The 72,089-nt window shown below is 42.5% G+C and overlaps 2 protein-coding genes across 2 annotated transcripts in view; one reads left to right on the forward strand and one right to left on the reverse strand.

Moving 5' to 3' along the window:
• Positions 1–22,914: 22,914 nt before the first annotated feature.
• On the reverse strand, positions 22,915–49,087 carry fam135b (family with sequence similarity 135 member B). The gene is made up of 19 exons (XM_034545328.1): positions 49,011–49,087; positions 46,082–46,161; positions 40,190–40,329; positions 38,333–38,403; positions 37,245–37,418; positions 35,869–35,995; positions 33,220–33,379; positions 32,133–32,182; positions 31,452–31,607; positions 30,267–30,340; positions 30,036–30,190; positions 27,961–29,929; positions 26,446–26,612; positions 26,115–26,206; positions 25,864–25,961; positions 24,762–24,913; positions 24,412–24,522; positions 23,772–23,885; positions 22,915–23,120 (listed from the first exon to the last, which is right to left on the reverse strand). The coding sequence occupies exons 1-19, from the start codon at positions 49,085–49,087 to the stop codon at positions 22,915–22,917; spliced, it is 4,173 nt and encodes a 1,390-aa protein (XP_034401219.1).
• A 14,435-nt stretch (positions 49,088–63,522) lies between these two features.
• The window catches only part of LOC117739456 (collagen alpha-1(IX) chain-like), a 19,963-nt gene continuing 11,396 nt past the window's right edge, over positions 63,523–72,089 (forward strand). Inside the window, exons 1-8 of the mRNA XM_034545867.1 lie at positions 63,523–63,574; positions 64,924–64,995; positions 65,509–65,638; positions 67,428–67,824; positions 68,215–68,295; positions 69,865–69,882; positions 70,337–70,426; positions 70,545–70,580. Coding sequence (XP_034401758.1) covers positions 63,523–63,574; positions 64,924–64,995; positions 65,509–65,638; positions 67,428–67,824; positions 68,215–68,295; positions 69,865–69,882; positions 70,337–70,426; positions 70,545–70,580 — 876 coding nt within the window. The remainder of the gene's footprint in view (positions 63,575–64,923; positions 64,996–65,508; positions 65,639–67,427; positions 67,825–68,214; positions 68,296–69,864; positions 69,883–70,336; positions 70,427–70,544; positions 70,581–72,089) is intronic.

Raw genomic sequence — 72,089 nt, forward strand, 5'->3', positions numbered from 1 at the left:
CATGGAACCTCTTCTGGGAGAAGCGCCACTTGATGCAAAGAGCTTTTTGTCCTCTGATCTCTTTCTGTCTGGCACTCGCAGAGCTGCGACGCGAAAAAACAAAACACATCACGCAGCGTTGAATTAGAAACGTGTCCAGATAACATATCTCTCTCTCTCTCTCTCGTTGGAAATTAATAAAAAACGCCGCAAGCGTCGCCGAGCGCGTTTACGATCGACAGCCTATTATTATTATTGTTATTGTTAAGTCGGACTCGCTGCTTGACGAGCTGTAAAGGAATGGCACTAAGTCCCGCTGTGCCATTCATATCGCGTCTTATAATTGTAGATATCTCACAAATGTGATTTGTTTTCTCTCTCTTGTTTTTGTTACTTTCCAGTCATTTTTTTTACTTTTTTTTTTTTTAGTCCATTTGTGTCAGACGAGCCTTTTGCTTAACAGCCCACGATGAAAAGGTTGGACTTGACCCGACTGAACTGCTGCTTCGCAGACTGTCAGCTGACTTGACATCCAGTGCTGTGAAATAAAAAAATTAACCGCAGTTATGCAATTGCGTCTTTTTTTTGATTATCCCTCAATAACTTACTTTTGTTAGCACCTCCCCCCCCCCCCTGTAACATTTTCAAAATTGTGAAGGAAATGATCCAAGAATATTAAAGATACCGCCTCCCCTTCTGTATTCGCGGCGCACATTAATATGGCCGTGTGAGAAATGGCAGCAAAATTGGCTTTCGGAAGGATCCCCCGGGTGTCAATGTTGACACATATATTATGTTGTTAAGCGAAATTGGACTCAAGACTGTTTTGGTCCCTTTGTTATTCGTAGGACAGGAAGACGATTGCTTCTTGTTTTTTACACCATGAAAGAAGTGATATTCATGACATATCGCGAGTATACATGCAGTATTTCTGATCAGTTAATCACAGTAAATTTAAACGATCGCTATTCATGTACTCTTTTTTGACGAGCTAATAGCTGGCTTTTATCATATTGTATGCAACTTAACTTTTTATTTCTCAAATGTTGCATCTTATGGTAATTCTACTGATTCTATGGAGGAAAGTAGGTTGTATCGACAAAAAAAAGCTACAAACTATGACGCTCTGGGTTCTTCTCTAAAGTAAAGAGGTACTTCCGTCTCCTCAGTTAGTTGAGTTCAGCCAACAAAACCACTCTGTTAGGTTAACGTTTAATTTTTCCTGTTTTTTACCTCAGACAAGAACCGTCTCTTGGACAAAGGTCCTTTTGTTGGTTTGACCTCTCCAATCAGCCCCGTTTAAACATTCTCCGTTTTTATCTCCGGGCATCGGTATCAGACGCCGGGAGGCCCCCCGACCGACTGACGGTATACTTGTAAATATATTTTTCCGAACCCTGATGATGAGGTCTTGTGTCCTTCAGTCCTTGTTTATTTCATACTGACCTCTTATGTCTGAGCTGTGATCCGAAATAGAATCGTCGTTGTTGTTATCGGAGTCGTCTCACGTGACACGGCCGGACTGAAAGGGGAGAACCGAGTAAACAAGACCATCTTTGTCCACGTGCACCTGCACACGACACGCATGAGGACCGCTTTTGTTTCCGCGGTTCTCCGTGATGAGACTCCGCTGAGAGCCGCAGAGGGTTTATACCGATGCGATGCCTAGAAAAGATGCCCTACCCCCTTTTGCTTTGATTTATTAGCTACTTTTCGATGTAACTGTACCCACATTCGACAGAAACATATTGGTCACAGCCCCCTATCGATTTGTTTCCAACAGTTAAATGGATGACTTTGTTTAGTGGTGGAAAAAAGTGTGCAATTTCACCCGCACTATCACGCTGTTTAATAGGCCCAAATCTATATTTCTTTAAAATGATGACACATTGCACCTCTAGCCCTCTCCTAAGTCTTGTTCTATCGATCTCCAGCAGTTTGGGCCTCGTAGAGGATAATAAATCGTCCCCGGCACTCTTTTTTTAAAACACTCACCTCCAATTATGCAGGTAATGAAAGCACAGGAATCGCACGGTGACTGAGGGAATCTCCACGCCCATGAATCTTAATCCTTCAAGATGTGTTATGGAAACAATCATGAGGGCCGCCGCGCGGCAGACGGACAATGAATACCATCGAGGAATGTTCTCACCTGATGTACTGTATGTTCTCTCCCACAGGAGAGGAGAATCCATCTCACTTAGCCGCACCAAAAAAAAAAAAAAAAAAAATCAATATTTTTCTTTACTCGATTTCTCTCTACTCGTACACACACACACACACCGCTGCTTTCACGTGCCTTGAGCGATCGCAAGGAAAAGTCACCCCGGCTTCACACATACACGCTCACAATCAGGTTCACCGCTCATTGAAAAAGAGGAACCTCTCACTGTAACGCTGTGAAGTGTTTAGCTTTACGAGAGACATGACTTTTCCTTGCATCTCTTCCCCTTTCATTTTCATTTTCACGCAATTAAACCCGAGTCCGAGGGGGCGGGGGGGCTGAGACTACGATGAGGGAACGTTTCTGTAATGGGAACCTGTGGTGTTTACGGGGAATACTGGCCAATCTGTCTGCCTTCGGGAGGGTAAACAAGTTTGACATTTGGTGTTGACCTTATCACTTCTATTAAGCTGCTTATTTTTATGTTCCTTGACAAGAGATGGATATGGGTGCTTTTTCCTCATTTCATCATATAGAGTGATGCTGGTTAAGGCATCGTTGTTAGGTCAAAGCATATTCACATTTACATGTTTCACTGGGACTGTCATATTTGAGTACAGGTTAACTGAAACAATTTTTTTTTTCCCCATTTGTCAATGTGTCATGAATTTAAGTAATAGTATGTGACATTTTTATAGAAGTGAATGTATCTATACTCCCTGGTGGCTTCCGATTCATTATGGGCTGGCGTTTTTTTTTTTACATTGGGAAAAATAGTCAGGTGCACATGAAAGGAATATCAAATAAAAAAAAAAGCCGGTTAGCAGCGGAGGCTACCGTGGCTGCACGGGAAAAACAAAAAACAAAAAGAGTGCTGCTGCCTACACACAAAGTCAAACAGTGAATCAAAGAGACATCACAGTAAGCCAAACACACTGCTTGATTGACAAGTGACCTCTGGGAGGTGCAGTGCAGAAACGCCACAGCGAGATGCTAATCAGGATTAGCACCTGGGGTCTGTGGTGTGCAGTGGAAGATAAAAGGGAATGGACTTGGACATTTTGAGCAGGACTCACCCAGACTGGCTCCACCTATATGCAACAAAGTAGAATAAAAGCCTAATCTAGATTTTGGAAATGGTCATACGTGCCCAAATGTCACAACCAGTGTGTCATATCAGCATATTAAGGTGAATAATAAAAAATGCTATGTCTTTGCGTGGCGCAAGCATTCCCAAATGTCTTTATTGCAACCCAAAATTAAATAAATAGTTAGCGGTACAACCAATCACAGCTGGCAGATACATTTCCTCTCATCCGTAAATATCAGTTTACAGTAAATACATGGAGGGGTTAATCATTTTAATGTGACCCAGTCCTTTACGAATTGTCCCGGGGACTATTTCATGTGCTTCGTCCTTTAATTGCAACGACGTCACCACCATTTATCTTTGTTTGTGACTTTTAGTCGGTTAGGCTTACTGTTAAATTACCATGATTTCATCATCGCAACCGCAGCATGCAGGTTTTGGGTTCCTTTGTAACAGCAGGCGCGGCGGGACCGCGACCTCCCAAGCACCTTGAATTAATGGATGAAAGTGGCATGGCTGGCGCTTTTTTTTGGGGGCGCAGCAAAAGGAAAAAATTCCCCTGAAACTGTCCGTTCCTGCTGTGTGTTTAGTCCTGTTAGCGCTTAGCTCCGTTAGCACAAACACACCGTAGGACTCCCGTTAGCTGCCAACAGCTAATAGCTCTACTCCTACCGACATGAAAAGATGCCCTCCGTTGTCGTCGGCGATAGTTTATATGAAGACTTACATGCTAATTGTCTTTTCAAATTAAGAGACGGACCATTCGTAATGCTAAGCAGAAACAAGAGTCTAAACTAAACCACTGGCGTCCCCGACCTGCCGGTTAAGATTAGTAAGGAGTCACCTGTCAGTGACGGCGTGAAACAATCAATAAATTATCCGAAAAAAAGTGTGAGTCAATGCCGCCTCAAGAGGTCTTTGAACATACAGTTGTAGGTGAGCACAAAAACATACGAGGCTGACGACACACTCACTCAGGCGTGCACACACTGGAGCGAATACATCATCTCCTGGTGGAGATAACAAAGTCAAACACTGCACACACTGTGAAATATATCAAACAGCATATTCTCCATGTGTGTGTGTGTGTGTGTGTGCGTTAGCGCACACACTGCGGGATCAGGTCAACGGGTGTACCAGTAAATCTCCTGCCACTCCATATGGACCCGTGTGCTAGTATTTAGCATTAATAAAGTGTATTTTTTTTCTTAATTTTTGTTCACAAGAGTGCTTTCAACCAGATGTGAAACCAGATTGCTCGTTTTTTTTTTTTTTTTTTTAACGGAAAGTTGGACGAGGATTCGAAAGCCACGAATTTATTTCAGTATTACAAGGATGTCGTGTTTCTGTTGGTTAGACCGCCACTATAGGAGCAGCACTGCGGTCACCGGTGTGCTGTCACACTACAAAAAGAAAACGCCGGCTATGGGGGCATCAACACACCTCGCACAGGGACCTGCCTGGAATTCACAATGCAGCAGGAGTTTATTTTGGAGGACAACCCAATCGACATGGTATTTCTTAAAAAAAGATGAGCTACTTTTTTTCTTCCCTTTTTTGCAGAAATATGCCACTGCAATTGGCTCCTTCGCCGGTAAACTGGCTTGATAGCTGTGTGCCTGCAGATGGTCTCTAGAATCTAGCACGCATCATGTGGTAGGTACAGTAGTTAGTTAGTTCCTGCGTTCAGAATTTGAGAAATTATCCATAATATAGGACTAAGAATCAGCCTATTTAATCAAATTAATCACTGTGACATGGTGGACAATATATAGTTAAGAATAACTTATTTATACATATTGGACAAGTGCTCACGGCCATGAAGTTTAAGTTGTTATTTTGGTTTATTTAAAGCTGCATCTGGTGGTTGTTTTCAGTCACATGGGGGGGGGGGGGGGGCAACCAGTTGAGCCATAAACACAACATTGACTCCTCGTGAGTTGATATGGCAACATTCCCCCACTTACACACTCAGTGGACAGCATGCCACAAGTTTATCGTCACTTGGGGAAATATGATCTGAAAGATGGTAAAACGCTCTGTAAAGCAGAGTTTGGTGATAATTCTCTGGATTGTTACGATGTGCAAGCGAACTCCTTTGATTAAAATGAAAATATTCAGCGTCATTTCAATCTGATAATAGTCAACTATCCATGTTGATGTGCATTATATCATCCAGCTTCCTTTCCTGCCTCTCATCATGTACTAAGAAATCCAAAAATGAACGTACCAGAGCTTCAGAAAAGGCTAGTTTAATAATTTAAACAACAATTTCGACAAAACAATTGCCAAAGATAGAGAATGATCGCTGCCGTACCGGCCGAGGTCAACGTTCCTAATTCTGTTGTACTTTTCCAAGCTCGTCATCGGTCCGCAGACGCCCTCACGAGAACATATTACAAGGCACCTGAACCCTGGACTTTGATTACGGGGGAACGCGCAGGTGTGAATTAAACGAGTGCAACGGGATAGCTTCCTCCGAATAAATGCATTTTGATTATGTGCAAACATTGCCCTCCTTTGGCCCTCATTATGCAAATTGGGGGAATTGTATTTTTAGTGGAAGGGGATGGAGGGCGATTTGTTTGCGAGAGAGGATTTTTGTGCAGCGAGCGGTCGTCGCATATTGTTGATTAACGGACTAATGGACGGGAGGCGGAGTGGGGTGAAGTAATTTCATACCAATCACTATTCATTACTTAATGAGAGATGATGACTCAGGGGCACTCTCTCCGGCTCCGACGGCAGCAAAAGGCAAAGTTGATGAATCGTAATAAAAAAAAGAAAAGAAAGAAAGTCGTATCATTATTTACCTCTTTAGATCCACCAGGAGCGTAATTAGGACTCACGTGGGAAGAAGATGGAACAGTTTTTTTTTTTTTTTTTCTCATTTATCATGACTTAATAGGATTTTTAGCCATCACAACGCGGTCATTTTACCTGTTGAACCAAACATAATCAAATCAAGTACAACGATCTAGAATATGGTTAACTTTGTTGTGTTGGCTTTCCCCATTGACTTTGGAGATGAATGAACCGGAAAGAGTTCCTCTTCCTGAACCATTTTACGTGAATTGCATTTTATAGAATGACAATTTTTTAATGACATATTATTTCTGGAGTTTGTGCAGTGGATAATGAAGTGCTTGTAATCTCAAAAAGCAATGACACATGGGGAACATATTTATTTGAGCTATTGATAAATGGAGCGGAGATAAACTTCAGGCCGTACAATGGTTTATTAGTATAATGAAAATATTCTTTGTCTTGCAGAGGTCGTTGGCAAAGAATATACAATACAAAAAGTGAATTATAGGCTCTACTTCACACTCCTGAATGCCATCTTTGTCTTATTTGATTTTTGGTCAATGATGAGGTGATTTGTTTGAAAATACACACATAAATTATGATATAATAAATGCCCTTAAAATCGTTTCTACGTTATTTCCTAATCGTGATTCCTTTGCCTTGTTTTAGACCCACATTGTCAATTAGTCCATTTATTATTAAGTTAAAACTAGTGTAGCTCATTTTCAATATGTGTTTGTTTCTTGCTAGTTTCTCTAGCCTGTAGCTTAAATGGCTACAAGATCTAAGATGTCAGAAATAAATTAGATAAAAAAGTACACCTTATTTTAAAGGACACAATAGGTTGTTTGCCATATATACGTTTTCTGATCTGGCGTTACAGAAGCTGTCATTTTTGGTTTTACCTCCAAAATAATGTTTGGTGGGTCATTCCTATTGTCATTTAAACCCATGACCCGAGCTATGAAATTAAACCAAATGCAATAAACCATCAATTAAAACTACTTATTTGTTGTTTTAAATGTTTGAACACCAGTGCTTCATAAACATATAAAAGTGTCTGGCACCTTTGCTTGATACACGTCTTAAATTATTAGGTTATGATGATCAAAGTTGTGTTAAATTAAGTTTCAGAACTTCATATGAATAAATATGTTTAATTTGCTTCCCCTAAGGGGGCATGAAGGGCCCACAAGCAGGTTATTAATGCCGAGATATCAACATACATTTATTATATATAATATAACGTGATCTGTATTGAGATCAGTGAGTTATTTGTACATTAAAAGCATTGATCAATTAAAAGCAGAGGTGCTTTTCATATATCTACTAAACCCTAAAAGCTATTAATGTCCCACAACTCAGTTTCTGTCTTGGCAAAGTCTTCAAGCACGGCGTAGTTTACAAAAAAATGTCTGTTTTACACTCTGTTTATTTAACTTTTAGTAGAACAATGTGGCAGATTTAATGGTATTTTAAGAAACTTTCATATCTCCCGCAGGTTATTTTCATGAATTCCTTTGGAGAACTATGTGAAACTTCAGCAACTGCGGCGCCCGGACGAAGTGCATATGGTCCAATAATCTAATCCATATGGTCGAAGTTATCGCCCATGTAAACATCCACTTAAATATGCTCTCTTTCTCCTCAGTGTTGATCTACCGTTGCTGAACAGGTGCTGTTTGAATAGTGAACTGTGCACATTTTGGAGCTCGCCGAATCGCTCTTCTCCCCTGACAGTGTGTGTGTGTGTGTGTGTGTGTGTGTGTGAGAGAGAGAGAGTGCACTGTCAGAGCAAAAAAAAAAAAAAAGTCATATTTGTGCAATATTCCACAGTGGGAGAGAGACACTCCAGTCCGCCCACACCGGATTGATTTTGTTCTCCACAGTAGATCGTATTGCAGCCTCAGTGAATCTGAAATATGCGGCCACAGTATTACTCTCAGAGGACTTCCGACTGTGCGGCCGCCAGCTTCTTTTATGTCCAAATATAATGATGATCATCATGCTTTTCACAACTGTATTCTTAAAAATTAGCAAAAAAAATCTAGCAGTAATAAAATCTGAAATTATAGTATAATAGGTCATTATATATGAGGAACAGTATCTATTAAAATACTTACAAATATGAGACAAATATGTAAGTGTAAAGCATTAAATATGGCAGCTACTTATCACTTTCTAGCTTCTGGGTTATAACCTCAGTGTTCACGGCTCATGCTGGATAGCAATTACGTCGAGCACAAAACAAAATACTGGAAAGGTTTAATAAATATATAACACGTGATTTAAAAACCTTCATAATAAAAAGAGTAATAATTGGTCTTGTTGGAGTTGTTTTGGGCTACCCTGAATTTATTCATGGCAATACCACGAGTGGCCACTGGGATGGATTAGCAGTAATATCCAGCTCTCTTAGTTAGATTGGAACTGCATGAAATCTGATTTGATAATTAAATCAAATCAGCGTCATTATTATGCAGCGACAACACTATCCCCATACCCACAATGCAGCAGGCTAAACTTCAAGTAATGTGGCCCTTTTTGACGTTTACCATCTTCCTGTGTGTGCACAATGAAAGTGCGCCATCCACGATTGGTTAGCTAGTGGACAATCCCCCGCTACCTCTCCTAAAGGGTCAAGTGACAATAGCGTACACAGAGAGAGATCGAGAGCAGTTAAAACTACGACAGAGGAGGGTTGAATAAAAGTATTGCGCAACACAGTACACTACGATGGCGTCCTCCAGCTCCTCGTCCCCTTAGCGTCGTACGGCTTGCTATTTTGGTCAACTGTGTGGCGTCGCTGGTCAAACTTAACCAAATCACAGCGATGCCATTGGAATTGATTGATGTCCCCACAATTGATCATTTTCCTGGACACTGTAATTTCTAAAGTGTATTCTAAAGGGCCTTGATGGCATAAAAAGAAAACCAACCCACCATCCAGAAAACATCCCCTTTAAAAAAGTGTTACCATAACTTTACCGGCTCTATGTTGCGCGAGCAGCAACATGTACTCAACCACCCTCTCTGGTCCAGCTCTGTAGCAGCACACGTTATTTACATCCCCGTAAGATAATGAAAAAAAGCATCGCCATTGATCTCCTCCCCGTTGCAAATCGTGCACAAAGTCGACTCTCCCTAACAAAACCGTTCCTCATTTATTCCTGTTATTCACTCTTTGTCCCTACCTGGTCGCCATTAAAACGTAATGCCGACAGTTAAGATGCCTCGGCATCAAAGCCTGCCGGCGCCGCTTCTACTGGAATGAGACGAGGCCCTCCTTTCAATTAAAACCGACTCCTGACTGTTCTTTGTTGGGCGTCCTGTGTTTTCGCGAATTCCCCGTAACCCTTTTCATCACCGGCTCCTCATTAATTTGCCTCGCACGCTTCCCACTGTATTTCTCCTTTCCCTACATCACTGTAGGTTAGGAAGATGCTAACGCCTCAGAGTGGTCACGACGGACCGTTTTTCCACGTCCAATCCGAGAGCACGTAACGTTTCCAAGCAGGTCGCTTTTTGCTCTGCATGCGCCTCCTTTCAAATTCACAAAGCGGCCTATCTCTCCGTCTTCACATGGAATCCGTGCTGGATGTCTCCTCGCCGATGGAAGACCGAGGTTTCATGTTTAAAAAAAAAAAATAAAAAATCAGCATTTTCTCTTATCTGGGGTTCTTTTTATTGCGAGTATTTCTGCCGACGAGGCAAACGGTTCTGTGGTTCTGTGACCAACATCGCGTTTGGCCACCGAAAGAGGACATTTATAAAAAAAAAAAAAAAAAATCTCTTTTAGTGTCGACTATCTTCTCCGAGAATCCACATCTGCCAGTGATTAAACGGCTCAGTGGCTTTATAAATTAGCTCAGAATCACAGTGCTTTTCATTAACAGACTTCTCCGCCATCGTCCGCGGTGAGAAAACTTTATCTCTGTAAAAAAAAATGAAAAGGATGAATAGCCAACTTCTCAATTCAATCCTGAAATGTAATCAAATTGCCAATTAACTGCATTAGCAGGGGAGGCGACAACTGATGGATCCAAGATGCTTCTCTTGCTTCTTAATGAAACTGTAAGGCAATTGAAAAATCTTCTGAGGATGACCTTCGTCTACTAATCTGCCAATTAACTTTGAACGAGACTTTGATGCTTAATTATTTACCTGCAAGTGTACAGCTAAATATCCACGCGGCACGGGGAGGAGAGCTTGTGTGTGTGTTACGTGTCTTTTCATGGAAGTCATCCCGCAGAAACCAATACCCCAGCACATCTACAGAAACCCAGGCAGCTATGACGCCCATCCTCCCCCATCTGTCCCTCCATCCATCTCAATCCCCCCCCCCCCACCCCCTCTTCCCCAAATTAAGGGAAAATGAAGAAAGGGTAAATCAAGACTGCAGTGAAATGTTATTTCATGTATGGATACTCAAATGTAATCAGCTTAAATTACAAAGCAATGAGAAACTGCCCGCGATGGTCACACCAGCAGATGAAACATGTGATGGTATCACATTATCTTTTCTCTTATTTTTGGTTTATTTATAGTTATAATAGTCAATATTAATTTCTTCATTTATTTCCTTAATAATTGTGTTAATCTTAAAACCTCAGTCCTTGTCTCTGGCTTCTGTCTCTTTATTTCAAAAGAAAGTCTCCTTCTGGAACAGTAACGAATCAAAACCTCAGCAAAAAACAAACTATTATAGAGCAAGAACTGTATCCAGAGAAATAACTACTCATCAACATTAGATCTGTCTTATCCCTCAAAGTGTTCTTACACTTTATGTATAAAATAAAAACTAAATATACTAGCCAAAGTTTGGTTCGTGATGATCTTTGACGTTTTATCTTCTTAATCACTTCTCTTGGAGCTCCCCTAAAATGTCCAATATAAATGTCTTTCATATATTATTATTACGCAGTTAGCAATTTATCCATTTAAAAACTCATTTTCAGTCTTCCACCTGTGTGTTTTCACCAGCGTCTGCAGCTGGAGGCAGGCCTTCAGGGCACGGGCGCTACATCGACAACCTGTTCCCACTCCCAACTTGTCAAACACCAACTCTGTGGACCTCTGCTTCTGATACCGACTCACCGAGGCCGCCATCGGCATCTGTGTGAGATGCACCTTACGTACTCAAAACATGGACTTTCACCAGGAGACCTGCGTAAAACCAAGTCTGTGTTACTTACGTACTCAAAACATGGACTTTCACCCAGGAGACCTGCGTAAAACCAAGTCTGTGTTACTTACATACTCAAAACATGGACTTTCACCAGGAGACCTGCGTAAAACCAAGTCTGCGTTACTTACGTACTCAAAACATGGACTTTCACCCAGGAGACCTGCGTAAAACCAAGTCTGTGTTACTTACATACTCAAAACATGGACTTTCACCAGGAGACCTGCGTAAAACCAAGTCTGCGTTACTTACGTACTCAAAACATGGACTTTCACCCAGGAGACCTGCGTAAAACCAAGTCTGCGTTACTTACATACTCAAAACATGGACTTTCACCCAGGAGACCTGCGTAAAACCAAGTCTGTGTTACTTACATACTCAAAACATGGACTTTCACCAGGAGACCTGCGTAAAACCAAGTCTGCGTTACTTACGTACTCAAAACATGGACTTTCACCCAGGAGACCTGCGTAAAACCAAGTCTGCGTTACTTACGTACTCAAAACATGGACTTTCACCCAGGAGACCTGCGTAAAACCAAGTCTGCGTTACTTACGTACTCAAAACATGGACTTTCACCCAGGAGACCTGCGTAAAACCAAGTCTGCGTTACTTACATACTCAAAACATGGACTTTCACCAGGAGACCTGCGTAAAACCAAGTCTGCGTTACTTACGTACTCAAAACATGGACTTTCACCAGGAGACCTGCGTAAAACCAAGTCTGCGTTACTTACGTACTCAAAACATGGACTTTCACCAGGAGACCTGCGTAAAACCAAGTCTGCGTTACTTACATACTCAAAACATGGATTTTCACCAGGAGACCTGCGTAAAACCAAGTCTGCGTTACTTACATACTCAAAACATGGACTTTCACCAGGAGACCTGCGTAAAACCAAGTCTGCGTTACTTACGTACTCAAAACATGGACTTTCACCCAGGAGACCTGCGTAAAACCAAGTCTGTGTTACTTACATACTCAAAACATGGACTTTCACCAGGAGACCTGCGTAAAACCAAGTCTGCGTTACTTACATACTCAAAACATGGACTTTCACCCAGGAGACCTGCGTAAAACCAAGTCTGCGTTACTTACATACTCAAAACATGCATTAACTACGTAAGTAACTCAACATGGGTTCTTAAGTTATGTGACAGATGTATTTCATTCGTACAGCGTTCGTAGCTATACCTACTAAAATGAATGGGCTGTAATTGTAGATAGCCCATAAAATCAATTCTTATGCAATCCAGGTGATTATTAACCAAAAAACGGTGCTTCAGCCAGAAGACCTCTTGTTTACGAGCCGTCAACGTTGATCTATTTGCCAGGTAACCTCCACACTAACGTACCTTACGCCACTTCTGTCAACCCAACCTCCCCTCATACGTTAGTTATGGAACGAGCGCACTTATTTTACGTGACAACTGTACTTATTTGAACCCAAATCCAGATATTTCCCTAAACCCAACTAAGTTACCTTTTGTTGCCTACATCTAACCTAGTAAACATACCTTGGAATTTTATTTTGAAAAGACACCTTATGCATGTTAGGTTTTCGTAGACTGAATCAAGACAAGTTAAGGAGGTCACGCATGTTCTTCCACACGAGAAACCGGTTTTGAGACGACAGCGAGGAACACGAGTTAACGGGAATGCATCTGGAGGACAAATGTCGGGCGAGAAGAATAATCTGATTCCACCTCGGAGGAGTTGTGTGATGCTCAGAGGAGGATCACAGCGCCCCCCCTGACATCTAAAGACGTGTGGTTGATTCCCGAGAGTCCTACGAGCATTGCTCCAGATCGGGAGGCAGATCCTGAAGGGGGGGGAGGGGGGCTGGGATGTTGGATTTGGATGCATTTCAGAAAAGCACACCATATGCACTTGTCACAGAGTGGATAATCCCGAGATATGCAGGATCAAGGTTAATCTGTCGTTAAAAATGAAATGGATTCAGAACATATCAAGACACAATATCTCTCGCTCAGCATGTTGGGGATTTTGCCAATGCAGCACATTTTTTTTTGTTGAAGGACGAAAGTCATGATGACTTACTTGAGAGTCCACTCGTAAAGCCCCCTATATGGATATTTTTTATCCCCGCATAGTACATTCTCTTTCGCCTTTCTGTCATCTCCTTTCTTTTTTGCACGAGAGAGAGTGGACCTTTGCAAGGATCATCTATCATTACATGGGATTACCCATTTCTTTGCATGCTGGGATCTCTTGGGATTACAGGGAGATTAGTTCATATTTCTTTTTTTTTTATAACCCCCCCTCCCCCCTTGTGCCAGATCTGCCTTTATCTTTTCCATCCGGCAGTTTTGGGTAAGATGCTGAAACTCCAACATCCTGAATCCACACGCAAGAGCCAAAAAACTCCGATTTGTGTGCATCTTTTCTTTCGTTACAATGATTTCAGAGAACTCCCAGCTTCTTTTTACGGGACCAAATATACATCATATATCTTATTCTTTACTTGTTTTTTGTGGTTTTTTTTAAATGAATGAATCCAAACAAGCTTCTAAATTCCCCCAAGACGCTTTGAATAGAACACAGCGGCCGCGCTGTGTAAGAAACAACACCTCGTTAGCGATGCAGCGAGCTACGACGGGCAAATGCCAAGGTCACGTTCTGATGACCTTGACATCATGGCATCGATACATGAAATAAGGGATTGATGGCGACGCATGAAAAATCAAAAAAAAAAAAGCATGTGAAGCGAAACTAAAATGGAAACCAAAATTAGATATTATAATGTGCTTCTTTAAGCAATGTCAAACATTAATATGACTATTTGCATTCTCCCACAGAGAGATAATAAAGACTGTCTGCAGGGTGGAGGGGGGTGGGGGGGGGAAGGAAATGAAGCCAGGCTCTGTGTGAAATGAAAAACCACATATAACATCATTAAAGGATGAAGAACATATACCATAATTATGAGAATGAGACACCGGTAAGAAAATTAATTAAAAAACCTTGTTCGTGTGTTTTTTTCCTTGTGTTTGAATTATAAAATCCTAAATAGGAAACCGTACTCTTGACAACAATGCAATGCACCCAGCTGCTGTTTGTCAAGAAATGGTTATTTCTGTTTATATTCATATACACAATTTAATAAAGCCAGCCCCCCCCCCCCCCATGTTCCTTAGTGAGCTTTACAGGTGTTTCTTACTGTTCTTAACATTTATTTGCACTATCCGGTCACACTAGAATGTCATGTGCCCAAAATATTGGATGAAATGAACTTAAGCTTTAATTAATAAACCAACTTTATGCTTCAAAGTTTCCATTTTAAATAAGCGTCACGTGCAGAGCTCTTGGTAACATGTGTGTGCCCGATGGAGCCATAAAGAATGAACTCGCCTTATTCTATTGTCAATGTTTTTAATTGATTAGCCCTCGTGTCAACACTTATGAGTGTATGAGTTTTGAGTTATGTGTCCGTGGGATCGGACAGCAACGTCAATCTTTGGGTTCACGTTTTACATCCAGAGTTCCTTCTTCTGTGGTTTCCAGGGTAACGTTACGATGGCCACTTTGAGACTTCATCAGCAGTCAGTCAGGTTAAAGAAATGTGAAAATCTGCACGGAAATCTATAATAATTGCAGATTACAGACAAGGAGCAGAAATCCAAGTGTGTCTTCGTGAATCGATGATCGCAAAAAAGAAAGAAAAACACGCTCTGGTTGGCGTTAGCGTCGGGCGGGAGGTCTTAACCTCGGCAGTGACCAGACAAAAGGCGAGTCAACACTTTTGGGTTAAATACCAATACATGTGGCGGCCATGTTGTTTCCCCCTGACTCAGATCGGGGGCTCAATGCACGACAATCAATGTTCTCATCTTCTGGAAATAAGGAAAATAAGCACATTTCCCAAAAAAATGCCAAAGCGTTTCATTGAAACTGCATTGTTCACCACAGCATCAACCATATCACCCTACTCTCTCTCTCTCTCTCTCTGTCTGCCTCTTAGCGTCTCTCTGTCTTGACAGCCTGTCATCCCCCACACACACATATCTAGTTTCTGGATTCACTGACCTACAGTTACAACAGAGAAATGATATGGATGCGGCCGGTGAAGTGTGTTTACCAGCAATGCTTCCGAAAATTGGTGGGTATAGTCTGAATGCCTTTTTTAGGGATGTCGACTTGTTATTTATCCCGCACCCGAAACATCCCAAAAAAAAAGGGACGGTCACCTTGACGGAAAAAAGGTTGAAAGCAGAAGTTCAGTTCACGAACTCTCGCTGGCTCTCTTGACGCCGGGAGATGAATGGATTTGATGGGAGTTTCCTTTTCTTTTTCTTCTGTGGCTTAATTTTCTCATTTTGGAAGTTATTTTCTTTCTTGTTCTGTAACTATACTTTCTGTTAGAGATGAAGAGGCATCCTGACACTTTACTGCCAGTGAGGACGCTACAGTAAATGTGAAATGCTTCTGGATCAATGTATATATATCGTTACCTATAGCTCTGCTCATTAGACGCGTGTCTGACCTCTAGGCTGACCTCCAGCCCCCTTACAGCCCATAGAGATACCCGCCAGCTCGCTTTTTAAGCACATCTACACCCAACGTTCCTCTGAAGCTCCCCAAACGGCACAAACGCAACCTACCGAAGCACGTCGCAATTAGACGATCCATCACAATTAGGGGCGTTGTGTGAATGTTTGTCACATATTACTGACCAAACTTATATTACAGGTGGCTCAATCACAAAATGGCTTCATTGCCACATAGCAGGTGAAAACAGAGAGTAGTAGCCCCATCTGCTGGAGGGACTCCTCTTATCAGTAAAGAGCCACGGCTAATGAAGAAATAATGATACGATCTATGTCGTAATATTGCAGTCTGTGTGACCTGTCGAATGGAGGATGCTTATTTAAAGGGACACACTGCTACACATGATTGATGACTTGATGACTGATAGATGTCCGGTTGGAGATTACATACTCAGTTTGGAGTAGACGTGGACTTTTGTCTGAGAAGATCTCAATCCAATAGTAATAAGGGATTTTGTTTTGTATTTAAAGAAGATGGAAGTCCGCTCTAAAACAGGCTGGAGGAAAGCACTGTTTCAAACTGATCTGGTTGAAAACAGCTGGAGGGATTTGTTGTGTTTTAAAAAAAAAAAAAAGTTAAAAGTAGAAGAATTTTAATTCTAACTTGAGTACACAGCCTGTATACAAAACGATGGCTACGTCGGTGCAGGCGTTCATATTCACCCCCGCAGGAAGGAATAGTGATGAGTTTGTTGATGATTGTCCATCTTAATGCCATCATTAATTCAAATGAATCCATCAAATAAAAGCAATACAATTAAAACAATTTAAAATCATTATTATTGCGGAATAACGGTGATACTTGACGGGCACAAACTGGGGGCGGTTGATTGCTGGTTCATATTCTCCGTCTGCAGACAACAAGTTATACAAGTTTTAAAACATATAGTACGATATTCAAATGACGAGACAGACAATAGTAGTCGAGAAAGCCTTAAAGTAACAGTGAGGGAGGACCGCCCATTATGGTCCCCTTTGTGTTATGGAGCAGTATCTTATATTTAAAAAAAAAAAAAAAAGGTCTTCACTGTTTTCTAATAAGGAACTGCTCTTGCTCTTGAAAGCGTGACGTCTACTTTGTGCTCCGTAGGTATTCTTCTCAGTCAGAACAACGTTTCAAAGAGGAAGAAGAAGAAGAAGAAGAAGAAGAAGAAGAACAAAGTGCACAAATCTGTTGGCGGTTTGTTTATCTTTGTAGCATCTTCTGCTCTTCCGGATGAACAAAAAACAGCATCATCGAGACAGAAAGGCTTTCATTTCAAACTGGTAACGAAAGTCCAGTCCTTCATCGTTCCTGATGGATATATTTTTAGGTGTGAAATCCTGCGCATCATGCGTCATGGGAGCTAATGTGACCGCGTGAGATCTTATTACCGCCCAGTTTCATGCAGCAATAATTACTCCCACGTAGGCGGCTTGCTTATTGAAGACGGCTGCCCAAAGTATCACTCTGGGACTAACACCCCCCCCCCCCCCCCCCCCCCCCCCCCCCCCAACCACCACCACCTTCAAAAGGAAAAACAATGCAATGAACACCGCTTCAATCAACCCAGATTGATGGATTTAATGACAAAATCATTTTCCCCCTTTAACGGGCGACACGTGCAGAATGAGATCGGTTCTCGGGAGGCGGAGGGGGGGGGGGACGGACGGACGGACGGGGTTGTTGTTGTTGTTGTTGTAAACAAGAAGCGCCGCTTTTTATTCGCTGTGTGATTTCATTTGACGATGAGCGAATGTGACCGACCAATTGCCGTTAACTCGCAGCAAATGAAGCGCATTACTATGTGCGAGCGCGATTCCCCTCCGCCGACGGAGTGATGTGTCTTTAGGGTCAGGGTTGAGAAATGAGCTCTATTGATTTCAAGGGAGGAAAGAGAAAGGGTGGGGGGGGGGGGCAAGTGGATGGGGGCTCCAACTAGCCTCTGTTGGATCACGAGTTCAACATGCAGTGACAAATAGACATCGGAATGAGAAAGAACACCCCTGAAATCAAATTGAATATGGATTGTTGTGGCCTAGATTTATAGCTTTGGGGGTATCCCGAAACCTGGAAGTCATAAATTGATGCAGTTGAAATGGGGCGTCGGGTGGGGGTGGGGGGGGGGTGTCTGCGCTTGTCATCGACGGACGATACAAATGTCGTCCCACAACGGGGCTCGTTAATAGAAGACACACAGACGGGGAAGTTAAAGGCTCAGCGAGGCGGTGGGAAGGGTTCAAAGCACCACCCGGGGACCCCGGGGCGGGACCGCTCCATCGGTGCAATTTCTGATGAACTGTGTTCGGATCCATCATTTTGTTCTGGCAAAAAAAGTTTCTAAAATTCAACAAATCCCATAAAAAAAAAAAAACCTAATATTGCCTGTGTTTTCCAAAACCCTTCTCTGTGCCACCGTACACGAAATACTCACAAACAGCACTAAATGTGTATTAATCCGCAACTGAAAATAGTTCCCGATAACGCACTATTTCCTCCTGTTTGAGTAAGATTGACTAAAAACAACAGTTCTCGGCTGTATGAGGAACTTACTGAAACTTTTTTTTAAAGTATATAGTATATATTTGTTAATACAAAGTTGTCAGTCTGGGAAAGTTGGACAGTATTTAGAGACAGACTAGTACTTTGTTAATCATGGTTTTATTATACGTAAGAAAGAAGAAAAAAAACAAACATCTTAAGAAACAGTCGGCTGCAATATACCTTCGTATTTTAGAACTTCTTTTTCCAAACAAAAGGATCATTCTCTGTTTGTTTTTCACAACCTGAGATCTATTTTTGTAGTTTCTGGCAACAAACCCCATTGATTATGATAACATCTTATCTCCTCGCTGCCACACTGGTGGATGATGCTTGCCAACTCAATTCAGAGGGGCTCCACGATCAGATGATCAGACTGAAACCAAGTCCACAATGTATTGAAACCCAAGTTTGGAGATACATGGACGTGAGTAACATCCTTTGGCCTATATGACAATAACCAATAACCCCTGTAGCAATATTTAAACATACTGTATTTGGGAATTGGATGGATTTTAACATCACTAGACCAGTGAAGACGATATACCTGGCAGTTACAAGGGGCGACAAACAACCCAGTTGAACAAGCTCGTTTTAAGATTCATAGCCTTTTATATATAAAATAAAAAGTTATGGCTGGTCGTACAATTTACAAAAAGGAAAAGTCTGATGTCCAAATGTAATCGTATGGAGGAAGGGATTGCTCCCCGCCCCCTAGACTCCACAGGGAGAGAGGATTTAGGGTAAACCACCGATTGACCCCCGCGCCACTATAAGCCCCGGGCAGCAGTTCCACTTCCTATGAAGCCTCTCTCTGTCCCGGGCCACACACACAAGGAATGAGATATATACATATATATATATATATATATATATATATATATACATACATATTATGTGTGAGTTCAGGGTGGCAGACGTGCACTAGTATAAATACAGAATCTTTCGGCGTTTCTTTTTTGTTGAAGCGTTTAGTTCAGTGGTCTTGAGTCGGGTTTGATTACGTGACGGATGAATCAAACCAGACTGGAGACTTAACTTTACGAGTGTCTCCGTATTGAAGGTATCTATGAAACTCCTCGTTCTCCAGACAATGCAAGAGCAATCACGCTCAGGAAGCCGTCATTCAAAGATGGCAACCCGAGAGGTTCAAAATTCAAACACATTAATCTAGATATTTACTTTGCAAATAACAGTTCAATAATGTAAATTAAAGCATCCAATTTAATGACCTGCTTTGGCCCCAATTTGTAGGCGGATTGTCCGGTTTATGTACAGTAAAAAAAAAAAAAGGCACCTCTTGATTTCATCTATTTATTACTGATGTCACCTTTTGGTATTTTTGATATGCAATTTTGTACTCATGTATCACAATGATGTAATGTTTCTTTATTTCTAATATTTTTCATTTGGGGGCTTTCCCAAACAAATATTGATATTGGATTTTTGCGATAACATATATATATATATATATATATATAATGAATTATCCAGTCTCAATGGAGTTCCTTATTTTCTTGATGAAATGTCAAATTATTAAAAAGTGCAATAATACATATTTGATGTCTGTTACATTGTAAAAGGTTAAAACCTCACATTTAATGCTACAAGGGAAATGTCATAATTGATACCGATACTGAATCCTGACCAATATTAGAAAATGTTAATAAAAGCTGGCTTAACCAACACAAAATAAGGTAATTATGCAAAAGGAACATTTTTATTGTAACATCATATCTGTTTACAATAATACTATGCTATATATATATACATATATTTGTATTTATATTTTTACATGGAACACAAGCTACTAAGGAATACATACAGTACAGTCAGCGACATAGAAAAATATTAGAGCGGTATTGGCACAGATGTAGTATTTACTGTACTTTACATGGTACACATTCAGCTAAAGGATGAAAGAGACAGGTGATCCTCACAGTGAAGGTAAACGTCGTTGACACGCAGTTCAAACACATGAAAGATGTTCTAGCAACGAGCAGACGATGATCCCGTGTCTCCTTTCACTCACAGCCTCCTCCACACACACACACACACACACACACACACACACTAAACAGGACTCACAGTAAAGGGTAATCAAATACGAAAAAAAAAAAAAGGTTCAAGTCAGCTAGTTTTGAAGGTTGACGGCGCTTGCAAAGATCTATTGGATTTATGAATCGCCTCTGAATTCGCTCTCAGCCGTGACGGCGGCATTAAACGTGCAGTTAACACTCTCCCGACGCATATTTTTGTCATACAAAATTAAATTAAATAAAATTCCCGAACAGAGTGGCGTTCAGCTAAATGTAGATAGAATTATTATTTCTGATCCTAGTGCAACTGCCTTCGAGCGAACCCTTCTACACACAGCCATCCATCTCATGAAACCAGCTGCATTTGCCCTTGAAGGGACCAATCTCAATTCCCCCCCCCCGCCCTCCATCAATTCCCGGCTGACCCCTTTGGGTAAACACGCGTGGCCCTCCATATCCACAGTATGCGTTTGTCTTCTGGGGGGGGGGGGGGGGGGGGGGGCGGTTGAGGCATGATGCATGATGCATGATGCATGGCAGCTCCCACGGACCGCTTACGCAGCTTTGCTTAGTGGCTTTTTGAGAGCAATCTCTGCGTCCTGAAGGAGCCAATTTGATTACAGTCGATCACGGTGACACGCTGCTTACCGTGCAGCAAATAGCCCCCCCCGCCCCCCCAGGGAAACAAAAAGAAAAGAGCACTTTGAGAAGTCCTCTTTTGTTCACTTTGAAGACGGTACAATGCTCGAATGGCTGAGACGGACAGCCCCCGTGTGTGCAGGACCTTCAGAGCTAAAGAAGCAGGGCATGTATGACACTTTGCTTTTAATTTTTTGTTTTAAAGCTAGTGGAGGTTGAGTCAAGGTTGTCCATAAAGTGCACTTGCCATCAAACCAGTGCAAAGGTTAAATATAGCTCTCTCTGTATATACATAACTACATACGCAGCAGATGCGCTACCATCGCTGGATATGAGAGTCTGTGGCAGCGCAATGACGACGGTATTATAAATGTCTAAATGTAAACATCGTTTGATGGACAGCTCGGTGATTAGGGAAACAGTCCTCACGCTTGAATGTGACAAGCATTACCATAATCACACATATTGTTTGATGGCTGATGAGATGATCAAAATGTGGCATCGGATGCGTCTGCTACGACGGAGCCCGTTGAAGATGGTTTATAGGACATCCAGTTATCAAGAAAACAAAAAAGGCAATGACACCCTGATTTAAGCCATTAAAAAGAATATAATGAGAGCCTCGTGAAATCTATCCTCGTGTAGGCAATTTTAATCTTGAATTTGAAAAGGCTCATTAAGAAAGAAATGGTCATTACACTGTAATATTGTACCGTGTAGTCATGGATAATTAGGTTTTTTTTTTTTCTCCACATTATGTGAACAGTACATTTGCTGTTAATTATATTTGTAAGCCCGTTTTCTGACTCCCTGTCACATGAATTAAAAAACAAAAATGGAAATCGCCACACTTAAATGTCTTTTAGTGGTATTTTGCATCAATACTGTAAGACGTCTGTCTGTCGTCGACGACTCATCGCCTTCAAAACGTACTCTGAATTTTGGAGTGGTAAACTTGACAGGAACTGTAACTGAGGAGGGCGGGACTTGGCTCAATTCATGAACTTACTCAATGCCGTCAATCAATTAGTGCAAACAATTAATTAAGAAGTGACGGCTAACAAACCAGCTCGAGCCATTTGGCATCAGAGGTCCTGTATTGCTCACTTGTGGGGACTCCATGAACGTAGCTAATCAGGATCAATGAGTTGGATCAAACTGATGTACGTGTGTGAAAAAGCAGATATCCACTGCACTGAATTATTGGGGTTACGCGGCGTAACGCTTCTGCCTCCAGTGTCTACTTCCATTTGATAGATAACGAATAACAAAAGATCACATTTAGATGGACTACTTACACCGTAGATACATACATACATACGCAAGCCAAAAAATAAATAATTTGAAACAATATATTCATTATTTTCTCGTATAAAGGAACGGATTTGTACAACAAAATACTTCATGTACAATCAAGGGGACAAATGCTGCCCAGCTATTGCCTCGGCTCCGAGTGCATTTTAAGACTGTTCAGATCCAAGGTGTAACCCTTAAGGGAGAATTCAATCAACCAGCCTTACCGAAGCCTTTTAAACCAACTATAAAGGGAAAGTAGTTAAATGCCTTTGACAACAATTAGCATCTGTTAGCGTTTTGGCTGCCGCTGGTTATTAATAAGGCCATAAAAACATCTACAATTAATCCTGTGATGGATGTCGGACGTTTTCGTTTTGCATGGCTACATGTCTAACTCAGACTTCCGAGTTAGCATTTCAGTCACAATACACTGGTCTTTTCTTCTTTTTTTTTTTTTATAACAGCTGCTAACAATCCTAACAACGGGGGATATACAGGCCTTGCCACTTGGACACCAGGGGTTATATACATTTAAGATACTGTACAAAGTGAAAGTAGGTGCCGTATCCTCCAAATATGCTCCGTCAGCCACTGAACGGTTCTGTCCTGTACGCCTCCACACCTTCATTTGAAGTAGTTGAGCCCTGCCACCAGGAAGAACTTCTCCAGGAAGAGCTCAGAGTCCAAGACGGCGATGTGCGCCGCGCGGCCAATCAAGGTGTTGGCTGTGTTGGGCAGAGCGTGGAACACATTCTGGCGGATCAGCCGGCACTCCTTCGCCTCCACGAGTGGCTGCAAGAGGTTGTTGATCATCTCAGTGTAAACGGGCCCTTGAGTGGAAAAAGTAGGAAAGACACGGTTAGTCCTACTACTTAAACCGATTGCGTTCACATTTTTAAGCTAGGCTAAGCTAACCAGCTGCTGGCAGTGGTTTATATAAACCTTGGAAAGTTTTATTTTGGTTTTCGGAAGTAGTTTGGTGTATTACACCGTCTTTATGGGGGGGTGGGGGGGGATCCCTCACCTGGATAGATGATGCAAAACCGATGAGGGTATTTAATTGTGCAAGGGTGCGTTTTATTAATTCTGAATTTAACTCGAATTTGAAAGAGGAAAGACTTCTTATTTCTTCTTTCAAAAATGACATAGCGTCACTTTAAATGATTCTGCAATGGGGGTACGTGTCCCCCTGGGGGTACGTGAGATTAAAAAAAATATATTTAAAATGAGCATCCAAAAAGGTATGAGTGTAATTTCATAAACTGAATTTGTAGCCTACATATTCTATTTTTCTCAACCCAAAATGCTTTGCACTGTTCAGGGGGTACTCGGCTCTACAGACACAACGGGTAAGTATTTGTACTCAATATCCTCGAAGATTAAAAGAGAGAAAGATGGCATTGTTGTTCTGCAATGTCAAAACATATTGTCAATATTGAAAGAGAAGAGAATCCAGTCGCATTAACACATGCACCTCTAACCTGTGGTCCTGTCTTTAAGGGCGGTTTTGCACATCTCTATTCGAGCAGAGTGGAAAGGAACATATCGGTCCTGCGGAGATGCCACCAACACCACGTTCTTGAAGAACTGGAGCCCTAAAAACACAGAAACAAACAAGTAGATGAGAGCCGCAGTGCGCGTTAGACAGTGAGAGAGAGAGAGAGAGAGAGTGAATTGGATGTAAAACGCAAAGTACAGTCACAAACTACAATGACAGGCTTGATACGATAAAGCTCGTTTTTTTTTCTCAAGTCTACTGTCAGTGTGCTTTTAATAGAGTGCGCTGGTGGGTTTCCAATGACAGGGTTTGGATCATTTTGTCAGCCTGCCACAGCTCTGGAGGGGTAACATAGTGTTTTCAGGCTTATCTTCTTCAAGCCTGTGTGACAAACGACTGCTTTGTTCCACTCAAACAGTGGGGAGGCCTCTCACAGGCCTCTCGCAGCCCGCTGGCAGGGGGGGCTTTGAGTGTTAGCGAGCTGACACGTACAGAAATTTGACAAAGAAAGACACGATGACAATATTTTCATGAATATTTCAATGGGCTGTCTTTCAAGTAATAGTGTGTAAAAGTGAGACAGTCAATATGCCGTCTGTGTTTCAAATTCTTTCAGACGGTACCTTGTTTCTGACTCAGGAGATAGAGGAAGGTTTTCCGTGGATCAACGTGGTCTCTGAAGGTGAGCTGCAGCAAGGATCCCGACTTCTTCAGCTTCTGCATTAACCACAGACCTAAGGAGCGCGCACACACACACACACACACACACACACTTAAACACAATCGGGACCGGCTGCTTTTTCAACCCAAAGTATGGATGATAAAAGATGCTGCTGAGGAGCACAAAAAAAACGTCAAAATGCATGGCTGTACAGCATCGTGACCTCGGCACATCTGCAGTGTAAAGGTTTTTTTTTTAGGGGGGGGGGGGGGGGGGGGGGGGGGGGTGTTCACAGCGGAGCGGTGGCCTCACCTGTGCTGACCAGGGTGCTGTTGTTGTACAGCGTTCCCAAGTGCGGACCTGACAGCGAGAGGAAAGTGTGCAGTTTGGGCAAATAGCAGCGGAAGCGGGGCCTCGTCAGCACCGAGCGGATGATGATGTTCCCCAGAGAGTGGCCGATGAAGCTGTCGGTCGAAGGCAAACTACTTTCAGGGAGATCAACTTGGGTGGCTGGAAAAAAACACAACAGTGCCTCGAACACTGCTGACCCTATTATAGTCGATTCTGTGTGTAGGAAGTAGTTCCAGCTGGGGCTATTCAGAGATTTAAGCTACAACATTGGTAATTACAGAAAATTCATTAACTTGTTTAAGCACTCTCAAAGGCAATGACAACTTAATGATACTGACATAGAGGACGTGCCACGCAAATGAATCGTTTTTCCCAGCAGATCCATGAAAAGCTATATGTCTGTCACTTAGTTTAATTACTGTACTGTTACAGCTTTACCCCAAAATCCCTCATCGCCATGTGGGTTCCTCATCTATCTACAACCAGACAAAATATGGAAGAAAATGTAGAAAAGAAAGAACCAGATGCTGTTGTGGCAGTCGATTGCTTTTTGTCTTTGATACTTTCTCTCCAGAGAATAAATACACAGGAAGGAAAGTTAACAAACTTGGGGAGAAACTCTCACAAAAAAAATAAATAATTATAATTGCCACACTGAGTGCAATTAGGCTGGAAGATGAATAGCTTAATTTTACAGGAACAAGGCAACGCACTGCTGCATAAGGGAGTACAGTCTATCATGGGGAAGTCAGGAACTTATTGGCACTGTATGATAAGAGCCTTTCATCCATTCTGTGCTGCTTATCCATTTTGGACTCGTACAGTCAATATATTATCCTCAAACTGTGATTAAAGGCGTTCCAAGTATCAAGGTGCAGTCTCTGCTGCCACCTACTGTCCAAACAGAATGCTGCTTAAGTTGATGATTGCCCCCCCCCCCCCCCCCCCCCCCCCCCCCCCCTGCTCCCATCTCTGCCTCAAATGGTCAATCAAAATCAATCAAAAAGGGTTGAGTTGTCAGTAATGTGCGCGTTGCACTGCATCTCAAAGTTGAGCGACTGACCTTATCCGGCCGATGGTGAGATTGTACAGCTGGACATGCTGAATGATCTCATCCAGCAACCTGTCCGTCATGGTGTCGAAATCTGCAAACGTGTCGGTCTGCGTGGGGGGGTGGGGGGGGGGGGGGGGGGGGGGGGGGGGGGAACGACACGGAAAAAGCGTCGTCGTCAGCGCTCCGCAAAGTGCCCTCAGAGCACCTGCAAAATGTACATTTGAACAAGTTGCCGCCGTTTGAAAAAAAAAAAAATGTACCTGGTTCCTTTCAGACATGAGGAAGTCGAGTCTGGATCCCGGCAGTCCCAACTCAATGAACGTCTTCACCAGCCGAAGGTCTGCGCTGTTTCCTGGAAGCGGAGGGGAAATTGTACTCGCTGTTTTCTGGCCCATTAGCCATGTAAGTGACACCTGGAATTAGTATTCACAGGCTACGTGGTGCGTAGTGATATTTTGTAGGACACACTCTCAAGAGACTATTACATTTACAATGCTAATAGGGCAGAAAACAGGACGTGCGGTATGTGTACGTTCTTGCAGTGGAATTGGACAGCAGTGAACCAGAACCGTCGGCTGCATGAGGACTCACCATCAAGCCCGTGGACGCACACCACCAGGTGTATGCCGTCATCAAACTCCTCATCGTCCTCCTCGGGGGGGAAGTAGGGCAGATCGGATGCCAGGAGAGGGAGGTCGCTGTAAAGGCTGGCCTGAAAGCTCAACTCTTTGAGCAGCTCGTCTTTGGCTTTGTAGAAACTGAAGCAAAAGGAAATTGCATTTTTATTAAAAAAAAACAAGACCTTGTGTTTGGTATGTTCCTTCGCCAGTAATGTGCAAAGACAATCAAATACTGATCTAAGGTTGTATTTCTTTAACAATAAACGGGTATCACTCCTACAGTTTTCTGCCTTTGGTCTAGATAGAATATCACCGACAGCCTGCCTTGCATGCTTGTATAATATTAGTTAACGTTGCCGACTTCCGAGCAAATTAGGACTTTCAAACAAAAGTCCCACAGCTACTTACAAGTTTTTTTTTTCCCTTTCATCCCGCCAGGTTACAGATTTCCGCTGCGGAGGAGTCAAAAACAAATCCGATTCCAGCTCCTGTACTCTCAGCTAATCGCGGTGGATTTGCCTGCACCCTTTGATGTGATTTAATGCATCACCTCGTCTCGACTTCCTCGCTTCATATTTGCCCTCACTTCATTTTGTTATGCTAGGCTTACCAAGCATGAGTAACTGCAAGCTACCGCACCAGATGTCATCAGCCGTCTCCACAAACCCATAAAAACCTTGTGTTTTGGCCTTGTTTCCAGTAGTTGGTGTGGATTATGATCTCAATCCTACAAAGTTTTTCCTGGAACATGGCCTGCATTTGCTGATATGCAGGCCATGTCAGAAAGCCATTATTCAGAAAGTCAGAAAGCCATTATTCTCACTTGCCTGAACACAAATAACTAACGCAGCCTTAATGTCCAACTGAAGCCCTTTTTGAAGTCATTAATCTGAATAAAAAGGTGCTTTTTTTACAAAAGCAACATACCAAAATGCTCCTTTAGCCTCCACATATTAAGTGGACGGGCCGGTGGACGTGTTTGATTAAAAGCTAAGTGGACAAGGACACTTAATGTAAACAAATGTGCACCGATAACTACAGCTTATTTAGCTAATAGCTCAATTGGTCCAAACCAACCAATGTTGATATTTGCATGTAACTGTAAGATGATAAAAGCGCTTGCAGAAGTATAATTTGTTTTTGCTATCTAGTCTGCTAACGTCAGCACTGTAACCCGAGCAGATGTCTGACTGGTAGCTTAGCAGCAAGTTCAGGTGCAACAGAAGACGTGTGTCCGTGCTTGTAGCTACGCGGAGACATTAGCGAGGGAGCTAACGTGGGTTTGCAGTTCAGACCGTGTGACTCTTTTCGTTTTGTGTGGCAGGCTGCTCTCTGGTTATTAGTCACACATATGTAATTGTGCCTGTTCATGCACACACAAAAGGGAGAAAATAACATGCTATGTCATTTAAATTGGGGTTCAAAACACATTTCGAGCAGAATTTGTCCTTCGCTAACGCTAAGATTAGCTCGAATGTATACTCACTTTAGCATTCGTTCGTTGCTCTCGTCATCCATGTTCAAGGGATTGAGCGAAGACGAGGAGATGATACCAAAGGATCCCAGAGGCTGATGGGTGATAGGTGAGGTGGCCTGGCGAGCAGACATTCCACTGATGGACGGAGAGTCTCTTAGCGCGGAGGAAAAGGGCAGGCAGGTCGGGGCACAGGACACTGACATGTTCACCACCTCCACCATCTTCTTATTCACAAAGGCCAGCCCCGAGTTGGGGATCTTAGGGGGCTTAGTCTGGCAGTCCAGAGGCTCTTTCTCACTGGCTGACATCCCGTTGAGGTCAACGGGTGACACAATATCGTTGGCAATCAGCCCTGTAAGATCACTCGGCCTCTGTGTGATGGTACCGCCGGGGAGGTCACTGGTGGGTTGAAGCCCTGGAGGTGATCGGGAGGGATCCAGACACTTCTGATCCTCAACACTAAACAGTTCAGTCTGATGGAAACTTTGGCAATCATCTACAGTGTTCATTCTGTCCCGTGCTTCTGCACTTCTATGCACACATGGTTTGTTTCCACAGCTGCAGGGCACTGCTTCTGTTTCAACGAGATGCACATCCTCCTCCGAGGCGCTTACTCCACTGATGTGTGTTTGATGGTTCGTATTCTCCCCGTGGCTGACAATAACAGCGCTCTCCTTCACATGAAGGCTCTCCACAGACTCTTGTAAAAGCAGCACTTCAGACACACCACTTAACGCCGACTTGGTTCTGTGTGTCTTTGACAGGTTCTTTGGCGGGTTTGACTTTTCGGAGCTAATATTCTCATTGAGGATACGGCCAAGATTTGGCATTGAAGTCGTCGGGTCTAACAAAGATGATTCGGATTGCCCCGAATCCAGGTTGCTGTTCAAAGAAGAGCCGTCGATCTTCAATGAATCCTGCTGTTGCATTAAACTCTCAGTATCTGTTTCCTGGTTGAGGAGCACACGGTCCTCCTCGGTGTCTTCAGGGCTGCTTATCTGTGGTGCCGAAACTGACTTTGTCAGTTTACTGAGCTGCCTCTGCTGCTGGTCCTCCTCGTATGGCAGGGAGCTAATGGAAGTGAGTGAGGCCTGTATGCCTCCGCTGCCGTTGCTCTCCATCTGCAGGCCTTCCAGAGAGCAGCGGTGGACCGGGTGGCGACACACTATTTGCTTTGGGATCTCCAGTTCGCTGGAGAAGTCTCGAGGAGGTCGGCTTCGCAATGCCGCCTCCAGGGGCCAGGCCACCGAGCTGGGCTCGCTCTCAATACCCGAGTCCGAAATAACTGAGGAGGAGCGCTTCATGATCTTGGAGCCGGCCAGGCCTCCGCGCTGAGTCACCTCTTTTCTGAGATCAGTGGGAAAGGGAGGTATAACTGGATGTGCAATGATGAGAGGAAAATCCTCAATCTCATCGTCCATGGAGTGATTTAATGGCATCGCAATATCGGACTCCTCTTCATTGTTTTCCCCCTCTGTTGCATTGCTGTCATTTGTGGCATCAGGACGTACAATGGTATTTTCCGCTGCATGATGAGCAGGAGACCCATCGCTGCTGTTATGAGAGTCAGTGAGGGGATTGAGGGTTGAGGAGAGAACAGGGACTGCTTCTTCTCTATATGGATCCACATCACGAGGCTTATCTGTGATGTACCTGAGGCCTGGATTACAGGCCTCCTTATCCCGCCCTTGTTTTTCCTCTTGTCCCTTCAAGGGCTCTGCCGCTGCTCGAGAGGGTTCAGCAATGTCCTCGGTGCGAACGAGGTTCTGGGTACTCCTAATGTCGGTACTGGTCTTACTCTGCTCTGCCATGAGGGAGACATATGTGGGTAGGTCCATGTAATCGTCACTGTCCAAGGGATCCTGCTGTATTGCTGGTGATCTGGCTCCCTGGACGCATTCAAAAATCCCATTGACAAGAGATATGGCGGGATCTGAGTGGGCCCGCCCATCAGTGGCCGGCACATGTGACGTCCATTCTTGTAAAAAAAAAAAAAAAAAAAAAAAAGGGCACTGCAGTTAACCTTTTTGTGATTGGATGTAAATGACGACGTATTTTCAGCCACTTTTTTTTTTTTATATTACCTGTTTGAGGAGACTCCACATATCTGTCCTCAAAGATGATGGGCAGGCTGTTCCAGTCTCCATCGATGTCCAGGCACTCAACAGGTAAAGGAGGCATCTTGGTCAAGTAGTCCGAGCTCCGCACCTCTGCAGCTATCTGGCCATGTCTGCTGATTCTGTATCAGCAGAATAATATCATCAATATCAATACGACATGTCTCTCCATTCATAGAATACCGGGCTGACACTTACAGTTCCTCTTGAAAAGTCAACGACATCTCTTTGGGGTGTTCAGTGAAGAAGTACGCCTCCGAGAACCTCCTAACCTGGTGTTTCCAGAAACAGACAAAACAGTTTCCATCATTCAAGGTCTGCTCACAAAGAGAGAGAGAGATTCGTATCACTGCTTCCAGTCTTGTGACACGAGCTTGATCCAAAAATCTTTCTCCTTCTCCAGCTCCAATTAGAAGTGCATCATCCTTGAAAGTCAGCCACTGTGACAGGCACATCACCAGGAACACTATTTCTGTTGTATTTCCACCCCACAATAATTAAAAGAACAAGTGTTAATTGAAATCCGAACTCCGCTGGTGGGCGGAGGCATGACAGTATCCCCTCGGGGTAATCTAATACCAAAGCAAACATGTTCATTATTTTCAGACAACTGAGATGAAACAATGCCACATAAGAGAGCCTTTAGAGCTACTCCACTGTGAAGCACATATTCATATTCAACAGCCCAGTGATTGGGCGGAAATTGCACTGGGAAATCACATTAACTTGCTCAGCTGGGTTTAAGCTACCGTCTAGAATGGCGTCTATTATTATCATTATGCTAATTCCCTGTCCAGAGTTTGGTCAGTTTAACTCACGATTCTAACCTTTTCCTGAGTCCAACACGCAGGTTTCTTCCTCATCACAGCTGATTTCATTTTTTTATTTTTGCTCTTCTTAGATCATCCCAGTGTGTTAAGGAAGAATTGTATTCAATAGCTTGTAAAAAACCTTTGAGAAAATTGGTCACGACGTGCCTTAATGAGCCGCACACAGAGCTAAAAATATCAATGGTTATGAAATCATTTTCATTGTTCTGTTCATTCATCTTCCCTTTTTTTTTTAAACTATTTTTTGGGAATTTTTTCCTGATCCGATGTGAGGTCCTGGGACACGTGTACGGATTGTAAAGCCCTCTGAGGCAAATTTGTAATTTGTGATATTGGCCTGTATAAAATAAACTGAATTGATTTTCATTGTTCTGGAGTATTTTTGTAATCCTGTTGTGGGTGTGGAGGATGTAAAATGGCTCAATTTTTTGAAGATATCGGCACCGATCGTCACGGTTGCACTCGGATATGGAGACTATCTGGCCTGTGGCTGGGAGAAGGCGCAGGTGCGTCTGAGCATGGCGTAATGCCTCTGATGGAGGGCCACTCTCACCCTGAGTGTGTGGTGCTCCTGGGCCAGATAGGAGAGGATGTGGGGGTTGAGAACGGCGGCCTCCAGGAAGTGGCTCCACAGCGCGGCCAGCTGGGAGCAGAGCTGGCTCACGTCCCTGCTGATCTGCTCCGCTACCCTCTCGTGGCCTTCCTGGAGCTGATGGGCACAGAAAAAAAAAAAAAATAGATCCCTGTAATATCAAACTGAAACTCATCAATCAACCAACTCTTGCTGTTCTCTGTGTGAAAGGCCGGTTATAACAGCTGGGCCGTCATATCAGTCCACACGTGCACGTCGCAATATATTCAGAGAGAAGTCGTGATTGTTTAATGTCTCGATGATCCCCTTCGCACCAAATAAAATATTGTAATTATACCCATCGCCTAACTAATACCGTTGTCTAAGCTGATATTCACTGCCCTACAGGATAGTAAAAATAAACAAATGCAGCATTACTGCATTTCTGCCTCTTGGTTTGCGTTCCGACCCAAATAAATCATAATTTATTTACATTACTTTTGTCTGCGCATAGAATTAACTGTTTAGGTAGCAGGTAGGCGAAAAATAGTGTTTTTTTATACCCCCGAAATATAAACAAATAAACAAACTTCAAAATAGGAAACACGATTACTAAGAAATCATAACAATGTGAACGTAACAATAAAGACATAATGAACTTACCTGTAACTCTGTTGTGAGCTGATTCAGAGTTTCGTCTACAGGCAGCACCTCTGTGGAAAGAAACGTGCACAGCAGCATATTTCATAACAGAAAGTCATATATTTTATTTAGAAACTTGTTTTAATACAAATAATAACTTCAGGCCAATTTTGTATATATTGAACAACAACACAAATCAAATAATTTTAAATATATTTTGTGATTTAAGACTAAAACTATAATATAGGGATTATGGATGAAATCATGTCATGAAGGACATATACTCAAGTACAGTACAATCTTGACATAGTATTTCCTTTTTCTGGTTCTTACAAATTGTTTTCTATCTATTTGACAGTTTAGTTTACAGTAAATACAAATATATGATGTATTTATAAGATATGATGCACAATTTAACTACTCACCAATATATGAAATTATTAAAAATCAGCTCCACAATTTGTCATGGGGGTCTATTTTCTCCTCTCCCAACAGTATAGACACTAACCTCACTAACACTATTTCTGTTTTGTCTAAACCTCTTAAGAAGGCAAATGTGAATTCTATCTTTTTCTCAAAGTGCATTTAACTAATTGAGTCCAACTGAAGGGAGATTGATGCCACATGGGGTTAAAGTGGCATTTATTCCAGAGCTCCACCCTGATTGGCCACAGGGGGCAGCAGCCGAGGTACAAAAGGTCTTGAAAAGCCAGCAGAGTTGTTTGGTCTGTTTTTCAATCGCCAGTAAAAGGCCATGTGTTTTGTGTACTGAGAAGGTTTCTTCTCATTAATTGTCTGCAGAGGACCCGACGTGATAAACCTAATGAAGTGGTTTATGTTTCCCCTTTTAGTTGCCGGTCAGAATACATTTAGTTACTCTCTTTTCACTCTTTTCACCTTACGCTACCAACCTTCAGGTACACTAAAATGTTGCTTATTCGGTAGCAACAAATGACAGCTTTTTTTATTTGATACTACACACGTGCACATCAAGAACAAAGAGTTTATTGTATGCCACTCTTATCCAAAATGTTTAATTCCCAATAAACTTCCAACATTCGAAGGCTAGAAATAAAAGTTTGAGGACCGAGCTTTGCATAATGGTCACCTGAGTCGAGTGGAGTCTGCTGCAGCTGTGGGATTTCCTTCCTCAGCGCGGCGTGGTAGGTGTGCAGGCCCCCGTGCGCGACCAGCAGGAGGCGACAGAGCCGCCGGTGCCACGTGTGAGCTCTCTGCAGGCAGTTTTCACTGGGCAAATAAAAGCTCCCCTGCGGAGCAGGAGACACAGGGGAAAATGTCAGATGCTATGTAGGTCAGCAGTCACCCGAAAACTCTCAGAAAAGAGTCCCGCCTTAATAACAGACGTGGACACATACTTGGCATTTATAGTTCGAGTATACAAGCTGCGACGGTTAACGCGGGCTTGTCGCTGACCTTGTGATAAAAGGAGTGTTTTTTTTTTGTTTTTTTTTTTACTGAATGGTAAGGAATAAGATAATGACTTGGAAGATCAAATACGACGTCGGAGGCAAATGGACCCTAAACACAGCTTGCTGCGGGGGCTGTAAAAGCAGATCAATAACGTGCACGTGGCCCTTAGGAGGATGTAACGCTTCCCTCGTTATGACCGTTTTAAAAAGAGCACAGGAAGTTGACACAGAATCCAAGGCGCCAAATGTTTGTCCGGGGCCTTAATAAATAAAAGAAACACAAGGCCTCGTGAAGATAAAATGGACACATGTATAAAAAAAACATGTAGCATTCAGCAAAAGTGAGGTACAAAGCAAAAGGAAAGCAAGCAGCTCGATGAGTAACGAGAAAAAAGACAAGAAAATAATCCTGCATAGCTCGAGTACAACTCCCCGCTGCTTTTTGAGAGCTGGCTAAATATGAGCTGTGATGAGGACCGTGTTTCCAGTAGATGGCTCTCTAACAGCGCCGTAGAAGTATTCACTGAATTCAACCGCTGCAAATTTCCAATAGCTGCAAATCACCTCGATACTATAATCATGCCTCTGATTTATCTTCCTAAAAGATATAACGGGCATGTGACCGGTGGCTGCCCTCGTCCGCTGCTCAGCTCCAAGGTCATCCTCACGGCTGGGATTGTTTGTTTTTTTTTCCCTCAGCGCCAGTGCGGCTCAGGAGCGCTTTGTAAAGGCATTGTGACGCTTGAGTAACTGGGGAGATGCGCTGCAATTTGCCCCCTAGCGTATAGTAAAGTCTCCGGCCCTATCATCATACCTGGGCGCGCTCTGTAATTGCAGCGGCGCGGCGTAGCAGAACCAGGAAGGAACATCTGTATGTTTACTTTCATAATTCTTTGTACCCTTTAGAGGAGGCCTGCCTGGATCAGCCTGCGAGCGAAGGGGGTCGTGGAAGAAAAAAAAAGAAGCTATTTTTCAGTATGAACTAGCAATTATTCCAAAATTCGTAGTTTCTCTCTATACGCTAAAGAAAAAATGTCTCGGATGTCACCTGACATGAGAATTTCTGCTTTTGTTCGCTGCTGTTGACGCAGCTTTTGGATATAGGACGAATATATATTCCACATCATTTATGTGTGTTCATCTTCAAAAAAACAGGATTTATTTACACCAATAACATCCAAAATTCTCTGTTGTTTCTCTAACGGCATCATTTTCCTCGTAAGATATCCTTTCCTGCCACTGAGGGAACTTTGAGGTGTAACCGTCTATATCGATGGATATCTACAACGTGTGGTTTTCTTTTTCAGAAATAAGAGAGAAAGTGCTGAAAGCGTAGTGTAGCCGCAGGTAAAATGCTCTGAATAAATAAAGGTGAAGGAGGAGGCGGCATTCTGTGCTGATTTCACCTGCAGCTATGAAGTACGTGGCGCTTGTGAGCAGAACTCATTACTGTGATCAAACGAAGGCCCCCCCGCTTGGCTAAACACGAGCTTATTAAAGTGCCCAGCTAGGGGTGGGAGTAAAAACCAGGAGGTGTGTTGGATAGGGTGGGGGTGGGGTCGCATGGCGCTCATTAAGGTTTACAGTGTAGACTGTGGCGTCCACAGGGACCTGAGAGATGCATGTCGTAAAAAAAGGATGGAAAAAATGGAACCGACTGTTTTACAACTGTACACTGAGTTGGAATAATTGGCAAACACAAGAGAAAACTAGAAATAAATACTCCATCGAGAAAATGAAATGAAAATTGTGCAAAAATGACATGCAGTCCAGATACGAGTTGTCTTTTTTAAAATATTTTAAGATGATATACCATGTGTTGTATGCCTAGTATGAAAGGTAGAGCCGGTTAGCGTAGCTTAATATAACTATGTTTAGGTACTTAAAGTGATGATTAATTATAATTAATAATTACGATAACAGTATTTCCATCATAACTTCTGTCATCATGCAATTGTTAAGCTTAACTGGACTGTAAATGGGTACAAAGAGCTGCAAACACTTCCAGATGCTCAGCCTGGAGCCTGCATGCCTGGGCAGGTGGGTTAATCAGATATTATGAAAAGCCTCGGTGCAGCGCAGTAATAATCTCCGTGTTTGGCCTCTGGTCTTTCAGCCTTAAGACTGCACGGAGGCCCCCCGACAAATGACAGAATTTAAGGTGACAGGCAGGTCCAGGATCAGTAAATCCCGAACAACTGGGAACAACCAGCAGAACAGAGGACTCGCTCATTACGGGGCTGTTTTCAGCTTTGTGAGACAAAACAGGCTTTGGCTGCCTGTGACTTTCTATTCGAGCGCAGCTGAACTCCTAAAGGTTAACATACCTCAGAGGTGACAGGCTTGCAGTAGCCAGCGCCAAACACGAGGTTCTCCACCGACATGGCAGACGGGTCGCTCGGGCTCTCCGGCGAGCCCTTCCCCAGCCAAGAGCCCTTCCCTGTACGCGCAAAGCTGCAGAGAGAACAGGCAAGAACACATGCAGGGACAAACCATGAGTGTGTGTGTGAGTGTGTGTGTGTGTGTGTCCAATCAATCAGGTACTGCAGTAATCTATGTAATGCTTGGCTTAAAAACAGAGTTTGTGATATTGACGGCTGAATTCATCTTATCTGATGAATGTGTTTGGATATCTATCTAGCTAACGGAATGTGTTTGGAAATGTATCTAGCTAACGGAATGTGTTTGGAAATGTATCTAGCTAACGGAATGTGTTTGGAAATGTATCTAGCTAACGGATACACTTTTAAGCGTGGATGCCAAAACAAATAGGGAAGAGGAAATATATGTTATAGCGGTTCATTCACTTGAGTTCTCCTGTTGGTATCGTGGACACAGTAAATTATTGTTTTCACTGTCAAATTCTACACCTTTCCAGTGTGACCAGCTCTACAATTCAATACTGCATTTCCCATTACGCTGAAATGATGCGGTCGTGCAGTCGTTGCTTAGCAACCCGAGCTACCCACGGCAGGCCTTGTCGAGCTTTAGATGTCTTCATAAGTTGAAGCCGTTGTACATTTAAGCATTTAAAAGTTTGGAAGGTTTTAACTTTATCAAAAGTTATAATGCAAAAGTGTAAGGAATGGGTTTAACAGCGTGCTGCTGTTATTCGTATGTCCGGCTAATGAGATAACTACCTCACCGAGCGTGACTTCCAAGGCCAACGTGCTCGTCATTAAGGTTAATATTTATTTGCAACTGCTACAGTTTACGTTTAAATATAAAAATGTATTATGATGTAATATTTCTCCACTGTGTCCAGGTTGCTATCAAAGTTTAGGCTAACATTAGCTATGTCCTGCTATTTAGAAGTCCAACAACTTCAGCAATATTCCACAAGCAATACAATTTAAAAGGAAAATTAGTCAGCTGGAAAAATTTAAAATTCTGCCAAAGAATTGTTTTGTTTTTTTTACTTGTGTTTAGCTAACGCTAGCTTAATTAGCGCTGCTTAATTAAATGAAAAGCTGCTTTTGTCTCTCTCTTTCTGAAATCGTGGACCCAATGTTTCCAAGATGGCAAAAAAATTTTAAGTCGTAATTCTGCCACCGGATTGGAAAGCATAACTGGCATAGCAACGGTGACTTTTGGAAGACAGGATATGTGATGTTTGATGGTCTGAGATGGTTTGAGGGTCTTTCTGCTTCGTGTAAATTTAAGGACAGTTAAATTGTAAACGTTTGCCCCCGGTGAACTCTACCTGATTAGCGGCTGATGTAAGGCAACCAGTGAAGCATGTATGGAGACAGAAATGACGGACAGGTGGAAGTAGTCAAACATGACGGGGACGTGGTGGTGGAGGCCTCTCCGCGGGTGGAAGTGGAGGCTGAGGGTCCGACTGCTGATCAACGGGACGGTCGCTATCTCTGCCAGCCTGGGAAAGTGGGAAAAGAGAGACACGTGTTACACTCACACACAAATTACAAATATTTTTGCATTAAAAAATTCTTGTTTTGGGTATTTTGCCCGTCTTTAGTGCTCACTGCTGTCCAACATGCCTGACAATACACAGTAACACAATATTATTTGGTTAAACTAAATAGTTACTCTGTATTACAATGCTATAATGCTGATGCAGATGTTATTGCATATACTAAAAAGTGAATGCTAATATCTATTACTTTTGCGCCCAGAGAGCCGCTTCCTCAAAAAAGCGTCTCTTTGCCTTTTGCCAGACTCTTTAAACGATGCCTGAGAATGAGGACTGCTGATCACCAATAATCTAACATTATTATTAAGGCCCTGTAGCCTATATTGTCCCTGCAACTATAAAATAAATAATCTGAGAGAAAAGAGTCTGAATCTTGACTGGAATTTGAACGGAGACCTCGTAGACGTTCTGCAGTTCTACAGATGGAAAAACAGCGGCTCCATAACTCCTGTCCTATGTAGCGTTGACAAGTACTATACTCACACAACTATGACAAAAACGCTGACTTAACAGTTTAAACACAAACGCTAATATGCAGCTGCAGGCCAATAAATAGGCAGTTTCCCAACAAAAACAGTGCCTTTTGCCACATGATAAAGAAACGTATATATTTCTCCTTCTATTTGTCCCGAGCCGACGAGCAAATCCCAGTAATCGTGTGTTTTGCCGGCACAGAAGTTGTGATCAGGTGCTTAAAGAGATGGCTGTGAGCCACGAGACATAATAGCCCTTATTTGTGCCTAGTTTGCATTCTCACTCGTGCATAAAAAGCTGCACAAGGGGAAAGTCTAGTGTTCCTCTCAAGCAAACAAACACACACACACACACACACATTTACAAATTGCTCAGAAACCTACTGTTGCTCATTGTCGGTGAAATGAAGGTCCAGCTTCAGCTGAAAGTCCACCTCGCTCAAGGCTTCCTCCACCTGCAACACATTGGCCCAGTTACAGGTTGGTGATGCAGGAACATTATGGGAATGAGGTGACATGGCACAAAATCAGGAAAATACTCCATGGAAACGTACATAAATTGTCACGTAACCTCGTGAAAACTGATACAAAGGTGCTTGAATGTAGTTTTGTACATTCGTTAGCCGATAACTATGATTTTTTGTTAGATTTTAAGTCTTAAACGGGTCAATGAAGAGGACCAGTGATCCCAAATGAGTATATGATGGACATTTACACTGTATACAGTATGCAGATGAATACCGCTATTTGGCTTAGAACCTAATGGGGCCGATGCTGATTTAATTCTTACGTTTTATGTTCTCTGTGTGATCTGCAACCCGATGTAAGTTGAACAGAGATGAATTGCTCTCGTGTTCAAAGAGCCATAGAATACCACATGTTTATGGAAATACAGGGCACCTTATTTTAATTTGAAAAAACTAAGTGGAAAAACAAAAAAGGTATAAGAGCAAACCACAAAGGCGGTGCCGTGAATGGAGTCTTCTGAAGATTAAAGGGCAAAGTGTCGCTAATTAAACAGCACAGTATTTCCTCTCGTTCTCTATTTTATTGCATGCACACTGCACAGCAAACATACACAAATCTTTGCAGTCTCGTGCTTTATCGACGTGTACACAGGCGTGGAAGAAGAGGGGCTATTTTTGGTCCGCGCTATCTGTGGCTGCGAGCGGCAGATAACCTACCGGAAGGTTAATGAGTCGGGAGCCTTCGGGAGAGCTTACGGCTGAAATCTGATACGCCTCGAAAGGCTCCTCCGTCCCCCCCACACCTCCACGTGAACGTCTGCGTTTAATGAAATCTTCTAAAATTAGAAATCGGGCAGAGCCACGTGAGACAGAATATCCTCATTCTGAGCCTAGCGGGGATGTTGCCACGGTGATGGAGGCGTGTCCGTGCCAGCCGCGGACGCCGTGTCGGAGAGAGAGCAGCTGAGCGGCGGTTGCGGGGTAATGTCACGGTTTGAGCCGCGGCTATCATGTGGATGATTATCTTCCAGGCGGTTGGGTGGGGGCCATCTTAACTCCCACCACATCCGGGGCCCTCCGGCCTGTCACAGCTGATCAATTTGAGCTCCGGCGGCTCCCAACAACAACAACAACAAAAAACGACAGAGCGGGCTTTTTGTTGGGGTCGCGCCCACGGTGAAACCGCAAAGGACAGTACATCAATAACTGTCTGGCAGTAGTTTACACGCCCGGTCATTTCGACGGAAACATGGGGAGCAGTCGGTGGCGGAGGCCATTTACATTCGTCTGTCAATTAAAGCGCATTAATTTCCGAGAGGCAAGTTGTTGAACTCAATATCCCTTGTGCTGTTTCCTGTGTCCGGGATTGGTCAGGACTGAATTATAAAAAATAAAAAAAAGAAAGATTAACTTCACCTCAACTTTGTAGCTTCAGAAGACAGAGCTGTAGAATTATAGAATTAATCTGATGTGTTTTTGGTCTTGGGGGACCCGAAGCACTATTTTGCAGGAGTAAAAATTAAAGTCCATCAGTTCACAGTTTTTCCAAAACCACTCATTTCTCTGGTTTAAAAAAGGTGGTATGAGGTGGAGGATAAAAGCCCATTCATTACTGGGCATTTAATTCAACTATCATACAGCTGATTTTACGGTAATTATCTGTCATTTTACAGCGAGGCTTCTGCTAAATAGCGAGCAGCCAAATGCCATTCCCCATTCTCTTTCTCAACAGGAAGTGTGTATTGTGTGTGTGTGTGTTAACAGCGTGACTCACCTGTTCTCCGTCTAACAGCAGATGGACTTTGAAGATCATACGGTCGTTCACCGTAATCTCCTCGTTCCTGTAAAGGATCTGAAATATCCGGCTGAACACGCTGCCGTCGTGAACCCCCGCGGAGCTGAAGCTGCATTCTCCTGACGTGGGACGACACCATCGTGCACCATTAGTCAACGGTCAGTGTTGTCACGGCATGCAAAAAAACCCCAACCATTTAACAAACAACGTCATTTTAAAAATCATCTTTTTCACTTATTCCTCCTTTTCCTTTCATCTAGGTTTCACTCATTCTTCTTATGTAATACGCAACACTGTATTGGGATCACGTGATTTCACCGGCATTAAAAAATAAAAGTCTAGAAAAAGACTTTTTCATAACCGTAAAAAAAAATACAAATGTGTGGCCTTTCGTTCCCCTGATGAACGCAGTGTGTGTGTGTGTGTGTGTGTGTGTGTGTGTGTGTGTGTGTGTGCTCAGATTTGTGAATATGTACCCGGATTTGAAAAAAAATGCATAATGTGTGACCTGACATTTAGGCAAACATTTAATGGGATTGGTGAAGGATCCGAGCGTGTTTATTCAGATCTGGAAAACAGATTTGTGAATACGTTGATTTATTAGTGTTTCAGTCTCACATTCGATGTGTCCAATCTTTTTTCTTCTTCAATTGAAACTGCTGCTACGATGAAGTAAGGCTAGAGTCAAGAGAGCGTAGCACCGTACACACATAGAACAAGTTATTAATGGCTGCATACTAAATGTGGGCGCAAGAGAGAGAGAGAGTTGGTTTTCAAACGTGCACAGTCATCGTTTTACACATTGACCGACGATACATCTCCCCTATTCTACACCTATATGCTTATGCATGGTCAATACTGTCCCTTTCAAAGTCCTCTTAACCTTTAAGGAATACTTAGGGGTCATTTTTGGGAACGACACTTATTGTCTTTCTTCCTGGGGAGCAGGTGAGGTGGTTAGCTTAGCGTAGCATAAAGACTGGAAGCAGATGAAAACAACTGTCAACATCTCCCCTATTGCAGCCTGGCTCTCCTGCTGTCCAGCAAGTCTTTGAGCCCCCCCCCCCCCCTTTAGGTTGTGCTCTCTTTCAGTGTCGTTCTTCCGCTCCCTCTCTCTGCAGGCGTCCTCCAGATATAACGCTGCTGCTACTTGCAGCATCAAGCGGCCCCCAGCCAGGATGATGGGTGTGTGACAGAGACGGCAGTGTAAGCCCCTCTGGGTGTGAAGAATGTGACTTTGATATGATTGTTTTTCACATGTGTCCTCCTTGTGCGTGTGTGTGTGTGTGTGTGTGTTTGGGTTTCCCACCCACACTGCCTGCAGACACACGAGTGAGGTGGATTAGAGACAGTAAACTGCAGGAATTAACATAAATAAATGACCGGTGAGGTGACTTGTAATATATTAATAAATAATATATATATTATTTATTTTATATATATATATATATATATATATATGTAATATATACATACATACATATATACATGATATATATTTACAATATATATATATATTATATATACTATAATATAATAATATAATATATATATATATATATATATATTCATAATATATATATATAGTACATATACAGCATTTGTACATACAGGTTACGTAATAAGATCTATTAAAAAAATAAATAAAGTTGAGACAGAAAGCTGGTCATTGAATTTTTTTAAGACTGTTTCAATTAATTACTTTGAATGTTTATTCGGGCCCGAAACGGTGTGAAACCCTATATAGAAACTGAAGGAATTATCCAAAAGCTTTTTATTTGTGTAACGTCTATCTGTGAGCGCTCCAAGAAGTGCCAGAAATAGATATCTGATATGGGTCTTGGCCTCGTGTGTGGCAAATTGGCTCAAAAGAGCCCTGCTAACAGTTTCCAAAGTAAAAGCCCTCACCTTTTCATTTCATGTAAGATGTGTGAAATACCCGCTGGTCCAGACTTCTGAAAGGCGAAGCCAATGAACAGGTGCCTTCCTTTTTCCTTCTCTCTCATCGTCGTTAGAGGGCAACTTGATTTATTACGTTAGTTTATGGTTTGAATTGCAAGTGTTCGAGTCTTATTCGATACAATATAATGCTGAGTTAGTAAATGATGGTCCCATGTAGAGTATAAAGTGCGTTTCAAGTTATTTTCCATGAAACAGGAAGATGCTGTATCCAATCTGCCCCAAATCTACATGCCAATATCGAGTCACAGCGCCACCTACTGGCAACAGGAAGTCATCCTCATGTGTATGAATACCATCTGATTACCATAACATTCACTGTGTGCGGTCTACACATTACGTGTAGCATCATTTTGCATATTTAGTGTATTTTCCAAGTGCCACGAACACGTTTGCGACGTTGAATATTCTTTACACGCTCTTCTCGCTCTCATTGCATATCAATGTATTCGAAATACATTTTTTTTTAGTAATCCCATTCATGTAAAAACACAATCAAACCCACACAGTTCTGATATTTTTAATACCGCATTTCTCGCAGAGTCATCACAATCCCCGCGTATTAAAAAAAATAAACTGCTGAAAATGCCCTTAAGCTTCAGCCACAGTGAGGGCTGCGGAGGAAATAATAAGCCCACGGCCTCTGGTGCTCTACATCTGCTGTGTGTGTGTGTGTGTGTGTGTGTGTGTGTGTGCACTCCCTACAAACAGCAGCGTCGCTCTTCATGATACTAATAAGAGGAAGTCTCTTAGTCACCTTAAACAACCGCTTTTCTGCGCGTGAATCACGGTCATTAAAATGCTTCTTCCCTCTCACACGATGCGTCACACAGGACGCCGCAGACACTTGAAATGTCGAGCACGGACACTTTTGACAGAGAACAAAAGTAAATTATTATTATTTTCCTGCGTGTCTCTGTGTGATAAATGCATTTAAATCCAGAGCCGGCTGGTGCATTGATGCTCTGGGTTGAGCCTGCGAGGTGCTCTTAACGCACGACCTTGTGGAAGGAGCTGCAGAGGGAGGGGGGGGGGGGGGGGGGGGGGGGGGGCTTCCAATTACCATAAGAATATGATGCGTACTGTATTGCACACTGCTGCAGTGCTCCTTATTTGCCAAATATATACTATTGCTTAGGAGAATATAGGATTGCAGTGAATCGGCTTCATGTCGTTGCAGCGGTTTTTGCTACAAATGACCTTGTTTATGAAACATAGGATCGTATAGTAATAGATAGGTATAAATGTAGTGGTAGGTACATCTCCACCAACTTAAATGATCCACTACTGGGCATTGTGGTTCACATAGTTTGTAATGAACAATAATAGAAAGCCGCTCATTTCATTAAATATTGATTTACTAAAGTGGTGTTTATATGAAGAGATAACGCGTAACAAAGTGTCAGCTCGAGGTCAGTTTCCTTCACATTTAGGTGGACGGTTAAAAAAAAAAGAAAATGTCAAAGTGAATCAAATCGCGTGTATTAGTTTGTTATTGTGTTGACGCAATGCACAGTGAGACGCCAGCTGGACTACGCTCCCCCCTTCCCGTCCTCGCCACCACACGCAGACACACCGACCACACACGCCGGTTCTGCTGTGAGAACATTTAAACCGATGCGACGTCTCCTTTGACCGTAACCAGGGGACCCGCGTGCCTAAAAGCCAAAAGGATTAGCCTTAATACAACCTGGAACTGGGCCTGACGTCATATCCAGGGGACCCTTCAAATATCCTCACAATCCCCCAAAAAATGTCCTCACAAGAATAGTAGGCTACACTATGTGCAAATCACGCACACACACACACACACACACGCACACACACACACGCACGGCGCTCGAGTCTAAAAATAGCTTTATTACAGTCGGTATTGCCGGTGAAACGTCTTTCTGCGACGCCACAGATCCATATTTCAGAAGCTCTGGAAGGTTGCGCAACATGTGAGGGATCCTTTATGACATTCATAATCGTGATTTATGAATGAACGCGTATGTTGAAATGCACCGAGCATCAAGGGAAGCGCTGTCGAGGATTTTGCAAATGAGTGTATTGTAAATATTGAATAATTACACAAGACATTCGTATTAATTTCTTTGAAGAACGGCATTTTTTAAAGATTAGCCTTCTATTGTGTATAATATAATGTAAGTTCTGGCATTTTCTTAATTAAGTCTTAATTCCCTCAATATAAGACCAAAGAAAAACTCTTCCTCCTTTAGAACAGACATTTCAATAGAGTTTTATTTGTCACACTATATTTTTTATCAAGCAACAATTCAATTCCGTTTGAAAGCAAAGAAAATGTGCGCTGCCACCATTTGGTTTTGGAAGATATGCGAGACTCTGCAGAGTGAGTCAGTGTTTAACCCAAAGAAAGCCGAAAAACATTCACGCCGCTCTCATCCTCTGATGCAGCGCTTCACACACCGATAGATTCATTTACAGTTAATTGTAAAATAAAAATAAGACATTTATTTGGGTTCTTTCAGCCACAGTAAATACAAATTGGTGCTTTTTCAAGGTGAAATCATTGCGGCTCAATAAGCAATAAGAGATATGTAGTATATTTTAAGACAAGCCTTAGATGTGTCCAATTGAAGCTCTTTTGAATCCACAGATCTTTTAAAAAAAATTTAAAACACAGCCAAGACATGTAGGCAATAAATCTGAGATTACTACAATCCAGAGGAGGTTGTAGAAATTGTCAATATCCCACATACTTTAAAATGATGCTGAGGATAAGAGCCCCCCTCCCCCGTGCTACCGTGTACTTTAACCACAGAGTGGTAGAAATAACTGTCTTCACGTGCACTTCAAAGACGAGCATGAACAACACCGTGTGTGTGTGTGTAATTCAGACGTTTACTGAGGTCATGAAAAGAGTTCCTGTGTCGGGAGAGATTTGTCCCCTTTGGACATCAATCACTGGGACTGAAACACCACCAGTTCAGACAGGAGCGTCACTTTTATAATAATTGCATTTAATCAAAATCACCACTGTGGAAACTTCTCTGGAAAAAAACTTCTAATCTTATCTGGTGAAATGTAAATGTAAATATTGTCTCTGATATATCAGTCTTCTTGTTTTTGGGCCTTTATGACTGAATGGGCCTACAGGGCACAGGCCCCAAGGGGTCAGAGGGTCAGGGGGGTCCTGGGTGTTCAGGTTTCAGGTGACATTTAACACTTCTTGTTTGGAAAGTCAAATCAAAAAGATTCAAAACGACTGCAAGAAGACTCTAAACAACTAAAAAAGGATGCAAAACGACCCAAAAGATGCAAAGTAACTACAATGCCAATCACAAGACTGCAAAAAGACGCTAAACAACCATAAAAGGATGCAAAATGACCCAAAAAATGCAAAAAAACTCCTATGTGACTCCAAACAACTGCAAAAAGACGCTAAACAACCACAAAAGGATGCAAAATGACCCGAAAAATGCAAACGACTGCAAAAAGACGCTAAACAACCACAAAAGGATGCAAAATGACCCAAAAAATGCAAAACAACTCCTATGTGACTCCAAACAACTGCAAAAAGGATGCAAAATGACCCAAAAAATGCAAAACAACTCGTATGTGACTCCAAACGACTGCAGAAAGACACTAAACAACCACAAAAGGATGCAAAACGACCCATAACAATGTAAAACAACTCCCATGTGACTTAAAACGACTGCAATAAGACCCTAAACAACCCCTAAGATGAGTAAAATGACGGCAAAAAAAACAAGAAATGACAAAAAAAATACAAAGACACACAAATCGACTGAAAAAGGGCAGCAAAATGTATCTAATATCCCAAATTGAGAGATGGTATCTGCAGACGAGCATAAGGGCCGTGTTGTGTTGTCTGACTGGTGAAATCTCTGCGTCACCTATAAACGTGCCAGTGTGCGTGGTGTGTACCTGTGTTGTCTCGTGTGGTCACGATTAACCTGTGGGGCACTCGAGGTGAGACCTTCAGCCCGGCGCGTACCTGGTAGAACCTGTGGGAGGACGACACACACACACACACACACACACACACACACACACACACACACACCACAGTCGGCTTAAAGAGGCACTAAACTAAAAATAAAATTAAAACGTGCAGTTTTCAGGCTCCAGAAGTACTCTGAATTTAACAATGTCATGTTAAACACAAATCAACAATGAATTGTACAAATGTTGCTGAAATATTAAAATGGTTATTAATAATGGAAAAGAAATAATCACAAACCTCTATTTAATAGCTGTAAGGTATAACGTACATTGCACCGCATGGGAACTGGTGTTATGATACTACAGTACCAGCAAACAGTTAAAGATAACACAAAAAGTGGATTGATCCCATGAAATGAGGTTATTTCATCATCAAGGAAACAGAGGAGAGCACACAAAGATTATTTACATGACATGATGGAAGAAACACGTCTTTGAAAAAGGTCACTTTGACAGCTTAAATAAATAAGGGGTGTTTATGGGATGAAGTAGGTCAACTCGGTGGCCAGTAGCTTGTCAGACACTAATCCTCTAGCTCTTACAGCGGAGGTTTTATAACCTTTATAGACTGAACAATTTTAAATAAACTACAGTATTATTTACTTTAAAAGAAACATCTCAAATACCTTTTGGTATATATATATATATATATATATATATATGTATATATATATATATATATATATATATATATGTATCTAATTATCTAATTATATTATATATGTATATATATATATATATATATATATATATATATATTTGGTATATATATTTATATTATTATTATTATTTTTTTTATTGAGTATTTGAGACCTCCTGCATTAATATATATATATATATATATATATATATTCTGTCCCGATATTCTTGAGGATTGTGGGTCGGAGTAACCAGATAAGTACGCCGACTTGTACTGGAAAATGGGTATTTTTGGCATGCTGCATTTTACATACTATATATATATATATATATATATATATATATATATATATATATATATATATATATGGAGACATACTAAATGTTTGTCTGGCATACTTAATGGTAGAACTCAAACTGGTGGTTTATACCAGTATGGCAACTGGTACACACACACACACACACACACACACACACACACACACACATATTAGTGCACTCAGCTGAAGTGATTAAGCTTCGGCCCATCCCTTTTTGGAGATGGAAAAATCATTTTTGATAAAGCTGGCATCCGATGAGAGGTTTTAATCTTCCTGCAGCAAAACCCGGCAGGATAAAATGTCAATTTTTTTTTCGACGTCATAGAATATTATGAATAAAAAACTCGACTGGGGAAAAAGTACACATTATAATTTGTATTTTTTGGTTTATTTTTACACATCTTATTCACATTCCGATGGGCAGAGCCCGTTATATTTTAGATTTGTTGTTTCTGTGTAAGTATATTGTTTGTTTATTGTGTTGCCCTCCTCAGGTGAGCACTGGCCTACAAAAACAGATGGCGGAGATGTAACGCCTCCATTTTTTTCGGGGTATTATTTTACCCGATGCAGATGCTGCACTAATGTTCAGCTCACACTGTATCTGTGTTCCTTTTGTTTAAAAAAAAAAGTACTTTATTACAATTATCTATAGTTTATAGAGATTAAATGTCGTCTGTCTCTGTTTTTCTGGGTCTCGTCTACGATTGCTGTTCATATTTAATTCAATAGGCTTCGAAGAAATTGATTTACAATTATTATTCCATCTTTTTTTTCTCATTTCTCTATCATGGTTTTAATCTAGCTGCCGCCTCGTGTGGAATAACAAACCAAAAGGCTGACCGAACAACGACCTGACTCCTTATACAAATTGATATTTAAAAAAAAAAAATTATTACAGATAACAGCTAGTGGGGGGGGGGGGGATAATCTGCAAATAAATGTAGTTTTAGGCAGGTGTGACAATGCTTTCTAGAAACTACCGTTGTTTTTTGTTAATGCAAAATGTATCCGACATGCCATTTTTGTCGGCATGTCGAATTCCTACATATTTTTATGGTATAATATTTATATATGCAAAAAGGCTGATTCTTGTCCCAACTCAATATTCTGTGTTTTGACTTTTCGGGGTAATCTGTTGTCTGAATGTTAACGACGAGCTCATTCAACCCAATGCTGATTCGTAAAGCCACATCTCATTAAACCCCCTGATGTCCTGACATACATTTGCAGGGGATTATGGGTATTTCTCAGACATCCAGCTCGGATAGACGTTTTTGTTTTTCTGTTTTTTTTTCAGTGGATTGAGACAAATGTACTGAGTAGACTTTAATTTACTCAATAATAATGATAATGTACCTTCATCATTTTAAGACGTGGCATATTTTCATTAGCATTCATCCATCTTTCTAATATATTCTCATCGCAGTGTGTGCAGATAAACAATGGTTTAATCGGTTGGAGGGATGGGGTATTGTTTTGTACATTTTTAATTTTTTTAAGTGAAAGCAGTCTGGTCTGCAATTATTCCATCAATAACCAACGTTTCTCTGGAGAATATATTGAAAATGCTCATGAACTGCTGAATTCAAGAAATACTTTTTGTATTTCCTTCCAGTGCTGACTGAGGGAGCACAATTCACTGTGGAACCATTGAAATACTTACATTAAAAAATTGAAATTCTGAATTAATCTTTTTTGATCAGTCAAGGTACAAAACGTTGAAAAATATATATATATATATAAAGATATTAAAAATGTCTCCTTAGTCAGCAGGCAACACTAATATGCCCTGTGAGTTTTGCCGAGTCGGCAGTTGTGAAGCCGAGTAATATAAACAAATATCACGACTGTGGGATTGTAATATCTGCAAAAAGAATAAAATGGCTTACCCTCTTTGAAAGAGATCCACATTGTGAAACTTGTGCAACTCTACAGAAAACTCCAGCGTTCCCTGTACTTCAGACATGATCCGATCCCACTCATCACCTGTCGAGAGAGAAGAAACACGACGGGCGTGAAACCAGAACGGACGACGTCTCTAAAAGAGGTCGACGTGACTCATTCGACACCTTTTTGAATATCATCACCGTCGCCGTTAAATGAGGAGTAAACATCGCCCCGGTTATGTCATTATCACCGAGTTAATGCAGCGGTATGTGTCCTAATAAGTGAATAAATAGGAGTATAACTATGCACCGAATAGTTCCCTATCATCAGATATCAATATACCTGCAAAACTGGTGATGACACGTAATCCGCTTTGTCCATTTTAAACTATCAGGTCAATGTCGTTTATTTGTAATGTCTGTATTCGAGGGCCGAATGTATACCGGAGCGTTCTTTGTGGTCCACGCACAAACAATCTGTGGTGCATTTAACACGTAAAAAAAAAAGAAACATTTGTCAATCACAGCGTCTTCTGCCTGTCGCCGGTATATTTACTCGTTGGGTTTTATGGAAAACCTTTTTTCATGTGATCACACAGCACCGAAGCCCTTGATCTCGTTGAAGGATTCTCCTGTCGTACAGGTAGATATAAACACACGGATGCACACATGCAGTTCCTATGAGCCCTTAAGATTCGGGGCTTCATTGTATTTAGCAACGATTGAAATGACTGTTAACTTGAGGGCCGAAGACATGCAATAAAGTAAATTATTTGGCTCGTTGAGGCAACTGCAAGCGAGTTCTCTAAAGGCCTAATGCGCCAGACCCTTGGAAATGCGTCTACAAGAACCCGATGAACAGATCTCAGGAGCTCCATCAACACCCGAGTGAGCGACGTTTTTCCTGGAGGCCTTTTAATGTTTTCGGCGGACTCGATTTAAATGAAGAATCCTGTAAAAAAAGGAGTGTCTATTGTTTTCAATGCGATGACAAAAACTGCCACATGTCCTATCGGCAAAAAGTCTGCATCTTTGAAAGCGCTTTAGCAGAGAGGACTAAAGGAACAGCATTTTTCTTGTATTGCAATGTGAAGTTAGCCTTTATTAGTAAAGGAATAAGAGTCATATTTCTCTTGGTCATACTCATAAGACTAACTAACTGTTTGGCTGCTTCGCTTATAACGTCTACGTTAAACGTTTAAAGAGCAGAGTCCGGAGTTCGTGTCCCAAAGTGGTTTTTTTTAGTTATCGTGAAATTACGTTTGTGACGTGTTTACGTATTTTTCTTGCTTTCTGTACTTGTCATTAAGCCCAACCATATTTGAACCTAAATTCGTGGTCAATCAAATTGAACAACAGGGTCCGTGAGTATATTTGTTTTCAAATCAAAATCTTGCTATTTATGGAGTTTCTTTAGCTACTTTGCCAACAATGCCAGGTACTTCGTGGGCTAAATACTGAGAAAAGCAAGCGGCGGACAATTCAAAGTCAGTGAGCATATTCTGTAAGCGTGAAATACGTGCACAACCACAGTGGGGAATGCTCCCGAAGTATTGAACGCAGCATAGGGTGTAGTGTTTGTGAACGCAGCCCTAAGGCTGGCTCCTCCCCCAACCAATTATCTAATCAGGGCCGGATTATAAAAGGCACCTGTTGGCACAGTCTGGTGTTTTTTTTTTTTTTTTTCCTTCTTTTCTTTTATGCATGCGTGTACAACCTCTGGTAAACAAGTGTATATGCTCTCATGCCTAATGCAGCTCTTTCTTTCGCACCTGCTGCCGTCGTGACGTCATTAAATCGCCACGAGGGAGCGTCCTTCTTTAACATTAATGTCTTCTGGTATAACTTAGTTCCTGCAACAATGAGCATCATTCAAAAATTTAAGTTTTTATAATATTCCTGAAATTCCAATTAACAAATATATACGCTTGTGGCTCTTGCACTGCACACTTTATGTTGTGAGGATTGCTGTGTTGCACCTGAGGTGAGTTACCCGTAGCACCCCTGGGCACTCCTCGGTGTAGTCTGCCTCTCCAACAGTGCACTCAAATTAATATTAAATATTGTGAAGTAGTTATACAGTTTTTTTTTATATCCCTTATTGTTTTCAGTCATTTTCATTCGTCCAATAATAATCTTTCCTCCTGATTTCTTAAATAAAACATAATAATAAAAATTATAATAAAATAATTGGTTCATTTCACAAAACACGTCTTTTGCCTATCATTAACAAATGTGTGTGCCTTTATTAACTCTGAAAAACAATATCTTGAGGTTCTTAAGCTTATATTTCCTGGGCCTTAATTCCCAAATGCCAAGTAGCCCACTACCCCTCTTAGCCAACTGCATACTGCTGATGGAGTAAGAATCAATTGTTTATGTCTCAAATGTTCAATTGTGTTGCTCTGAAACAGTTGTCAAGTGAAGGCTTGCGTTTCCTTTTGACGAAGGGTTGTCGGTACGTTTTTTTCGGTCTGAGCTTTTATTCGCCACGTCCCACGAGCAGAGAAATGTCTTCCAGAGTGTCTTTCCAAACACCAGAATTTCATTTGTGCGTCTTAAGGTGGCAGAGAAACCTCCTCTCCTCCACCTCGCTCATGCTGATGAGATGCATCATAAGAATCTTGCCAAGTGTAGAGAAATAAGGGCGAGTTGAGAGAACGTCCGCCTTCCAAAACCAGCAGCTTAGAGGAGCATTAAAAACCACACGAGCAGTGCAGTGACGCAGTACTGAGAAACACAGTCACCTCCTTTAACGCAGCACGTTAGCTTAACGCAGCACGTTAGCTTAACGCAGCACGTTAGCCGACCACTGCTACAAAAGGCCCGAAGAGAGGCAAGAAATGAGGACACTTTTTTTTTTTGCCTCTTCTTGCTGACTCTGCATGTCGTGTCACATTGACACACTCGCAGCTCAGAGTGTTTAGTGTGTGTGTGTGTGTGTGTGTGTGTGTGTCAGTGTGTGTCAGTCAGGATGGCCGTCACCATAACGCCAATGTGGGCCAATTGCAAGTGATTTGATGTGAGCCTGGGAGCCACTGGAGTACATCTCGTGACTCCTTCTTCAGCGTTGACTAAGCCATGCGAAGCTGCATCACTGCTTCCTTAATTCACTGAGTTGTAAACTAAAGTTCTGTTTATCTGCCGGTTAAGACAAAAAAAAAAAGAAGAGAGCTGCTAGCTTCTCTAGGCAGCAAGGGGCAGAACGAACACTGTATTTGATTAAATGGAGGCTTACAGTCGAGGGACTATTGGGACTTAATATACTTCCGTTCCCACCGAAAACCATCTACATTAAAAGGACGGAGCACACGGGCAGTGTACACATCAATAAGGGAAGCGCCGATCAAAACACCCACGCCGACAGCTTCAAAGGCACACAGCCGTCATACATCTATGTAGGATTCACCGTTTCCATTGACGACGATGACAACGATGATCACGATGAGGCAACTCGTCAACATGCAGCATACATCAATGTCTTTATTAATTAAAGGGCGACGTTTGGGGTTACGCCTTTCATTTTGTCAATAAATCCCCCCCAAAAAAAGACAAAAGACTAACACGCACCCCCTCGGCTAATTCTGGCCTTGTTAAGATGTACAGTCACATTTAATCGAATTAATCCCAAATGTGTGTGTGTGTGTTTATTTAGAATTTATTTTTCTTTGGGCTACTCAGACAACGCTTGTTAGTGAGATGAATTATTTGTTGACAAAGAAAGAATAATATAGATTATCGGCAGCCTTGTCCAGGCTGCATTTTACGAATGAAAACCTTTTAGGGGCACTTTTAGGCCTATTTTTAGACTCTTTCATCCAGGTCCCAATTCCCCCCCCCCCCCCCATCAGGATTTTACAGGCCTTTGAAACTTAGACCTTTTATGTTGTTCTGTAGTATGAAGCTATACAAATTTAAATATCAAGTTGTTTCATGATAATTTCTTTGAAATCTTCTTGAAAAACTGAATTAATTAAAAGGCAACTAGATGATAGTGTTTAGTTAGTCGTGTTGCTTTTATAATTTTTTTTATATAGATAAATAACTGTTCCTTTTTAAAATAAATAAATAAAATAGAATTGAATAGCGAAGAATCCTGAAAGATTGTTTTTTTGAATTTTCATTAAATCTGAACCTATTTTTAACACATTTTATGGCTTATTTTTATTTATGGCAATATTTCAATGTGTTCCTTTCTATAGAGTATAGTTTCAATGCTAGAGGCCGTTCCCTTGGGTTGAAACATGCCTCCACTTGCCTATAACTGTTTGTTCGGCTGCACCGTAAACACACACATCTGTTGTTCTTATGTATCTGACGATGTAGCAATGATTATCTGCTGCCCCCATAATGCTGGTACCTGTAGTATTATACTGCACATGTAGATGCCAGCCCAACTACATGTTAAAAAAAAAAAACGTAATCTTACGGACTTTAGATAAACTTTAAAAGGTGCCGACTACACAAGAATCGGTCCATTTCTGTTGCCTCTCGAAAATGGCGACGTTTGGGCCGGCAGCTTGCAGCTAACGATGCTAACAGCGCAGGCTATCGCTAAAATAATGACGTAGCTAGCGGTGTTTAACGAAGGGAGAACGCTGTGACGGTTGGGCCGGCAGCTTGCAGCTAACGATGCTAACAGCGCAGGCTATCGCTAAAGTAATGACGTAGCTAGCGGTGTTTAACGAAGGGAGAACGCTGTGACGGTTGGGCCGGCAGCTTGCAGCTAACGATGCTAACAGCGCAGGCTATCGCTAAAGTAATGACGTAGCTAACGGTGTTTAACGGAGGGAGAACGCTGTCAATGCTGACAACCGCCATCTGAGCGCAGCGAGCTACAGGAAGTGGGGCACTCTCACATGCACTATGCTTTAAAAGTGTGCATGGCGATGTCAACAAAGCAAGAAGCTCTGCTTATGAAACACTCGTTCTGAATTTCTCCCTGCAGCGAATCATTAAACGCTAATCATTACAAAACACGCCATCTGCCGTCTGATCTTTAATGCGGGCCACACACGTGTACACACCGGCGTTTTGCAGTAATTCCTAATTTTTTTGGGAAAAAGTAATACTCCTGGCTCAAAGCTGCGCCTCCTCCCCCGATGGTGTTCGGCTCAGTTTGAGGACGCTGACCGACATCTCCGATCTCAATTTTGGGGGGAGTCATAGTGACTGGATGTGGAATGAGCAGGTTTTTTTGCAGGCTACGTAGGCGTAGGTGTGATTGTTACACAGAGTCACTGTGTGCCTTGACTGGGAGCTGCTGTATGTGTGCACAGCTCAAAAGGGCCGGAAATTAATCCCGGGCGTTATTTAATTCATTAACATCTAAGTCTGTCTGCAGAGCACAATGGCAGAAACTAGGGCTGTCGCCAAATACGGGGACATGTGACACAGGGCCAATGGGCTACAGTGAAAAACATGGAATAAAAAATAATGAATACAAGTGTTGTGAGTTTCTGTCTAGGTTTCTGAAGTATTTTGAGGATATTAAGCATGTGTAAAATCAAAGTTACTGCAACGCTGTTTATATATCAAGCTGTTTATGAATAGCAATCTGCACGCTGGATGTGTGGAGTGCCCTACAGCAAAATCACTGTGGCCAGTAATCATGTGAGAGAATAATCTGGCATTTGCTTTAAACCCTCCGTGAAGCTGTATTAGGCTCTTTGTTGTCAAAAAGGACGAAGCCAAATCCCTGCGAAGGCCAGACGGGGGGGAAAAAAAAAGAAACGGGGTGAAATCATCAAGTGAAATGAATCTCGAGCCATGACTTTGAGAGGATGTGACCGGCATTCTCGCTATACCTCCAAATGAGATTATGTTATGATCAAAAGAGCTGTTGCGAAAAATAAAAGAAAGAAGGGGGTTGTGGGGGGGGGGGGGGGGGTTAAAGTAAATCCGACATCCACTACCTCCAGAAGTCCTTTGTAGCATGCAATCTGCACTCAAGACCATAAGCAGACTCTCACTGAACTCTGATTCACCATTAATGTGTGTGTGTGTGTGTGTGTGTGTGATAAACCAAGTGCTGGTCACTGTGTAATTCTTTGAGCTACACACAGAAATATAAAAAGTACGAAGTCAGTACTTTTGGTTCAGTTAACTGCATTAAAATGACAGTCTAGCACTTTTCCAGGGTACATGGTTACATCGGTAGAGGGCCCGAAGTCGAGCTCCGTTACAGAAAGAAACCACCTCATTAACTGCGATCCATTCAACCCGTCGTTGTTTACTTCTGCTCTCCTGAGACAACAAGCGTTGTTTCTCGCGTTGAAGTGGGAGCCTTGCTTTGTTCATTTCAGACAGCACGTGCACGGGACTATTTTCAGGGCTACAGAATCTGTGAATTACTGCCAATGAACAGCCCGCACTGTCCATGCGGAGCGGCGTTGGCAAACGCTTGCCACAGAGATGCAGAACTGCAAAAATAAATCTAAATTCAATACAATCCCATTCATTCAGATCATTCTGAGCACGGGGGGGGGGGGGGGACGCTTGAACACATCTATTTTGTTTCTTGATGCCTTTATTTTGAAAGGCTATTGTCCTTTTTTTTTCGCTCTCTGAACTGATCAATGTGGAATATTATTTCTATTTACTCAAGGACACAGCCTCCAAAGACCCTGCAGCTGCCATAACAGGAGTATAAAGTACATATACAAATATTCAGCCTGTCTGTGCACACTCTCCACCACGCAGCACAGGGCATCTTTCTCATCCTGTAATGCAACACAACGAGCTCCTCTCGTGCCCCACACACACACACACACACACACACACACACACACACACACACACACACACACACACAGACAGACAACAGCCACCCTACTACAGCAGCAGAAGGAGGGTGTCACATGGAGATAAAAGCAGACCTCACCTTAGCAGTGATGAGGCGTAATATCCGCAGAGGGTTCGGGGCTCCAGCCTTCACTGGGTGATCCGCTCGTTTTTGCGGAGGGATGCGCGGTTTGCAAATGTTTATACCGCCGCTTCTGCTGCTGCTGCTGCTGTTGCCATGGTTATTCATCCAGAGCCTGTATGTTCTGCAGTCCTCCCTCTCGCTCCCCCCCCCCCCCCCCCCCCTCTCTCTCTCTCTCTCTCTCTCTCTCTCTCTCTTCATTCCCTCCCTCCGCCTGACGGGGATTTCAATTTGGGAAAGTGCGGCTGCGTCTGTCTGTGTGCTAATCCTCCCGGCCCCGCCCCCTTTTGCAGACAATGCATCGGGTTAGTTTCATAAAGGGGAATATTAATAGTCAGCAGGCGGTCGGTGTGCGTGCGTGTGTGTGTCCTGCTACGCGTCCAGCGGGCGAGCTGACGTCACAGCCCCCCCCCCCCCCCCCTAAAAGATGAAGTGAACCGTCAGGAATTAACATGCTGAGAAAAACATGAATTTAATAAGAAAAAAGAGCATGCGGATGTCATGTGACTTGGAGGCCATGGTTAATCGGCAGGTTAATGGAGATAAATTTAACTTTGACTGTGACTTCATCCCAATCTCTGGTTCATAGATGATGATGATAGTAAACAAGCTCATATCTGAGTTTCCAGCTTCAAAGTGATGTAGCTGATATAATATCCGTATGGTGTGTTTTGATATTGCAAGTTACACTAAATGTAAAGATCTATTTTTAATCTTTCTAATTTTTGTTTTGGTGCTTTTAATGTGAAGCACTTTGAATGTCCTTGTTGTTGAAATGTGCTATACGAATAAACTTGCCTTGCCTCACACAATTACTAGTTTAGAACCAATGGCCTACCAGTAAAAACGTTAAATATCGAAAACAACCTTGAAGCCGGCTGCCGTCCTCGTACTGGCGGCACGAAATGCTCCAGACGCCTGCGCGTCGACTGGTTTGTACAAATTGAAAGCGCTCATATTTGTTGCAGTATTCCTAAATAGAGTTAAATCAAGTGCAAATCTGGAGTCAGGTATAGTATAGAAGTTGGGGCAAAAAAGGGTCATTTACGCCCAGGGGCCCTTTGGCAGGTTCCGGTGGCCACGCCCAACGTGAAGTGCAATCTGGTGTTACGTTGCCCATGGTGACGATTTATTTTATGGTAATAATAGACAAAATAAAACATTAAAAAGGCACGTGCACAGTTACAGAGCATTGTAAACACTGCGCAGTGCGTAATTCAGGGGCTAGTGGAAACTGTAAAAAAAAAACAAGTATATTTTTTTTACCATTTCAAGGGTCTCAGGAGTGAAACTGGTACATATACTGTATCTGACTGTTGTTCCGAGAAACGGCATATGAGTTACAAAGAGTAGATGGCCATTACGCGGCACACTCTCAGGTGCTGCAATTAAATATGCCATCTGTCCTGGTTAAACAACTCCTCGCAGACTAATCACTTGTCAGATAAGGGGGTGAGGGAGGGGGGCGGGGGGGATTATGTAACTGCAAATAAATCAAAATGTCCGCTGCTGTTGGTAACTGTGTGTTTGACAGGAAGTAAATGACTTTTCTCTCTTGGGTTTTCTTTGGGTGCTTTGTGTCTTGATCCCGAAAAGTGAACCCCGTGCAGGATTGCTGCCGTTTCCTTTTCAGTTTCCCAGCTTCACCTTCCTCTTTAAAAAAAGGAGAAGCAGAAAACACCAAAGTCAATTGCTGCTTTTCTCTGGTGGCGCTCTGCCATAAACCTCCAAGCACTCTTGATTAAGAGAGAAGCGCTATCGATTTTTTTTTTTTTCCTCGACCGTTGCCAGAGCCCAGATTACAATACTCTGGAAATTTCAAAGAGGTTACGCAGCAAGGACTCTCCTTTGTACACGGTCCAACATCTATGAGTATTGCATGGTGTATTAAAATGAAGACCGTGGAAATGAATGCAGACGCTTCCGTGCAGCCCACTGAATGGTTTGATATCCGCATGAATCATACACTGTCCTCGCAGTCACTGAAGGTCGATCCAATTCAACACCTATGAAATAATTAATGTTCAACAGAGATCTCTATCACTATCATCATCATCATCATATAACACCAAAAGTGACAATATCATCAGGACATGTGAGCAATTCTCATTGGACTGAATAAGTGGCATTTCGGGCGTTCGGTATCCAGATCTTATAATAAACCCCGTGCGTCCGCCTCCTGTGTTGATGCTAAGCTAAGCTAAGCTAAACAGGACGTGACTCCATCTGATACTTAAAGCGAGGATGACTTTAGAAAGACGAAAAAAAACAAAAAAAAACACCGTCCTCTTACAAATGAAAGTTTGCATGTTCACCTCTTAATGCGATACATGCTCTGGTTTGACCAGTAGCTTACGATGGCTAGCGCAAGCTAATTTAAGCAATCTAGAAAGATATTGCTGCGTCAGCATATATGTACACTATGTTCTCAAATGTACTTTATCCATGTGTTACGTGTTTTCCCCTCCCTCCTTGTTTTCCCTTCAGGTGCCAATCAGTTGCCACCTGTACAGGCCAATCCGGCTGCACCTGGGTTCCAGAAGGCCAGCTAGCCAATCGGCTGAGTGGGCCCCATTTTAAAAGGGAGGAAGTCTTTTTGTTGCATGTATTCACTGACACTGCAAGGTGTGCATGTTTGTGGTGGGAGGTTGAGGAGAGTAGGTAATTTTGGGGTACATTTGTGCACTCACCTAGGTACTTTGTGTCTAAAAACATGAGACTATTTGTTGGTGCTCCCTCCGTATTGTTTTGATGGAACTTCGTTAGATAAGCAGATGAAGCCATTTTGTTTGTTTCTTTCCTAAGCGGTAGTTAGCCAGGCCTAGTTTTGTTATCTTGATTTCTTTTGTTTGGCACAACCACGACTGTCCCAACCTCTCCCACTTAATAGAACTTTTGGGTTGTTGTAATAAATGTTATTTGAAACCGTTACTCCTACTTTTGACTTCTTTTCACTTATTCTTTGACTGCTATGTGTTCGTCCCCCCCCCCCCCCCCCCCCCCCCTTATCCCCTAGACCGAGAAGGGGACGTAACACCATATGCTGTTACTTGTTCAGCCAAATGTTAAGCAAGCTAACCCAAAAGAGAAGCATGCTTGTGAGTATAGTCCAAATTCAACAATGGGCTCCAGCTCAAATGTGTATTTTCAACCTCCAATAGCTAATGCGGCTAGCAACTCGCGTGCCTGCGTTATGTCCCACAGCATGGCATATTTAGCATTTTAAAAGGACCGTATGCTCTGCTTCACCTCATCTCGCTGGCTAGCTCACCAGGCAGCTTGTTCCTTCAGGTCACATGATCTCTAGAAGCTAGCAGAAAGAGCTACGGTCACTTGCTCCGTATAACCTCTGAAAAAACAAACCACACCCACCACGCTGGACTCCTGCAAAGCTTTTACCAGGTCGCCTCCACTTAAAAATGGACCGCAGCTTGATATTGTGGCTTTTGTAGACCGTGACGTTCTTGTTGTTGTTTTTTTTTTGTTGGTCTGCTGACTGGAGGAGCACTCGGCGGATGCGACTCCCAGGTTAGCAGTGTGATAGTCACGGGGCCTGCCGGCCGCGTGGATGAATAATCACATCTCTTTCCTCGCCTGTGCCATGAGCTCTCAATTACCCGGACTGGACACATGATCTCTGTGAGGAGGCCCAGTGTCATGTTTCCCCTCTCAATTCATGCAATATGATGCCGTAACACATGTTTTACACTTGACCTTTTTTAATATTATTGGTTGTAGTAAATGACAGAGTATCAGGTGACTGTGAGGTAAATGCACACAGGGAAAAAGACATTGTGGCATGCACCCTCATAAAAGTTAGTCCAAGTGGTCTTTATGCTCCATTTATTTTCAGATTGCAGAACTGCCTTTTTCCTTTTATTTATTTTTTTTTTTTTAAAAGCAGGTGTTGCAAAAAAAAAATATATATACTTTTTAAAAAAACCACAAAGTGGCATTTGCTTCAGAGGGATCCGTAACCCTCGGGCCAATCGGTTCCTGCCACATCAGAAATGGTTGCGTATACATCGGAGCTGAGGAACCTTGTTGGGGATGAGACAGTCGTACCTGGAAGCGATGTCAAAGTTAAATGAAGCCGCAGTTTGTTTGTTTTTTCTTCCCCGATTTTTGGGGTTTAATGTGATATCCCCTGCAAGAAACCGAGCCCGTCGCTGCTCTCAGATCTTCTGGTGTGCAGCGAAGAAAAAAAAAAATCACAGATCAAAACACCATAAGAATCAATTACATAACACGCAGGATACAACCAGCATGTCTGCCTGAGGGCCCCCTCTCTGTTAATAACAAGGCTTTCCTACAGGCTAACATGCTTCTTTTTTCTTTCTTTTTTTTCCTCACCTGCACTGATGAGCACACACACACACACACGATTATGAAATTTCACATTTCATGTCTCGCTGGATGGCCTCTTCCCGATCCTGACGGTAATTATTAAGGGAATCACGTACAGGCATACGTGTCATTAGGAGGCACCATAAAGGAAAGGAGGGGAGGGGAGGGGAGGGGAGGGGGGGGGGGGGGGTTACACATAGAGGGCCCGTGGGCTTCTGCATCCTTTTTTTTTTTTTTAAGTGTTGGTGATAAAAATGTAGTCACCACCTCCTGAAGAGCTCCCGGCCAATGGGAACCCGTTGAACACATTTTTTACGTGACCTCAGAAAATGCTTGAGCTTCCCCGGTGCCTTATCCTCTCTCGTCAGTCCTTTAACATGCGCAGGTAGGACCGACTTCTGGGATTTCACGCTTCTCCTGCACCTCACCAGCTGCTCCTCGTTGCTGAGCCCCGACCCGTCAAGGAAAGGAAAGGGAGTGAAACATGGCCTTCCCCAGCTCTGCTTTGAAGAGGTAAATATCACCTGTCGAGTGTGTATGTCTTTGAGCCCTTCGCGTGACTTACATGACACATTTCAGTCCGATTGGTCCACAGTTGAGATGTGTGTAGTTCAGCATAGATTACAAAGAAATGCTTAATTTGCCTTTTTTTTTTTTAAACGGGCCGACACACAAACAACATGGAGCGTGTAAACCTCTGATGTGGAACATTTCAACAAATTAAAAGGGTCTTTAGCTCTTCAGCTCCTTGGGGGGGGGGGGGAATAGCTCGAAATGAGTGAATTTACATTTCATTAACGCTGACATCATCATCATCATCATCATCATCATCATCTTAACTTGGTTGTACAGCCGATGGCTTCATTCTCAATGGCGATCCATTTTCGAGGTAATTAAGACAAATGAGAGTGCGGAAATCGTGCCAGGAGCGCTGGCTCACTCCAACGGGAACATGGGTGGCATCGAAGGGAAAGGCCCATCACATGTTGATGAATGTCAGGTGTAGAACAAGATGACATGTCCATTACCTAATTGACTTTGACTGCTATTTACTGGCATATGTTTTAGGGGGGGGGGGGTTCTTTCACCACAGCTGTGTGAAAAACCCGAAACTCTTAAACGCAACCTTTTTAATTGGCAGGATGCCGATTACGCACGTTTTTATAATTACGGGCAAATGGTCACATCGGTGCATTTTTTGGCGTAGTTCAAATGTAAGCAGTCAAATCTCTAAATCCTTTCAGGTCTTCAAATGGTTTTCGTGTCATTACTTCCTGGGAAAACTTCCCCCTGAGGATCTCTTTGCCTGCAAAGCAACAATTGATTGTGCGAGGTCGTCTCTACATCAGCCTTTAATTGCTTTAGTTGATTACGATTCCATTCCAGTCTTTCCTTTCCAAGTGTGTGACTATACATTAAAAAAAAGGTGACTTTGGCGATGACGAAATAGGACTAATTTGCTATGAATTCTGGGTTAAAAAAAAAAGAATACATATTTGCCTTCTGGAAGAATTTGAACAGTTTCGAGGTCATTTCACAATTCAGAGCAGCACAAATCTTCATTCACATGAAGCCTGAACACTGAGAGGCTTGTCGAAGCGCTGCTGACTCATCAGTCGGGCCGAGGGTAGCATCCGATTCCAAATTGATGAACGACGTCCTCACTCCTGTATATCACCTGAAGGTCTGAAACTCTTTTCCTTTCTTCAACACTTTGCTGCCCGAGTTGGCAAACCACGAATAATGAGCCATCTTTTCCTCTTCCACTGGTCATCACTCTTTTCTCAGGGTGAGTCTGAAGGTGGGGGGGGGGGGGGCGATGTCTTTTAATGTTGCGCAACAAATGGTTGACCTTACACCGCAGAGCAGTCTAGAATACCTGGAACCGGTTCCAGGAGATGGTTAGCTTAGCTTAGTGTAAAGAAATATGCCAATCCGTGCCTTTTAAAAAAAATAATTTAAAGCTCATGAATTAACACCCTTAGATCTTATTGGTTTAATACGTACAGAAGAGAAAAAAACAAAAACATTTGAGTTTTCTGCTCAGCTAAGCTAACCGTCTCCGGGCTTCGCCTTCAAGGGCCGATCAATCTTCTCGTCTACCTTTTCATGATCAACAAAGAAAAAAAGCAAACGAGTGCGTTTCCCAAAGATGTCAAACTCTTCCTAAATAACTCCGGGGGTTGATGAATTTGAAGGGTTGAACCATTGAAAGCGTCCCTCTTGTCACATCTCATCAGCGACGTGCAGCTGCACCTGTCTGGACGGTCGATCCCCATCCGGGACTCTGAAGATGCTCCCGTGACGCGAAGGGCAGACTGTTAGAGCCCGGGCCCTCGGTTTGCTCGGTTTGACAGTGCACTCTCTCACACACACACACACACACACACACACACACATATGCAAGAGGGTTCACACACCGGAGATGGGTTACGCCACCGCGACCTCATTCGTTTCTCGGATTGATGAGCGACGACCCTTTTTTGCTTTTTTTTTTAAGAGTCCTCATATCGCCATCCGTCATGCTGGTGATGGATTTAGGAAAGCTGTCGCGACTCGGTCACACACATTGTCGTGTGTGTGTGTGTGTGTGTGTGTGTGTGTTGTGATCGCTTTAGGGGAGAGTGCGCCGATGCTGGTGAAAAGTGTGGACAACGTTTTGCGCTTACATCCTCTGCGGGACCTTTTTCTGTCGTCTGTCGTCCACCTTCTCCGGTGTTGAATAGCCAAATGATCTGATTGGTTAGGTTGGACCTGAATGGGCGGAGTCAAGAAATCCCAATCGTAGCATATAAACGCTTTAGAATTCAACTCCACAGTCGGGTGATGATTTTCTATCACTATAAGCAAAATAAGTTATTTAATCCATTGTTATATATATATATATATATATATATATATATATATATATATATATATATATATATATAATCTCGTAGCAGTTTTAATGAGATGCCCAGATTAGCTCAGTGTATTTGCTCTCTCACCCCATTACAGTTTTCATCTTCACTGGAAGGCGAAACACAATTTGCTGAAGCCGTTAAAACACCTTAAACTTTCTATTTGTGTGCTCGGGGAAGAGCACAGAGGACGCCAGCAAAGTGCTGCATGTGAAGTGTGTGTTTTTATCGATTCGAACGCAAAGAAACTGTCAAAGAGAATCGGGACGCCTGACTGAATACTGATTTTTTTTTTCTTTTTCTCCATCGTCCTCCCCCCGAAAACAGAACGCAGCCGCTGTCGATGTCGGCCTGCGTGGCCCTGCTGTCCCTCCTCCTCGCTCCTGCATTCGGACGTAAGTCACCCACAATTCATTGCGGCATCGTCGAACCGTTTTTCCCGTGCACACAGACGAAGAGGACTCCGGTTGACTGTCGCCAGGTCGTTCTCTTCCATCAGAATTCACAAAGCAAAAGGCCAGAAATAGCCGGCGCGCTGCGCTGCGTTGGAGGGTTAAATCAGATTACATGTCCCCTCTGATAATAATAATAATAATAATAATAATAATAATAATAAGCAGTTGTTTGGGGACACAGTATAATAGGTGTAGTGCTCATTACTACGGTGCACACACACACACACACACACACAACTGCACGTGACATCTTAATTGTGGTTCACATCCCGCTCGTTGCACTAATGACTTGCTCTCTGAGCGTAATGCTGCGGCAGGCGGTAACTTTAACAACTTGAGGCCCACATGCAGTCAGATAAGTGTTTAGCGGCAGTAAAGATGGGATTATAAATACCGTCTCACCACTTTATCTCATTTCTCAGCAGTTTATGTGGGATCTGTGAACGGCTTCCAGATGTGTTGCGTCGTTCACTCCGTAAATGAGCTGACTCAGGTAGAGGGGGGCCTCCGGCTGTCACCATCCTCGTTTCATGGAGGGGTGTTTTTTTTGAGAAGCTCCGCCCCCCCTCCTCCTCCTCCCTCCTCCTCCTCCTCCTCCTCCCTCCTCCTCCTCCTCCTCCTCCTCCTCACTGCAATGCAGTGACTCAGGGATAGCCCCCTCTTCTGTCACATCCCAGGAATTGATTTTCCACTTTATGTAATAGGGGTGTTTGTTTAAAAAGTACTACGGTTGTTTTATTGAAACTGAATGAGTATGAACTTTTCTATTATATTAACAACTGTGTATTTACTTACAGTGAAAAACTATTTAGGAAGATTCAATTTAGGAGATTAACAAAAAATTAAACGACAAAAAAACCAAAAACTGAAAGTATATATTTTTTTATTAAAAAGCTCAAATAAAATGGCAGTTTGATGGATTGCAGCTTTCAGTTCCCACCAAAGGAGACTTCCATCTTGATAAATCACACACATAAACAAAAAGAAAAGTGTCTGTTGACCTTCTCGAATGCGTCCGATATGACATACGGCTCCCGTCGGGCAACACTCGCTGCCATATTCATCAACAATGTGTTTTTTGTTTTTCAATCTCCGGGGGACGTATCTGTATCACAAAGGTTTTCTGCATTTTAAATCCCAAAACACTGTAAGTGTACATAATGCAGCACGGTGCATTATGATGTTAATCCCCCTCTGACGTCAAAGACTTTTCACTTTGTGTGCTGGATTACGAGGACAACAAGGTGATTTGTTGTTGTTGTTTTTTTCTCCCCTTTGTGTCCTATCAGAACTAGACCTCAACCGATTGGATGGCGATAATGTCTGCCCGCCAATGAGAAGTGGACAAGACGACCTTCCAGGTAAACAAAAAGTTAAGGCAGCGTTTGAGGCTCAGAAAAATCCACGAGAAGGAAAAATAGACCCTCCGAAGGACGTCGGTGAGCTTTAATTAGTACAACGGGGTGGGGGCCCCGAAGGCAAATAAAAAGGTTCCACTTGAGCTTTTACAGAATTTGAGAGTTTGGAACAATCCAAACTCAGCAAGATTGTAATTGTAATTGCTCGCCACTGTTCCCGAAAAACATCTGCGCTCATGCTGCTCTGCGGTCTGAAAAGAAGAAAAAAAAGGAAAAAAGTAACGCATCGTTGGGAGAAAAGTTCATTTTATTTTATTTTTTTCACATGTGATTCATTAACCATCTCACCGTCAGCATTTATCACACGTCGCCAAAAATAATGATACGTTTTGCTCTTAATGCTTCGTTACTGTAGGCCGCTAGCCTTGTTCTCAAGCCAGGGCAAAGCTGTGACTGCTTTTATTGTTATTTACAATTTACAATTATTACGCGCGTGCGCGCGATTCCTTTTTACAGGTTTCGATCTGATCACGCAGTTCCAGCTGGATGTGATCCCTCTGAAAGGTGTGAGGAAGGTGGACGGCTCCACGACCCTGCAGGTGGCCTACCGCCTCGACAGGGAGGCCAACTTCCAAATTCCGACCATGTAAGTACAGTAAAGGCGTTTTTTTAAAAGGAAAACCGATAAAAAAGCGCACGTGCGTGTCTGAGAAGCAGCAGTGGTCCTCTTGATGCAGGTGTTGCATTATTACAGGTCCTCCGCAGATGTTACCGAATAGCAAGCGGTATATAATTGGTAGAGAACAAAAAACATGCCTGAACCTATTTGGCAGACAAAAAGGCATTTTTTTTTGTTTTGTTTTATGTGTGTGAGTGATGGGAGGGTTTGGAAGAGCATGTTTTGAACCCTACTTGAAGCCCTTTGTATCTACAGTAAAGAGGCATCATCCTGCCTTTTGGTGGTGATTTATCTTATGATTTATACTCCTTTACATGTTTTGGACTCAACAAAGACAGAACAGACTTCCTGTTAAGATTTCCCCCCGAGTTTTTAATTAAAGGTTAGTTGAAACAACATGGCCGGATTACCTCTGCTTGGGGACCCTGGGGCAAAAAAATCCGACGTGGGCCCCTATTGAGACGCCCACCAGCGCCGGCTGAGATGCGCTACCCTGAAAAACAAGAACTACCAAAAGGCAGTCTTTTGAACGTTGAGATTATAATGTGTCATAATAAATAATAAAAAAAAGCCCAGCTAATTTGTTTTGCACTTCCATATAGTTTGGAAACGTTGACATATTTGGTTAAAGCAGTCAAGTTCTTAAAATGCTTGACTCGACTTTTTCCATAATGCCTCTAAATAGTATATTTCATTAGACCCTCAGTTCCAGGTAAATGCCCAGGTCTTTTTTTGTATTTTATTTTGTATAACTATACCACCATAACCCACGCAGACTATCAAAATTGAAGGGGGTCCTTTTGAGGTCCTTGGTCCTGGGGCGGCTGTGTTGCAACTGCGGCATCTAAATAGAGACCTTTTTGCACTTTATTTGGCAAGTCTAGGGCATAGTATTCAAGACATTATTTTTACACAACTGGATTTCGAGTGTGCAGGTTAATGGCTTCATCACTTTGCATAAAGATGTCTTCCCCCCGGCCCCCCCCCCACCAACACCACCCAGTGGGCCTGCTGCAGTCTGTTTTGGCTAATCTTTTCCTTAAGCTGTTATGTAACTCGCTGGCACCCTGCACCTACGCCACTCTCGGGTCTGTCGCACTGAATGTAAATACATGTTTATTTCCCCCACAAGTCCCGTGGCACAGACCGGGCTTTGAAGTCTGTCCCTGCCAGCTGGGCTTCACGCTGCACTCCCTCCCCTCTCTTTTTTTTTTGAAGGACAAAAGCAGCACAAACTTGAGACTCTCTCTCCTCGGGCGAAGCCAGTGGTCTTCATTTGTTTTATTGGCTGACAGGAAACTCTTGTTTTTTTATGACCTCACCTTGATCGTTTACAAGATGGTAAAAGTCCGGTCGCTATGAAGGAACCACCTAGTGAGAATCTGGCTTGTTAAAAACTCAGAACGCATCAGACTGTGGATGCTAACCAGCATTGATTTATGCAGCCTCTTTCACGGTGTCTCATTTTTGATATAATAGCTCGCTTTATTTCTTTGAAGCATGTTGAAGCGGACTCTCAAAGACAGTGAAGAGCGAGGCTTTCAAGTTATTTCCATCTGCGTCTTGTGCTTGATTCGATGATAGTTTTAGCTGAGTGGTGTTTATTTTGTGATCATGGATCAACGTTCACATAAAAAATATTTTGAGCATCGTCACCCAGCTGGGTAAAAGATGCCTATGAGCTTTTCCTTTTTGAGTGTCATTCAATACATTTTTTAGCTAATTCGAAACCCCCTGTGCTCAATTTCTCTCCGAGGCTGAACTTTCCTCGCGGCTTCCCCGACGAGTACTCCGTCATGGTGACCTTCCGTATGATCAAGAGCACAGTGAGCAAAGTGTGGAACGTCTGGCAAATAGTGGACGAGGACGGCTACAAACAGGCTGGACTGAGGCTCAACGGGGACCTCCAGTCTCTGGAGTACTACCTGATGGGCGCAGACGGCAACCTGCAGACCGTCACCTTTCCCGGCCTCTCTGTGCTCTTCAACACCAAGTGGCACAAGGTGATGATCGGCGTGGAGCGCGACCAGGTCACTCTGTACGTGGACTGCCAGCCTGTGGATCAGAGACCCATCAAGGGCAAAGGCCCCATCAACACGGAGGGAGACACCCTTATTGGCAGGCTGGATGCCGACCCCGACGCCTCCGTAGTGGTAAGCGAGGATGGGGGACGGGGGGGGATTGCCTGCTGCTGCTGCTGCATTTAATCATGTTCACCCACTCAATTTACAGGCTCTGTTGGAGAAAGGGGGCTCTCTGTGAACACATTCAGGTTTATATGTTTGCTGAGCTGTAATTCCAAAGCGCTGCTATCACAGCAAAGCTGCTCCGCTGGGTTCCAGTGGGGGGAAAAAAAGACAAAGAAAAAACTTAATCCCTGCACAAAATAGCTTTGATGGAACATCCAGCTCAACAACCCATGAAGGGGACTGATTCAAAACTACAAAGAAACAATCGCACCGTGGAGAAGCAGTTCAACATTTCCTGCAGTGAAAATGAATGCAAAGTATTGCATCTGCGGTAACATTGACATCTCTTTTCAGTTTGAACTCCAGTGGATGTTGATTCACTGCGACCCGAAGAGGGCCCAGAGAGAGAGCTGCAGCGAGCTGCCTGCCACCGAGGTACAGTAACAAGGACTTGGATCTGCTCAGCATCTGCTGTGGTTTGTGGGTTTTTTTTCAATTCTGGCTGAAACAGACAGGCGGAAATGCTGAGATGGGAGTTGCGGAAGTGTCAAACGCACTGCCTCGTACACCCAGAGGTTAGAGTTCATCCAAAACAATCGGCAAGTTGGACGACAGCAGATTGGAGTTGTAGCCCTTCACAGATTTAAAGGGGAAGGCCGACATGATCTCATTGGCTGTGTTAAGACCATAAGCGTTTGGCTTTTTAGCTAACTAAGAGGAAGTTTTGATCAAATGTGAGATCAGAAAACCAAACCTGCATTGTGCAAGATTCGTGTGGTAACCAGTCAGCAAAGAATACAGCGTGTGCCAATTGTCTTAATGTTAGTTGGCCGCTTGCACCATGAAAACAACACGAGGCCCAATAACAACGTGGTTGCATCTAAATTTCACTGACTTTGCTTTTCAGGAAGATTGGGATGAAATGAATTAACGGTGCTGTGATGGGTACATAAAATGTGTTAAGCCTATAATAGAAAATGCTTTTTAACAGGTTACATATGTTGCCCTGCCTGAAATAACTTTCCAAATAGAAGCACGCTACCTGCTGCGACTTGATTATCAGCTGGGAGGAATGCAATATAACAACTGCCACCTGCTGGTTAAGACCATTAAAAGTGGGGTTTTCTCCACCCGTGTTGCAGAGGAACAAGGGTGGAGCAGCCTGGCAACTACAAACAGAGTGAACTCTAAGAAAAAAAAACTTGTCTGGGGATTTTTGTATCCCGCTACTTCAAACTTGGAGTCAGTTAGCTTAGCTAGCTAACGAAGACAGCTTACCCTAGCGTGCAGTTTTTAAAGTGAGAGATATGCTTCATAAGATTTATAAGTTTTATCATCAACAAATCGAGGGAAATGGTATTCTCTAGGTCCGTTCAAACGGAAAGCAAATCAAGTCGTACCCTCGTTCTCATGACGTTTTGGACGGTTTTGTATGCAGCAGCCAATATGCTAATCGTAGACGTTAGCTCAAATGCGTTTGCCCGGTTGAAACATTTTTTTGTGTAGTCATTTCTTGATTTAAAAACCTGATCCTGCTGCATTTATGTAACAACTCAACGGCTCAGTAGTATCGCAGAGCCCGAAAAGGTAAACACAATTTGGCTGTTCAATGTCCCAGATTCAAACGTAATGAGTTGCGACACCCAAATTCACTTGATATAGTTCTTCATCTACAACGCGCTGTGTTTCCGCGCGGCTAACGAGAGTTCGGTCCCTCGGAGAAATACTTGTAGCCTAAAAATGACAAATGCCACTCACGGCCGTCTCACATCCTCATTTTTGTTAGAAATGCGAATGCAAAATAAGTCCTGGATCGTAAATTTACGTCGACATAAATATTTCCTGGCCTGGTGCACTCTATTTAATTTCTGTATATATTCAAATGACAGCATGATATACTCACTACTAAGAAACATGAACAGGCTTCTGCTGACACTTTTGGTGATGGTGGTGTGACTACTTTCACTAACTCTCCTTTTTATCTGATTTCTCTTGCTTCTTCAGATGTATGCCAATGCTGAGGTATTTATCTATCTACCTACTCTACTTCCTTTTTGCCAATAATCTACTTCAGTGCTTTGATTGCCTAATTGCCTCATTCAAAGACTAATTTATGGTGGTTGTTTTGCTTGGTTTCTTCTTTTAGAGCACAAAGATTATTTGTATATACACTATATGCATTGTATCGGGCCTGCAGGCTGTAAAAAGACATGCACTTTAACAAAGTAACATTAACATAAAGGTACCAAATTAAATGGACCCGCTTAGCACAAGCGTTCGTCAAATATGTCTGTAATATATTTTTTTTAAAGCATTTTGATATAATGTAATGCATTTTACGATTGTGGATTAAATGAGTTGACGAGTCCAGTCCCTGAAGGTGTAAGTTTCATAATTTTGTTTTATTCACGAGTTTCATTAAAAGCTATATTCATAGTTTTTCAGTCATTTGCTGACTGCTTGTCTCCTCTCTCAGCCTGACAAATCACTCCAAGGCCCCCCAGGAGTCCCCGGCCAAGAGGGCCCCCGAGGGTCCGCAGGAGAAAATGGCAGAGACGGAAGAGACGTAAGCGTTTTTCCTCTTGGAGTCCTTTTATTGTCTGAATAATTTCTAGGGACGCAAAGTATTTTTCTTAGTATGCCTCTGCTTTCTTTAACTGTGTTGTTTTTATTCCTCTCTCCAGGGTCTTCCAGGTTCCACTGGCAGTCCGGGAAACCCTGTAAGTAATAAATGTTAAATGATGCGCTGACAACAATATCCATTCTCCCTCTTATTGCGCGTCACCTCGGGGGATACGCTTCACTTTACATCCGTGTTCAAGCATTCAAAGAGGTTTAATGTGCGCAGCGGTGCGTTTGAAATTCTGACATTTGGTAATCGAGGTGATTTCAACAAATCAACAGGTTTTTTTTTTTTAAAAGACAGTAAAATGCTGCATGGCGCTTATAAGCCACCACATTGCTTTACGTCATCCACGACGTCTTCCTTCTTCCCACTTGTGCATCTATTAGGAACACAGTACACACATTACAAAGGACCAGCAGTCAGTCAAAGGAAATCTAAATTATAAAGCGAAGCTCTTATTTATCATTGTTTCTGCTTTGTATTTTTAAAAGGGAAAGGAGGGGGGTGGGTAATATGCCATTAATACTATTGTTAAATCAGGGTAATTAGACTACATAATAACTTACAACAAAGGTCAACATCAAGTGAAGCAACATGAGCACCTATGTTCAAACCAAACGTCACTTTTTCACACAAGTTTATCAATTATAAATAATCAACCGCCTTCTTCACTAGAATTAAACAGAAAAAAAAGGGCAAAGTTTCAGCTAACAACTAAAACAAAAATTACCAACAATGGATGAAAGAGTTATGGAGTCCACGGTGCGTGCAACAAATAATATTAAGCAACATGCATTAAATATCCAGATGCTTCATATAGAATAAACACCACCAGAGCAGGCAGCAGGGCCGTGCATAAACCGACTCCACAAACTGATCCTGGTACTGTACAGATCACAAATACTTGGTGTGTTTTGATGTATTAATAAACGTAGATGCAACCTTTTCTTTATTTATTTATTTTTTTAAATCCCTTGTGAGTATGTGATCCTTCATCTTATTTAATTGCTGTCCATTATTTCCACTGTCGGCCAGTGCGACCGCCCATACACCCACCGCGGTGCTGCAGTGGTGGGCCACAAAGTCCGTCCTTAATCACCGTGGCAACACGTCTAAGGGAAGGGAAATCATTGTAGTTTCCAGGCTCTGCATTTCCTCTTTCACATATTATATCCCTGTCTTGACACAAAGCCATGTCAATTCTCAGAGAAAGCCATGGTGGGCTGTTTATTGATTGCAAACATAAGCTAAAAGGCAAACGACGGTAAATATGGAGCATTTCATCCATTTTCCTTGGTTCAACACGCACATAAGGGAGCCTGGATGTCCGTTTAGTTTTGTTCATTGTGTCCTGTGTAGACACAAAGCTAAGTTTAACATGTTTATGTCCTAACGGGTTAGTTCAGATGTCGCTTGTAGTTGTGATTTTAAGACAAATTGACGCATTTCTCAATTGTTCTCGTATTTAGAATTTTTTCTTTTTCTTAGGTACGTACAAAATGTATCTCGCCTGAGTCTTGTGCAAACAGTCTGCTGTCATCCAACATAGTTTTTCCACTAATGGAATATACATCCACGACAATTTCGCATTAGAAAATGCTAT

This window comes from Cyclopterus lumpus, chromosome 11 (assembly GCF_009769545.1).
Source record: "Cyclopterus lumpus isolate fCycLum1 chromosome 11, fCycLum1.pri, whole genome shotgun sequence".
Taxonomy (NCBI): Eukaryota; Metazoa; Chordata; class Actinopteri; order Perciformes; family Cyclopteridae; genus Cyclopterus; species Cyclopterus lumpus.

Bases quoted from the DNA above. Each gene is read 5' to 3' on its own strand.
- fam135b (XM_034545328.1), bottom strand. From the start codon at position 49,087: ATGTCTGAAGTACAGGGAACGCTGGAGTTTTCTGTAGAGTTGCACAAG. The intron at 35,996-37,244 runs GTAGAGTTCACC...TTCTCTCTGCAG, and splicing joins TTACATCAGCCGCTAATCAG to CTTTGCGCGTACAGGGAAGG. The intron at 25,962-26,114 runs GTACATTTTTTT...CCCCCCACGCAG, and splicing joins TCATGTCTGAAAGGAACCAG to ACCGACACGTTTGCAGATTT.